We start from the raw sequence: 72,089 nt of genomic DNA on the forward strand, positions 1-72,089 counted from the left end.
TATCCTGACAAAACTTGTCATGAAAGGCATTAGGAAGAGTGAGGCAAAGATTTGGAAGAAAAGAACAATAGAACTAGATGGTAATTTTGCTGGAAAATAAAAACTATTGGTGTTCCCTTACTCCCTCCAAATTCAAAGTTAGAACTTATGTGGTGTGACTTTGGAGCAGCATAACCCTCATCCAGCTGCTGAAATTGTACCATTTGGAAATAACTGCAGGTGCAAATGCATTTTTAAAGGAAATAGATTTTATTGTTACATATTAATCAAGTATGAATCCATCCAAAGAGTACAATCAATAGTATTTGTGGCACAAATGCATTTTTATTGTATTTTTTAAAAAAGATACATAGATCATACAAACTGTAACATTAAAAAATATAAGGGGTTCGCATATACTCTCCTCCTTCTCCTCCTCCCACATCAACCTATTTCATCAGTGTGGCACATTCATTGCATTTGATGAATACATTTTGGAGCACTGCTGCACTACAAGATTATAGTTTACATTGTTGTTTACACTCTCCTCCAGTCTGTTCAGTGGTTTATGGCAGGATATATAATGTCCTGCATCCGTCCCTGCAGTATCATTCAGGACAACTCCAAGTCCTGAAAGTGCTCCCATATCACACCTCTTCTCCCTCTCCTTGCCCTCAGCAACTCCCATGGCCACTGTCTCCACATCAATAATACAATTTCTTCCATTGCTAGACTCACAATAGTTCTATAGTAGAATACCAGTAAGTCCACTCTAATCCATATTTTATGGCTCCATCCTGTGGACCCTGGGATGGTTTTGTCCACTCCACCTCTAAAATTAGAGAGGGCTTAGAGCCCACCTGGCTGATGGATGTGATTCTCCTGCTTGCAGTTGTAGACTCTCTCAGTTACTTGGTGTGGTGGTTGACCATCCTCACCTCCCTGTTAGCTGACCTGGGTAAGTCCAACAAACAAGAGAGTAGGTGCTGCAACTCCACTGAGGCTCAGGTCCCAGTGAGCACATGGACAGTCCAGAGATTCAAGTCTCCTGAGCATACACCAATTCCAGCACCAACCACAGGTTCAGTAAAAGTGACAGAAGAGGCGTTTGTAGAGAGGTCACCTTTGGGTCCAACTCCATCACACTCAGGAGCACAATTTCCAAAGTGGGCCCCACTGGCAATGCACTGCACTCCAGAGCCATTTGCCATGACCATAGAACCTGTGTGTCTCCATAGCCCTCAGGAGCACTATTATCTGGGTTTGTATCTACTCTGGCTGTCTCTGGGATCCTGCTGTGACATGCATAAGTGTGACCCCTTTGATGACCTTCTGAAGTCTCTTAGTCATATAAACTCATTTGTCTTTACCATTTCCCCCTTTTATTCAAGGTCTTTTTCTAGTTGCTTCACCAGCTGGTAAATGATAGTAATCCCTTGGTGCCAGGGAGGCTCATCCCTGGGAGTCATGTCCCATGCTGGGGGGAAGGTAATACATTTACATGCTGAGTTTGGCTTAGAGAGTGACCACATTTGAACAACATGGACGCTCTCAAGAAGTAACTCTTAGGAACCCTGCAGCTCTAGGCCTAGTTGGAATTTCAAGCACACAGGCTCATGAGCATAGTCATCAGTATGAAAGGCCTATTATTGGACCATCCTTCTTCACTGGTCCTTGCCTTTGCACTTGGAGGATTGTTGCTGTTACATTGGGGAATGCAACCAAGCTCTCCTGGCTAGGATCTCAGCACTCCCTCAGTTGTCATGTGTACTTCTACCTACTATCACAATACCCAATGAATATCTGAACATATTTATATACCCTATATACATGACCTGAAGAACTCCCTCCTATCCATGCATCCCCCATCAATGACACCCAACACCAGTGCTCCTCCCCTGCCATATTTGATCTCCTCTGTGATCCAAACATCTTCAAAAATGAAGCCTAATATATTGCCAAATTCAATTAGTAGGAAAATGAAATAGTAATGATAGGTTTAAAGATTAGAAATAGAATACATACTAATTTAGAAAACTAAAATAAAGTTAAAAAAATAAATCAGTGTATTAAAAATGAAAAATATCATAAAACTTTTTTTTAATGTTTTGCCTTTCATCACTGTAATAGGTGTTGCCCTGTATATATGGTGGGAAAGCAATCTCTTCCATTCCTTTCTCAGTGTCAACATACTTTAAAATTTTTTTTTTAATTTTGTCTTCAAAAAAGTGTCAGATCACAGTAAAGCCACATATATAATATAGGGGACTCCCATATATCCAACATCCAACCCTTTTCCCCCTTCCCCAGCAATGATCTTTTTACATGTTCATGTTATATTTGCTACAGCTGATGTACAGATATTGAAACATAGCTATTTACCATGGTTCCATTAAAGTTTACATTATGGTTTATATTTTAGACTGTACACTTCTCTAAATTTTTGGTGAAATTTAACATGGTCTATATCCATGATCTTGCATGATCTTGTGGAACACTTACATTGCCCCCCAGTTACCCCCTCTTCCATCTATTCTATTCCTCTCTACCCTTCCCCTCAGGGCCCACAGTGACAACCAAGCTTCACTGCTTGAAAGACAAAATTTATAGATACTTGCAAAACTGCTGAGGGCTTGATACACTAGTCTGTCCTCCCCCATTGGGAGACACACATGCTCTTGAGGGACACCCTTTCCTCTGTTTGAGAACATCAGGCCTCCCCAGGATGGGGATACAACACCTTCCTACTCATTGTAGGGGTCTCCATACCACACTATGACAAGATGAGCACTCACACACTCCCTAGAAGCCTGCCCCAGGTGCACCCTGTGCTAGATGCCCCCCATCAAACACCTTAAACAAGTAATTCTTCCTTATTTTATTTTCTGAAGGGTTTTCTCAACATTATAGTTTCAACCACATACTTGACAATCTCCTGTGTTCACCTGATCCCCCCAAAACCTTCTCCAATTCCATGCATTTTTAATGCTACTTGGAATAACTAATTTGAATAAGATTTGTTTGTTTCTTGTTTGATTGGTTTTGAAGATGTCCAGCTAGCCTTGCAATTCAACAGGCAACCTCAAAACTGGCAAAATCTCATCTTGAGCTGTTGAGGAAGAAGGGTTGACCTACTGCCCTATTAAAGCCTTTTCTGACAAAAGGTAAAGAATGACACTGCTGAATAAGGTATGGAGAAGATTTTAACATCTTAAAAATGTTTTAAAAATCTCTCTCTCTCTCATTTATCTATCCATCTATCCATCTATCTATTGGTTGACTTTAAAAGAAAATACATGAACTGAGTTATAGAGGTCAGAGAGAAAGGGAAATATTTAATGCATGTTCCCTGGGTGATTCATTTCTGTATCAGGTAGCCTTTTGGAATATATGTCTGGGCTTTTGTGTGTGAGGGATCTGATTTTGAATTGCAGCTTTGCCACACACCAGCTTTGTGAATTTGAGTAAGTTATTTAACCTCCCTGATCCTCAATTTTGTCTATAAAGTATGGATAATTTTTAACTTACAAAGTAGTTGTAGGGAAAGTGTTTGAAACATAGTAGGTACTCGATAAAATTTAATTTTATTCTTTCTATCCATGCAATGGAATATGTATTACAAGTATTAAATATTTTGCATTGATTTTCAAGTTTTAGAAAGCTACTATCAGTAGACTGGAACTCAGGTTTCTGATTTTGAGCCCTAGAGGAAACCTGAAGGAATGATTTTAAATAGGGCAATCTGTCTGTCTGCCTACTCTGGTATCTGAGTTCTTGAGATCTTTAAATCTGAGATTTTAAAAAATATACTTTTTAATTATATATTTTAAAAGATACTTAGATTACATAAATGTTACATTAAAAAATATAGGGGATTCCCATATGACCTGTGCTCCCTAGCCCTCATACATTTTCCCACATTGACAATATCCTGCATTAGTGTGGTATATTTGTTACAATTGATGAACATATATTGGAGCATGGCCTATAAGCATGGATTATAGTTTACATTGTGGTTTATACTCTCTCCCACACATTTTTGTAAGTTATTGAAAGATACATAATGGCCTGTATCTGTCTTTTGCAGCGTCATTCAGGACAATACCCAAGTCCCAAAAATGCCCCCAAATTACAATTCTTTTCCTTCTCCCTCCTCTCAGAATGTCCAGTGGCCACTGCCTCCACATCAATGATAAAAGTTCTTCCATTGCCAGAATCACAATCAGTCTATAGTAGAATAACAGTAAGTCTACTGTAGTCCATTGTTCATTCCCCAATCCTGAGGATTCTGGGATGGTAATGCCCACTCTGCCTCTAACTGAGAGGGGCCTTAGATCCCCTGGGGCAGATGGATGGGACTATCTTGCTGCTGCAGACTCTCTCTTTTTCTTGAGATGGTCATTGTCAATCATTGTCTCCTTGTTAGTTGCCCTGGGTGAGTCCAAAGAACTGGAGAGTAGGTGTTGCAAATCTGTTGAGATTCAGGGCCCAACTGGCACATGGACAGTCCAAAGAGTTAAGTCTCTTGGACATACACCTATCAACCCTAATAACTAACTGTAGGTTCAAATAGGAGGAGCAGAAGAGTCATGTGTAGGGAAACCATAACTGAGTCCAACTCTGTAATGCTGGGGGCATATATTCCGAAGTAGGGCCACTGGCAGGGCACCAAATTCCTGAGCTGTCTGCCCTGCCTATAGTGTCAGGATGTTTCCAGAGCCCTCAGGAGTGCTGCTTTGTGAAGCAAAACTTACTTTGGCAGTCAATGAGATCCTGCTGAGATGTGTATAAGAGCAACCTCTGGAATGACCTCCCAACTCACTTTGAAGTCTCTAAGCTATTTAAACTCATTTGTCTTTACCATTTCCCCCTCCTGGTCAAGGTTTTTTTCCAGTTGCATTGTTAATTGGTGCTTAGTAGTAATCCCTCAGTGCCAGGGAGGCTCATCCCTGGGAATCATGTCCCACACTGGAGGGAAGGTAATGCATTTATATGGTGACTTTGGCTTAGAGAGAGGTCACATTTGAGCAACAAGGAGGCTCTCAGGAGGTAACTCTTAGGCACCCTGTAATGATAGGCTAGGTTTCAATTTCAAAAGTAAAGGTTCATAAATACAGTCATCACTATTAAGGGCCCATCAGTGGTCCATGCTCCTTCACTAGTCACTGCCCCTGTACTCAGAGGATTCTTGCTGTCCCATTAGAGAATGTGACAGAGTTCCCCAGGATGGGAATTCGACATTCTTTTGGTTATTGTGTGAAACTCCACTCACTGTGACAATGTCCCATGAACCCTTGAACACATTCATATGCTTTATAGGTATGCCTCAGGTGAACCTCCTCCTATGCATCCCTTATCTCTGACACCCCATACCAATGATCCTCCCCTTGCCACAGTTGTAACTCTTTTGTGATCCAAAAACTTCTTCAAAATTGAGGTCAACAAAATAACCAAGTACAATTAATAGGAAAATGATATAATAATGACAGTTTTAAAGATAACAAGTAAAATACTTGTTAAAATTTGAAATAATAAAAAATTAAAAAGTATAAAATTAGAAAAATTTGACATTATGTCTTTCATCACTGTAAGATTTGTTGTCTTGTATATACAGTGATTTGTTTTCTGCTTATTTCCCCAGTGCCTTATTTTTTTCATTTTGTCTTTAAAGAAGATTTCGGTTACAGAAAAGTCATGCACAGAATATAGGTGATTCTCATTTACCCAACATCCTCTGCCTTTTCCGCTTTCCCCTATTAATAACATTTTACATATGGTTGGTACATTCGTTACAGTTAATGTACAAATATTGAGACATTGTTACTAATCATGGTTAATGATTTACATTACGGTTTACATTTTGGACTGTAAACTTTTTAAAATTTTGATGAAGTTTATCAGGGCCTGTATCCATCATTGCTAGATCATGTAGAACAATTTTATCACCCCTACAGTGCCTATGTTCCATCTATTCTATTCCTCCCTCCCCCTCCCCTTCGACCCACAGTAACCACCAAGATTAACTCATTGAAGGACAAGATCCATTGTTACTTGCAACAGCAATGAGGGCTTGACATATTGGCTTGGCCTCCACTATTAGGCACTGCCTATGCTCTCAAGAGACTCCTGCCCTCTATTTGAGATCTTAGCAGGATCCCCCAGGATGGGAGTCCAACACCTTCCCGCTCATTATATGAGTCTCCACTCACTGATACAGCACACTATGACTTGATGAACTCTATACGCTCCCTAGAAGCCTGCCCCAAGTGCACCCTGTCCTGCATGCCCCTCACATCCAACACCTTAAACCAGTAATCCTCCCCTTCCATATTTGCCAAAAGAACATTCCCAACTTTGTAGTTTCAGTCACATACACGCCAATCCCCATAGTCTATCTGCTTCCTCCCCCAACCCTCCCCCCAGTTCCATGGACATTCCAGTCTACCCTCCCTACCCTAATCCCCCTCACAGACTGGCACTGCCCAGTCCAATAGCATCACTGTACCACTGTTATGTCCATAACTGCACAACTACACCTTTCCACCTTTCCATAGATTTTGCCCATGGCATTGACTCACAAGCTTCTTCTCCCTTTCTGTCTCCTGTAAACCTATCTTCCATACTCTAGCTCTGTGAGTCTGCTCAGTTTGCTTAATTCCTATCAGTGAGGTCATAATATTTGTCCTTCAGTGCCTGTCTTGCTTCACTCAACATAAGATCTTCAAATTTCATCCATGTTATCCTACGTGTTAGTACTGCACTACTTCTTACAGCTGAGTAGTATTCCAGTGTCTCTATCTCCTTTTATCTAATAGCCTTACTCTCTCTAATGAGGGACTAATAACCTCCTGACCCTTAGAGTTTTAATCCTAGAGGAAGTTGGTAAAGCCAGAAACATATTTAAATGATTTGGAATCAGATAGGTGGTCCTCCATTTCATCCTTATTTTGATTACTCTACTTTAATCATAAGTGGTAGGACATAAAATTTTCATTAGTGTGGAGAAATGCATGGAGAAGTGAAAAGAATTGACAATATAAGACTATTTAATATATCTTAATAATCTTTAGAAAATGAACACATTTTCACTTGCAAATTCCATACTTCTTTGTGTTAGATGGCCCTATAATACAGAGTATACTTGGAAGTTTCTCTCATTGGTAACTCTATGTACTTGTAAAAAGAGCTTTACCTACTTTCACTTACCATGTTCTCCAAAGATTAGATAAGGTATTGCTTAAAATAGTTGTGGGGTTGGGGTAGTGGTCTTTTAATACTATATTGCCAAATGGTACATTATGAGAGAGGAAGCTGCCTTCTGTTTGATAGTTTGATTAATGTCCAATCAAATCCAACATTGCCTCCATCTTTTCCCCTTTTTTTTTCTACTTTCTATTGCTCATCCTTCTCCTCTCCCCCCCATACACTTACCTTTGATTTCATTAGAGAACCCAAGACAGTACATAGCATTATTTTAGAAGGTCCCTCTGGGTATTGAAAACTCCTACAATACTGGGGACCATTACTTACACTCTAACAAATCATCCAGTGTGTCTAGTACAAACTGACCTCCAGTTTCCCACATCCAAGGTCATCTTTATCTCTAGAAAGTTTGGAGGAAGAGGATCTTCATCTTTCGTTCCTCCCAAGCTGGCCACTCAGAGTTCCTCTTCAGTGTCATATGCTCCTCTTTGAGAACCCCAGCCATACTGTGAAGAATGCTTTAGCATCACCTACTATCCTTGGCACAAAGGTGCTTTATCTATAGGATGCTGGGACATGGGTGCTGGCAAGGGGAAAGTCTGTAACTGTACATACCCCACGACTCTTCTGTTTTTCCAGCAGAATAGTAACTAAGATAACTGTTCACAGGGGTTCCACATGGGAGCACACTAGTTTCTAGCTTTTTTCCTTGCAGACCACAGTTGCCATCTCACTGTTATTTTTCCTTTTATCTTAGGAGAAAAATGCATAGTTCTCTGTAAGTGATTTTGTAGTAACTTTGGTGTCATTTGTAAGGGAAAATTGCCCTCAAATAAATTTTAAAAAATCATTGTGGAGTGAGTGTAGCTCAGTGGTTGAGGGCATACTTTGCATGTATGAGGTCCCATGTTCAATCCCTGGTACCTCTAAAAAATTTGAGGGTCATAATAGTTCGCAATATATTTAAAAGATCTCATTATATTCAAAAATTTATTTAAAAATTTCTGTAAACATTATATTTAAAATGAATGTAGTCAAGGGATTATGGAAGTTACTCATAATATTTGACATGTTTATACATACACACACAGTAAAAGCAAATTAACATTGATTCAGGGGACCAGTGAAATTTTAGACACCTCTGAATATTTAATTAGAGATTAAGGAATGTGAAGTTATAGATACCTAGCATCACTTCTCATTAGCTGTAAGATATGGACAAGCTCATCTTTTTGGGTCTCATTTACTTTACCTACAATAGGAAGTGTTTGGATGAGATTAAATATAAGATTTAAATTTTTAATGATTCTTTGATAACTAGTGTATTTATCCAATGAATGAATGGATAATGGATAGATTTGTGTGGCTGGATTACTATTTAGAGTATACACAATTATTTCATGTCTCTCCTTAATAGTATAACAGTAATTTTATTTCATTTCAACAGTTAAGTAATATGACTAGTGTCCTGTTGCTCACACAGTATGACTGAAGTTTCATAAAATACAGTCCTCCTTACAAATAAAAAAATAAGAATATTTTCTGAATCTAATAATAAAAATAAACCTGATTTTTTTGATTTTTCATTTAATCCAGGTCCCCATGAGGGGCTTATGATTTTGAACCTCTACTGATAAATTTCATTCTAGTTTGAATTCCAAAAGTGAAGATAGAAAAAATGTCGCTTGTTTTTTTTCCCTTCCCAGATGGAGGGTAGTGGGGAGTGTAGTGCTAAATTCATATTTAGAAGACCTAGGGAATTATTATTATTTTTTATTAAATTAAATATGAATATTTGGGCTTTTTTTCTTTCAATATTGAGTAGGTGATCTTTAAGGTCCTTAATATTTCTGACATTTTCTTTGTTTTTTATGGTAGTAAACTTAATTCTGAAGTTAGTATCTTTTGCACATGTTTTTTAATTCTTTGTTACTCTCTTGCTACTCATAATAAATTCATGTATTTTCTCCTCCTTGGCAGAAGTATATTTTAAATTATTTTCTTCTACTGGAAACTTCAGGACCTCTGGCCCACCCCCATTAGCTTCTATTGGAAGGCATATTTCAGTTAATATCCTTGACTGAGAAAGTCTGTGGTGAGTAACTTATTTCCATAGGTTGGGTTGTCTTGGGTTATATTTGATAATGATCACTTTGATGATCATGATTAACCAAAGCATCTGAGGTTAATTAATCAATATGCAGCAGTTTTTCCTGTAAATGATTTGCACAGTCATAAGAATGAGAAAAAGATCATGTTTTTTAATTTTTCTTCTTTGGAATGCTTAACTTCTATTAGGTGGCCAATGATAGGAGAAAGAAATGTGCATCTGGCCCTAAGGCAGGGAACCAAGTTTGTGTTTGTGAAGATGAAAGAGAAGAGAAACCATACTTGGATGAAAAGTTTATTGTACATTTTTATGCAATACAATTTTCTGAATACCATATCCAGGAGGTAATGATAATAAATTTAAAAGTAGTAGTACAGAGTTCCAGTGGTGGCAGAAAAGATACAAATATTTTGAATCTTCATCTGGGGAACTACCACAAAATTATTTGTTCAGGTCATAGAATGTGTTACATTACTAGAGAAGGTTCCACTCCTAAACCATGTCTCTTAGCCCCATGGATAGATTTTTCAAAAAATCAAAACAGAATCTGGAAAATCCAAATTCTGAGTCTTAGAAATTAAAAACCAAACACACCTCACCACCAATGCTCATTTTATTCCAAAACATCTGAATCACTGTTATATAGTTCTGAATTTAGTCCCTCATGCCATTCTTTTTCCATTTACTATTTTCTAACCAAGGAGCTAAGTGGTTCTGGAGCCTTACAAAAAACCTTGCACCAAAGAGAAAGATTAAAATATCATGCTATAGTTAAAATAAAAGAACAGACACAGACACCCACTACCAAATGAAAGGATCATGCTAAATTTCTTAATTTCATGTTGTGTGTCTCATTTCTTCTTTGGGTTTGTTTTTCTCTTGGATTAGTTTCTTTTCTATTGACTGCCCCTAGAAGGTCCATACCCAGATTGCCCATAGTCATAGGCTGTATTTCCATAGCTGCCATGTGTCCAGCCTTGACCTGATCCATGTCTTTGTTTTTCACTAACCCATGATTGAGAATGATTTGTTCCAGACTGGTCATACCTGCTACTTGACTGTTTACTTATACTGTCCCTTGACTGCCTATGAGAGACATGTGCCTGGGCATGGCCAGATTCATGTCTCTCTGTTGTGCTAGACCCTGGCTGTCCATGGGTAGATGTTGTCTGCCCATGAGCAGACCCTGAGTATATAGACTCATCACCTATCTGTCCATGGGTGGATCCCTGTCTACCTGATTGTCCATGAGTGTATGTCTGTCTTTGACCTGATGCTGAGTATTTAGAGCTATCTCCTGAATGTTTGTTGTGAGATTCATGTCTTCTGGTTGTATTAGATACTGACTGTTTTTGAGCAGAACCATATTGTCCATGAAAAACTGCTGAGTGTCTTTCTGAGATGCCTGAATGTCCTTCACTGTCATGAGACTGTCTATGATTTGATTCCCTTCTTCCAGTTGTACTGGATCCTGAATTTATGGATTGTCTGTAACCGTACCGGGCATGTCTAGTGGTATCTCCTGAGTGTCCATGTGAAGTTCCCTCTTTTCCAGTATTGCTGGACCCTGAGTTTCCATGTGGAGATCCAGCCTGACTATGAGTGGATCCTGAGTGTCTCTGTGAGACCCCTGAATGCAACTCACTGTCACTAAATTCACTATGGCTAGATTCTCTTCTTCCAGGTGTGCTGGACCCTGACTGTTTAGATTGTCCTTCATCATACTGGGCATGTATGGTGGTATCTCCTGACTGTTCATGACTAGTTCTGTGTCTTCCAGTACTGCTTGACCCTAAGTCATCATGTTGAGACCCAGCCTGGCCATAGGTGGATCCTGAGTGACCCTGTGAGATTCCTGAATGCCATTCACTATCACTGGACTGGCTATGTCTTATTTCCTGCCGTCTGGTTCTGCTGGAAGCTGTCCCTTCCTGACTTGATCCACATCTTTGTTGACTATGTCCCTGAATTCTCTTATGCCCTTCAGATTCACTTCCTGATATACTGTGATCTCTGCTTCTTTCACTGCCACTATGCGTAGTTCTCTCTTGGATGCTTCCTCTTGTCTGGCTCTGTCTTATACCTGATTTTGGCCTTCCACGTTTTGGATGCCTTTTGTCTGAATGTGGACCACTACTCTCTTGTTCAGTTATATCTGATTCAGTTTGGCTATAGCCAGATGATTGACCTGAGCTAAGCTCAGGTTGACTATATCCAGAAGAATGATGGGAAAAAGACCCATGCTGACCAGAACTAGAAGCCTGCCATGAGCTAGACCCAATACTAGGGGATTGTCTGGAAGGGGAATCAGGTTGGCTATAACTAGACTGTGCTGAGCCAGAAGCTTGTTGACCACAGCCAAAGGATTGACCTGAGCCAGATCTGGACTCATGTTGTTCAAGACCAGAGGACCGACCTGACCCAGATCTATGCTGCCCAGAATTAGAGGACTGATGTGAGCTAGTCCCATATTGTCCAAAGCTAGAGGAATGACTTGGGCCAGACCCATGTTGACTAGAAGACTGATGTGAGCAAGATTCATATTGGCTAGATGACTGTCTGGATCCAGAGCCATGTTGGCCTAAGCTAGAGGAATGACCTGAGCCAGACCCATGTTGACCAGAAGACTGACCAGAACAAGACCCCTGTTGGCTGGAGGACTGACTTGACCCAGAGACATGCTGATGAAAGCTAGAGGACTGACTTGAGCTAGACCCATGTTGGCTAGAGGACTGACCTGACCAAGGCCCATGTTGGCTAGAGGATTGACTTGATCCAGAGCCATGCTGACCAAAGCTGGAGGAATGACTTGAGCCAGACCCATGTTGACCAAAACTAGGGGACTGACTTGAGCCAGATTCAGTCTGACCAGAGGAATGACCTGAACATGGCCCATGTTGGCTGGAGGATTGACTTGAGCCAGAGCCATGTTGGCTAGAGAAATGACCTGAGCCAGACCTATGTTGACCAGATGACTGACCTGACCAGGGCCTATGTTGGCTAGAAGATTGACTTGATCCAGAGCCATGCTGGCCAACATTAGAAGACTGACTTGAGCCAGAACCATGTTGGCTAGAGGACTGAGTTAAGCCAGATCTGTGTTGGCTAGAGGAGTGACTTGATCGAGAGCCATGTTGACCAAAGCTGGAGGACTGACTTGAGCCAGATCTAGCCTGACCAGAGGAATGACCTGAGCATGGCCCATGTTGGCTGGAGGATTGACTTGATCCAGAGCCATGCTGGCCACAGTTAGAGGACTGACTTGAGCCAGAGCCATGTTGGCTAGAGGAATGACCAGAGCCAGACCCGTGTTGACCAGAGGACTGACCTGACCAAGGTCCATGTTGGCTGGAGGATTGACTTGATCCAGAACCATGCTGGCCAACATTAGAAGACTGACTTGAGCCAGAGCCATGCTGGCTAGAGGAATGACCTGAGCCAGACTCATGTTGACCAGAGGACTGACCTGACCAAGTTCCATGGTGGCTGGAGGATTGACTTGATCCAGAGCCATGCTGGCCAAAGCTAGAGGAATGACTTGAGCCAGACCCATGTTGACCAAAAGAATGACCTGAGCCAGATCTGTGTTGGGTAGAGGACTGATGTGATCCAGAGCCATGCTGGCCAAAGCTGGAAGACTGTCTTGAGCCAGATCCCTGTGAACCAGAGGAATGACCTGAACATGGCCCATGTTGGCTGGAGGATTGACTTGATCCAGAGCCATGCTGGCCACAGTTAGAGGACTGACTTGAGCCAGAGCCATGTTGGCTAGAGGAATGACCAGAGCCAGACCCGTGTTGACCAGAGGACTGACCTGACCAAGGTCCATGTTGGCTGGAGGATTGACTTGATCCAGAACCATGCTGGCCAACATTAGAAGACTGACTTGAGCCAGAGCCATGCTGGCTAGAGGAATGACCTGAGCCAGACTCATGTTGACCAGAGGACTGACCTGACCAAGGTCCATGGTGGCTGGAGGATTGACTTGATCCAGAGCCATGCTGGCCAAAGCTAGAGGAATGACTTGAGCCGGACCCATGTTGACCAAAAGAATGACCTGAGCCAGATCTGTGTTGGGTAGAGGACTGATGTGATCCAGAGCCATGCTGGCCAAAGCTAGAGGAATGACTTGAGCCAGAACCATGTTGACCAAAAGAATGACCTGAACATGGCCCATGTTGGCTGGAGGATTGACTTGATCCAGAGCCATGCTGGCCACAGTTAGAGGACTGACTTGAGCCAGAGCCATGCTGGCTAGAGGAATGACCTGAGCCAGACTCATGTTGACCAGAGGACTGACCTGACCAAGTTCCATGGTGGCTGGAGGATTGACTTGATCCAGAGCCATGCTGGCCAAAGCTAGAGGAATGACTTGAGCCGGACCCATGTTGACCAAAAGAATGACCTGAGCCAGATCTGTGTTGGGTAGAGGACTGATGTGATCCAGAGCCATGCTGGCCAAATCTAGAAGACTGACTTGAGCCAGAGCCATGCTGGCTAGAGGACTGACCTAACCAAGGTCCATGTTGGCTGGAGGATTGACTTGATCCAGAACCCTGTTGACCAAAGCTAGAAGACTGGCTTGACCCAGAGCCATGTTGACCAAAGCTAGAGGAATGACTTGAGCCAGACCCATGTTGACCAAAAGAATGACCTGAGCCAGATCTATGTTGGGTAGAGGACTGATGTGATCCAGAGCCATGCTGGCCAAAGCTGGAAGACTGTCTTGAGCCAGATCCCTGTGAACCAGAGGACTGACCTGACCAAGGTCCATGTTGGCTGGAGGATTGACTTGATCCAGAGCCATGCTGGCCACAGTTAGAGGACTGACTTGAGCCAGAGCCATGTTGGCTAGAGGAATTACCTGAGCCAGACCCGTGTTGACCAGAGGACTGACCTGACCAAGGTCCATGTTGGCTGGAGGATTGACTTGATCCAGAACCATGCTGACCAACATTAGAAGACTGACATGAGCCAGAGCTCTGTTGGCTAGAGGAATGACTTGAACCAGACTCATGTTGACCAGAGGACTGACCTGACCAAGGTCCATGGTGGCTGGAGGATTGACTTGATCCAGAGGCATGATGGCCAAAACTAGAGGAATGATTTGAGCCAGACCCAGCCTGACCAGAAGAATGACTTGAACATGGCCCATGTTGGCTGGAGGATTGACTTGAGCCAGAGCCATGTTGGCTAGAGGAATGACCTGAGCCAGACCCATGTTGACCAGAGGACTGCCTTGCCCAAGGCCCATGTTGGCTAGAGTTCTGGCTTGAGCTAGAGCCATGCTGGCCAAAGTTAGAGGACTGACTTGAGCCAGACCCATGTGAACCAGAGGACTGACTTGAGCCAGAGCCATGTTGGCTAGAGAAATGACCTGACCCTGACCCGTGTTGACCAGAGGACTGACCTGACCAAGGTACATGTTGGCTGGAGGATTGACTTGATCCAGAGCCATGCTGGCCAAAGCTAGAGGAATGACTTGAGCCAGACCCATGTTGACCAAAAGAATGACCTGAGCTAGATCCGTGTTGGGTAGAGGACTGATGTGATCCAGAGCCCTGCTGGCCAAAGCTAGAGGACTGACTTGAGCTAGACCCATGTGGACCAGAGGAATGACCTGAGCCTGAAACACGTTGACTAGGAGACTGACCTGACCAAGGCCTGTGTTGGCTAGAGGATTGACTTGATCCAGAGCCATGCTGGCCAAATCTAGAAGACTGACTTGAGCCAGAGCCATGCTGGCTAGAGGACTGACCTAACCAAGGTCCATGTTGGCTGGAGGATTGACTTGATCCAGAACCCTGTTGACCAAAGCTAGAAGACTGGCTTGACCCAGAGCCATGTTGACCAAAGTTAGAGGACTGACTTGAGCCAGATCCATGTTGACCAAAAGAATGACCTGAGCCAGATCTGTGTTGACTAGAGGACTGACATGATCCAGAGCCATGCTGACCAAAGCTAGAGGACTGACTTGAACCAGGACCATGTTGACCATAGCGATGGCCTGAGCCAGATTCACATTGACCAGAGTATTGACTTGATCCAGAGCCATGTTGCCCAAAGCCAGAAGAGTGCCTTGAGCCTGTTCCATGTTGTTCACATCCAGAAGTCTGCCCAGAACCAAACCTATGTTGTTCACATTTAGTAAATTCACTTGAACCAGAGCTGTTTGGACCAGAGTTATAAGAGTGCTCATAGGCACCACATCCATGTTGACCATAACTATAAGACTGAGTTTCTCCAGATCCACACTGCCCATAGCAAGAGGAGTGACTTGAACCTTTTCCCTGTTGTCCTTCACAATTCTGTGCTTGACCACATGCTCTAGATCCATATACTATCTGACCTGAAGATGGATTACAGGACACACCCTCATGTTTACCATATCCAGAGGCCTGACCTCCTGAGAAATATCCATGACCTTGCCCTCTACCACATTCTGATTGACAGTCTGACTGGGTACAGCTAGATTGACTACCTTGCCTTCCAAATCTACCTGCCTGACCAGATCTACAATCAATTTGGTGCCTTCCACACCCACCAGAATTGTTGAAACCACATGCATAACTTTTCCTCCCACAGTCTCCTGAACTTATAGAGTTAGCCTCAAGTTCTTTTTCTCCACCCCTTCGTGACTGAGTAGAGTTTGATTCATGCCCACTAGAGAATCCATGTGACATAGCACTATGGCCTCTCCTTCTCCCCCTCTTTGATCCAGAACTAGATTCATATTCCTCCTCAGATTCACTAGAGGAATTAACACTTGACTTGTTCCTTCTTTCCCCCATTTCTCCACAGCTGGACCCATGTCTCTCTTTGCCAATATTCCATGAGAGACTAGAGCTAGACCCATGGTGCCATTTCTCAGATCCCTCTAGGTTCCCTGAACTGGGTAAACCACCTTGCCTACCTAGACTCCTGGGGTTTGACCCACATCCATGTTTTGCATTTCCACTCAAGTCCCCAGAACTATATCCACCCTCCTCTCCCTCATTCCAAGTTGAATGTCTATAACCTGATTTATGTCCCATTGTCTCTTCTTCTTCTGTTTCACTTTCTTCCCCTTGGTGCCGGTGAACATGTCTTTGCTTCTTTGACCCTGAAGCTTTGCAGTATTCTTTGCTGAGAATCTTGTTACAGGACATAACCAGCTTGAATACCATCAGAAGAAACTCAGTGAAGTCCAGTCTTCGGTCATGGTCTCTATCTAGTATATGCATGATGACATCCACTGTGTCTGGATCATCTGGGTTCTGTATACAAGCAACACATGAAGGAAGACCTGGTCAGCCTAGCTCACATACTCAGCTAAATAATTCAAGTAGAGCTGTGGAATTTTGGATGTTTGATAATAGGTAGTTTTAGTCTAATCAGGGGTTGCTGCAGGCTAAGACAGACTAATAGAACCCAGCAGATGTCAAGTGGTAATAGAAAAAAAAAATAAAGACTATTGGGATCTGTAGAAAAATACAGTTTAAGGACTGGAGGAAGAAGATTAATTACCCAGATATGGAACATAGGAAGGAGTGGAATAAACCAAATGCAGTAACTGGTGCATTTTAGTTTTACATAAATTTAAGACACTGTATGCTAACATATGCTATATCAAGATGTATTATTTTGAAGGTAATAGCTGAGTCATTCCAAATGGATGCAAAAAATATTTGTATTTTGTTTTCAGTTTTTAAACATCTTGAGTACTTTACCAACTCCCTCCTCTTGCCCCCACAGTTACATTTAGAACAGGTTTCATGAATCACTGGTCACCTGTGTGGTGAGACTGGTAGGCTAATCATTGTATGATTTCCCTGTCTATATTTTTTTCCATCTGAGAGGGTAATATATTAATTCATCTTTTAGCACGAATTTCTTTTCTGCTTTTCTTTACTTGCAGAAGGAAGAACTTAGGGGCATGAGAAAGTCTGGGGATCTATAAGGTCAGAGTAAAAAGGGAATTGAAGGAGAAAGATTCACCTTCTTTATATATAAATGCTGCCTCAACAGCCTTTCTGATGTTCCAAAAAGTATTGCTTGTAGGGGTCATTCAAGTGCCATTAGGACTATGCACATTTTAGCTGATCTAGTCAAATAGCAGAGCATGTACAGTACCTCAGCAACCTTCAATCCTGGTACATGGTTCTTACCTTCAAAATTGGATATAACTCCTTCCCCAGAAGTTCCTTTAGCTCATACTTGCTCAGTGTGTCACACTCCCCTTCTTGGTTAGTGTATTCGTAAAAAATATCAATGATGGTGACAACACTTCTCAAGAGGTTGGTCATCTTTTTGCAAGTTTAAGTGAACCTGAAAGACTAATCAAAAGACCAATCATTAATTTTCTTTTCTTTTACTTATCAACAGTCCTAATTTTACTAATAATAAGTGCCATGATATTTCAAACCACTTTTCTCTTTTAACCTAAAATAATAAGTAAGGATGGGTCAGGGTTGATATAACACCTTTCAACACAGAGAAAACTAATTTTTCTAACTTTGAGTTACTTTGCTAAGATCAAGTCATAGCAGTTAGTGGCCCAGCTGGGATTAGATCTCAGTTCTCCATTTTTCTTGTCCTGGATGAATATAGTCTTTATACAATGTCTCTGCGCATTGAGTACTTTGGTGTCCTGAGTGTTGTCCTGGAACTTCCCAAGTTTCCAGACCCACAATTGCTTCAGTGTCTGGTTTCACTGCTTTTTTGAAATGAAAAATGACAGCCCTTCTACCCAGCACACCTACTTCCCTTCTGTGTACCAGAGGCTAAACTGGAGTCTTAAGACCTTCAGCTCATAGAAAATGGGTGTGAACCAAGCATATCTTGGTGTTCAGGCACAAGATAGCCCTTATCAGAACTCACTAACTATTCTAATCTCAGCTTTTGAACCCAACATTGTTTTTGATAACCAGATAGTCAGGGAAGAAGGCTTAACAATGCAGATGGTCATTTCTCTAGTGGATAATTAAATCTTGGAGATCTGAGAACCAATAGTGAACAAAGAAGGGACTCTACAACAGTTCCAGTCTCCTCCCTGTTTCGGCTTGACTCTGCAGAAAAACTAGTATGCAAAGGTCTTGGAAGAGAGTATGAAATGGCCTAGGAGGGAAGCGGACTTGGCCCAACAGATACAGCACCTGCCTACCACATGGGAGGTCCGTGGTTCAAACCCCGGGCCTCCTTGGCCCATGTGGAGCTGGCCCATGAGCAGTGCTGATGCGTGCAAGGAGTGTTGTGCCACGCAGGGGTGCCCCCGCATAAGGGAACCCTACATGCAAGTAGTGTGCCCCATAAGGAGAGCTGCCCAGCATGAAAGAAAGTGCAGCCTGCCCAAGAATGGTGCCACACACATAGAGAGCTGACACAACAAGATGACGCAACAAAAAGAAACACAGATTCCCAGTGCCGCTGATAAGGATAGAAGCAGTCACAGAAGAACACACAGCGAATGGATACAGAGAGCAGACAACGGGGGTGGGGAAGAGAAATAATAATAATGAAAAAAGAAATGGCCTAGGAGAAGGCTCATTTCTATTTGCATTATTTTTCTCCATAAAGACAAACTCTTTCCAAAAAGACACCAGAATGAATTAAACTAACCAAATAAACAATCAAGAAGAAAAGAGGAGAAAGGAAGAAAAGAAGAAAGGGAAAGGAAAAGCCAACCATATATTAATTCTGCTTCAGTTCATACTCTAGACAGGACCAAATATCCATAGGTATAGCTTCATGAATTTTTCTCACCTGGTTCATCAAAGGAACAAACAGGATAAAGCCTGATGCAGCTTGCAGGGTGAGGATGGATTGAGATATTGGCCCTTATATAGTTTACTTCATGTGGGTGCTACCATCTGTGGGATGGGCTGACTCATTTCCAGCCAAACTTCCTCCACCTCTCTCCATGTTTACCTTCCTACTTCTCATTCTCAACTTTAATTGCAAAAAGGCTGCTACTGGCCTCACCTTCCAATATGAGGACAAGTTGCAGGACATTCTTTTCAGAGTCCTGCACTTGTGAAAAGCAGAAACTGTGGTTTAGAGGACTTGTGTAGTTCATTCCTTTTTTCTAGTATTGACAGACAGAAGCAGTTTCAGATACTTGACAGGTGCTCAAATAAATAAATTCTTATTTAGTTGAAAGTGGATCTCATCTATGAACATTAGGCTCACCTATTTCATGTATATTTGAAATAATAATAGCTACCATTTATTGAGAATTTATTGTATGCTAGGTATTATGCAGAATACTTTTCACATATCATGTCATTTAATATCCACAACATTCCTATAAGTTATGTATTTTTTATCCCATTTTTCAAAAGAAGAAACAAATTCAGTGAGCTTAATAGTCCTTTCCAAGGTCACACAAGCTAGTAAACAGAGAAGCCAGGATTTGAACCTTTTAACTATCATATCACAATATCCTTGCTCTTAATGATTATAATAGCTCTCTGTATCTATTACATATATCTAGCATGGAAAAAGCACTGTTTTAGCTTTGTGGGAGCCACCCAAAAACAAATAGTATAAAAGAGTAATATAAGGGATACTGTCAAACAGGAAGAAAAGAAACATTATTTCTGGCCCTGTGCAGTTTCTTTTCTAGGCTGTAAAAGTATAAGTTAATTGGCTATACATAAAAGTCATATTTTCAGAAGTGTTGAGTTTGAATTTAGAGTGGGTGTTCTTTCAGCACTCTGCTATCCATTCGTAGTCTGGTGGTTAAGGCCAAGACACTTGGGAAAATGTCAGTCACACACACACATATACACAGTATTTCAAATATAATGGCTCAGGGAAGAAAAATAATAAAAAATGTTCTAGATATTGGGCAAAGAGAGTTAGCTCTTCTGATGATGTTAGTACCTATCATTGATTAAGTGCTTACTGTCTTACATGCCATTCTATTTATTCCTTACAATAATCCTGTAAAGTTAGTATTATTATTGTAATTACCATTACATAGATGAGTAAATGGAGGTATAGAGAAATTTAATAACATGTCCAAAATCATAGCAATTAAGTGGCAGCACTATTAGGATAGAAACCCATGCTGGCTGACACTAAAGCCTGGCATCTAACCTCATATATTCTACGTGTGTTGGATAATCAACTCTACTCTGGGCATTCCTCCAGGACAATAAGTATATCTTATTAACCCTACTATCTAGATAGTATTAGGAACTTGAAAATCCTTAGAATGAGGTCTATTCACAAACTGATAATGGATATATCACCCAATTTATAACCATTGCTCTTATAGCCAGGGAGTCCTAGACCAAAATGACCATGCAGAAAGTTGTGTTGACTCTTGTATATTGTGGTCACATTCAATTGTATGCATCTTTTGGAATTGTTCTGTTTTCTTTTTTGACATTATTGCTGTGTAAGGAAAACTTCAGGACCCAAGACTCCATGCTGAAATAGACTTTTAAAGCCACCATCATATTGCAACTTTAGCATTCTAGTTTATAACTTTGAAACTAACTCCATAGTTTCTCAGAACTCCTCCATTCACTTTTTGTATTCTTTGCATTCAGGTCTCTCTCCCTCTTCTAACTTGCTTAGCATAATGGCTACTATAATAGTATAGGCTCTAGCGTCAGAAAGACTTGAGTTCAAATCTTAGCTCTGCTATTTACCAGCTGTGTTCCCTGGGTAATTATCTAATCCTCTGAGCAACAGTATCCCAATTTATATAATGGGAATAATAACATCTACCTCTCTAGTAGAGATTACTTAAGATAATGTGTGAAATTGTTTAATACCTGTCTGGCATGTAATAAATGCTTCATAAATAATATAATTATTGCAACCTCCTCTCTGTTAAAAATTTCATAGTTTCTAGCACACTGCTTTACATACAGTAGGTGATTTATCATGTTAGATAAAAAATAAATTAGAAGCTAATAGTAGGTCTTTAAAGATAGAAATATTTCTCTGTCAAAGACATTGTTCCAGAAGGTAAGTCATGGCTCTTTTTAAATTTACAAATAACAGCTTTATTGAGATATAATTCACATATCCCCAAATTCAGCCTTTTAAAGAGTAAAATTCAGTGGTTTTTAGTCTAGTCATAGAGTTGTACAACAAAGTTATGGTTCTTGCAGTGTCTGTGTCCTTAAGAAAGTTTCTCACTTCTCAGGGCTTCACATTTCCCTTTGTGATAACCGCAAGGTTTTATTAAAGTCAGGGTTCAAGTGAACACATCATGTTATTTCAGCTCTTGTTCTGGAGAATAGTTATGGTCCTACTAGACACCCAAGCAACATTTGGAAAGGAATAAAAGTGATGGTTTTTAAGGATTGTTTTGATTATATCCTCAGAGACTTTGCTTGCCTGGGTTCTGAAAAGTTGTTTAGTCCAATAAAGCAAGGCTTATATTCCAGAACTAGGGCACTGATTCCAGAGGTAGGACACAGTTTGGATTTCCTTACTGCCTTTCCTCATCACTCTCTGCTTGTTCCATATCCACATTCTTCTGTATTCTCAGGGTTTACCAGATGCTTTGATTTTAGGCCCGTTCAATAAAGCTTGTGCAATATTGGCTTCTGGATTGTCTTTAGGGGGGACTCTATACCTTAAAATGTTAGAAGAAACTTAAACTGTACTTGTGAAACTCCGTTTTTGGTGCTTCCCTTGCAAGTCAGCTGAATATTCTTTCCGTATCTCATCCTATTCAAGGGGAGACTTCTTCAAGTTAAAGTAACATCCTCTGGTACTCAAGGAAGTTCAGACTTACTTAAAGAACTTGCCTTAGGGCCTAATGGGGGTGGGGGTAGGGGTGGGGGTTCTGTGCCCAAATGTTTTCTCTGCGCTGACTCTTAGGAACTCCTGTTTTGGGTTTTTCTGATGAGATCAATTTAGAGCTGATACGTGAGAGTTAATTCAGGGACACTGATAACTTATTAAGCATCTTCTTTCTCCAAGAGCAGTTTAGAGAACCCTTCTCAGCACAAGTTATGATGTGGTAGAAAGAACATTGGCTTTTTAGTAAGACAGATAATTTTGTATAACAACTCCAATGTATACTACCTTTGACACCTTAGGCAAATTTCTAAATCTCTGTGACTCTCTGTTTCCACATATATAAAAAGGATAATTACAGATGCATGAGGATTAGATGAGGTAATATTAGGATAATGCCTAGCACATAAGAATTCAATATATATTTTTTCCTTTACCCCCAAATTTAATTTGATTAGAAAGTTATTAATAGGTTTTGGAGATGATGGTTACTGGAGATGATTTTTAATTTTGATCCCACCTGTTAGTCTCTCTTCATAGGTGATATTAGAAATAGTTGGTTTGAATTGTTGGAACTCAGAGCTCAAAGAAACTAAAAATTTCCATAATGAATTTGGATTCACTAGCCACAGAAGCTGAGAGAATGCCTCTACCCCCAGATTCCTTTTTAAATTTTGTCACATCACTGTTGATATATGAAGATCAATGTACTGGAACAACAGACTCAGAGTTCCATAGCTGCTCTCACAAAGAGGATATCTGTGACATACTTAGGATTTCTGACTGAAAGATTAGGCTTCAGTGACTTCTTCTGTTCATATTTATTAGGTGATGTGCCATCAGGGACCTCCAGATGCCTGCTGAAATCCACTGGGGCCATTTCTAAAGGCTGGGCATCAGAAGCTCAAATGATACTCACAGATACCATATCAATAACCTGTGATGGGAGGAAGATTGTGGAAATATAGCAGAGTAGAAAGCATCAGGAATCAGTCCCTCCACCAGAAAACTATTAAACAGGCAGGAACTGTCTGACAAAACTATTTCAAAACTCTGGAGTTCAGTAGAACACTGTACAGCATCCAGGGAAGAGTGGGAGGAATATACAGAAAATACCAGTAAATTGCTCTCTCCTTGTGGTGGTTAGCATCACCTAATCTCCACTCTGGCAGCAGCAGCAATAGGATCAGACCCCTGGTATATCCTGCAGGTGCCAGAAATGGCCATAAAAATCCCCAGGATCTGGGGTCAACATGGACTGATCACTGATCATGGCTTTTGATTAGCTACTTCGGATCACTGGGAGTCTGGCTCTGAGGATGACCATTGTTCCAACTGATGGAGGAGACTTAAAGATGGTATTCTTCCCCATAGCTGCAGAGGACAGTTGAAGGACTATATTTACTGGATAGGTCAAGAAAACTAGAAATCAGTAACAGAGAGAGAACAGGAAAATTCATGAATATGTGGAAATTAAACAACATAGTATTAAACAAGAAATAGGTTAAAGAAAAAATCAGAAGTGAATTTATGAAATGTCTTGAGGTGAATGAAAATGAAAAATACAACATACCAAAAATTATGGGATGCAGTGGAGTCAGTGTTGAGGGAGAAGTTCAAATTACATTAGTGCTTCCATTAAAATGCTTACATTGATAAAAGACTTCAAATCAAATATCTCACCTAAAAATTGGAAGAACAGAAAAAGAAGAGCCAACTAAACCCAAAGTGAGCAGAAGGAAGGAAATAACAAAGACTAAAGCAGAGATAAATGAAATAGAAAACAAAATAGAGAATCAAAAAACCAAAAGTTGGTTCTTTGAAAAGACCAACAAAATCCACAAATCTTTAACTTGACTGACAAAGGAAAAAAAGAGAGAGGATACAATTAATGAAAATCAGAAGCAGAAAGGGTGGCATTACTACCATCTCTATTGAAATAAAAGGATATAAGTTGATACTATGGACAACTGTATGCCAGTAAATTGGGTAACCTGCATGAAATGGACAAATTCTTAGATACACACAAACTACTTACATTAACTCAAGAAGAAATAGATCTCAACAAACCAATTATTAGTAGAAAGATTGAATCAGTAATGAAAAGCCTCCCAACAAAGAAAAGCCCTGGACCAGATAACTTCACAGGAAAATTCTACTAAACAGTCCACGAAGACTTAACACTAATTCTGCTCAAATTCATACAAAAAATTGAAGAGGAGAGAACACTCCCTAACTTATTCTATGAGGCCACCACCACCCTTATACCAAAGCTGGATAGATACCACAAGAAAAGAAAACTATGGACCAGTATATCTTGTGAATATAGATGCAAAAATCCTCAAAAAAACTACACGATCATCCCAACTGATGCAGAAAAGGTATCTGACAAAATACAGCAACATTTCTTGATAAAAACACTTAGAACATTAGGAATAGAAGGAAACTTCCTCAACATGATAAAGGGCATATATGAAAAAGCTCACATCCTACTTAATAGTGAAAGCTAACATCCTACTTAATAGTGAAAGATGGAACTCTTTCCCTCTAACATCAGGAGCAAGAAAAAATGCCTACTGTCACCACTATTATTTCTTTTTCTTGCCTACTTGCACTGACAAGAACCTCCAGTAACCAGAATTAGGCAAGAAAAAGAAATTAAAAAGCATCCAGATTGCAAAGTAAGAATTAAAACTTTCCCTATTTGCAGGTAACATGATCCTACATAGAGAAAATCCTGAAAAATCCACAATGAAGCTCCTAGAGCTAATAAATGAATCCAGAAAAGTGGCAGGGTACAAGATCAACACACAAAAATCAGTAGTGTATTTATACACAAGCAATAACAATCAGAAGATATCAAGAAAGAAATTTGCAATAGCAATCTAAAGAATCAAATATCTAGGAATAAATTTAACCCAGGATATAAAGGACTTGTACACAGAAAATTACAAAACATTGTGAAAAGAAATTAAAAAGACCTAAATAACTGGAAGGATATACCATGTTCATGGATTGAGAGACTAAATATTAAGATTTCATTAATACCCAAAGCAATTAACAAATTCAATGCATGTCTAATCAAAATTCCAACAACCTTCTTTGCAGAAATGGAAAATCCAATCATCAAAGGGTCCCTTAATAGGTAAAGCCATCTTGAGAAAGAAGAATGAAATTGGAGGACTCACTGTTCTCAACCTTAAAAGTTATTACATTGGCAGTCAATGAGTTCTTGCTGAGATGTGGATAAGCACAACCTCTGGAATGACCTCCCAACTCACTTTGAAGTCTCTTAGCCATTTAAACTCATTTGTCTTTACCTTTTCCCCTTTTGGTCAAGGTCTTTTTCCAGTTTCATTGCTAGTTGGTGCTTGGTAGTACTCCCTCAATGCCAGGGAGGCTCATTCCCAGGAGTCATGTCCCATGCTGGAGGGGAAGGTAATGCATCTATATGATGAGTTTGGCTTAGAGTAAGGCCACATTTGAGCAACAAGGAGGCTCTCAGGAGGTAAACTTACTAGGCTAAGTTTCAATTTCAAAAGTAAAAGTTCATAAGTACAGTCATCACTATCAAAGGCCTGTCAGTGGTTCATCCTCCTTCACTAGTCACTGCCCCTGTACTCAGGGAATTCTTATTGTCCCATTAGAAAATGTGGCAGAGCTCCCCAGGATGGGAATTCAGTATTCCTTTGGTTATTGTGTGACTCTCCACCCAATGTGACAATGTCCCATGAACACTTGAACATATTCATATACCTTATAGGTATTCCCCAGGGGAACTTCCTCCCATTCATCCTTCATCTCTGATATACTGCACAAGTGATCCTCCCCTGCCAGAGTTGGAACCCTTCTATGATTCAAAACTTCTTCAAGATTGAAACCAACAAGATAACTGAATTATCTTGGAAATTGATATAGTAATGATAGTTTTAAAAATAATGAATAAAATACTAAAAATTTAAAAAAGAATTTGTTTGAAATAATCAAAAATTAAAAATTAAAAAAAATTTTTGACATTATGTCTTTCATCACAGTAAGAGCTGTTGTCTTGTATGTACAGTGATATTTGCTTCTTTTTATTCCCCCAGTGCCTTATTTTTTTCATTTTGTCTTCAAAGAAGCTTTAGGTTACAGAAAAGTCACACACAGAATATAAGTGATTCCCATATACTCAATATCCTCCCCCTTTTCCCCTTACCCTTACTAATAACATTTTACAAGTGGATGGTACATTTGTTACAATTGCTATAAATAGCAGGGCTCCTGAGGGTTCTGAGACATCCTGACACTATAGGCAGGGTAGACAAGCTCAGGAGTTTAGTGCCCTGACAGTGGGCCCTACTTTAGACTTTATGCTCCCTAGTGTGACAGAGTTGGACTCAGTTGTGGTTTCTCTACACATGGCTCTTCTGCCCCTTCTATTTGAACCTATAGTTAGTACTAGAGTTGATAGCTGTATGTCCAAGAGACTTAACTCTTTGGGTTGTCTATGTACCAGCTGGACCCTGAGTCTCAACATAGTTGCAACACCTACTCTCCAGTTCATTGGACTCACCCAAGATAACTAACAAGGAGATGATGACTGGCAATGAGCATCTTAAGGAAAAGAGAGAGTCCACCTGTGCAAGCAGGATAGTCCCATCCATCTGACCCAGGGGATCTAAGGCCCCTCTCAATTAGAGGTAGAGTGGGCATCACCATCCCAGGATCCTCAGGATTGGGGAATGAACAATGGACTAGAGTAGACTTCCTGTTATTCTACTATAGACTTATTGTGATCCTATTAATGGAGGAACTCTTATCATTGATGTAGAGACAATGGCCACTGGAGGTTCTGAAGGGAGGGAGAGAAAAATAGGTGTAATTTGTGGGCTTTCTGAGGACTTGGGAATTGTCCTGAATAACATTGCAATGACAGATACAGGCCATTGTATATCTTGTAACACATCCAAAAAATGTAAAGGAGAGAATGTAAACTACAATGTAAACTGTAATCCACATTCAGTGGCAATGTTCCAAGATGTGTTTATCAATTGTGGCAAATGTACCATACTAATGAAAGGTGTTGTTGATGTGGGAAAATGTGGAAGGGCTAGGGAGCAGGGCATATGGGAATTTCCTTTATTTTTATGTAACATTTATGTAATCTAAGTTTAAAAAAGTATATTAAAAAAAAACAAAGAAAAATACTGAAAAAAACTCATTATAAAACCACATTAATCAAAACAGCATGGTACTGGCACAAGGATAGACATATAGAACAATGGTGTATAATTAAGAGCTTAGAAATCAACTGTCATATTTATGGTCAATTGATTTTTGACAAGGTAACATAGACCACACAATTAGGAAAGAATATTCTCTTCAACAAATGGTGCTGGGAAAACTGGATTTCCATTTGCAAAAAAAAAGGAAGACCCCCACCTCACACCATATACAAGAATCAACTCAAAATGGACAAAAGACTATAAGAACCAGAACTATCAAACTCCTAGAAGAAAACATAGAGAAGCCTTTTCAGGACCTTCTGTTATACAGTGGTGTCTTAGACTTTACAAGCAAAGCTTATGCTTATGCAACAAAAGAAAAAAAGTACATAAATGGGAATTTATCAAAATTAAAACTTTTGTTCTTCAAAGGACTTTTCATGAAAGTAAAAAAGACAATCTGCATAATGGGATAAAATATTTGGAAACCACATATTTGATAAATTATATATAAATAAATTCTTACCTTAACATCAAAAAGTCAAACAACAAAGTTAAAAAGTAGGCAAAAGACTTGAAGAGACATCTCTCTAAAGAAGATATACAAATGGACAGAAAATATGTGAAAAGATGCTGCTCCATCATTAGCCATCAGGGAAATGTAAATCAAAACCACGACATACCATTTCACATCCATTAAAATGGCTCCATTTAAAAAATAGAATAAAGTGTTGGAGAGGCTACAGAGAAATAGGAAACACTTATTCATTGCTAGTGGCAATGTAAAAAATTGTGCTGCCCCTTTTGAAGACAGTTTGGTCATTCCACAGAAGGCTAAGTATAGAATTACCATATGACCCAGCAATTCCTCTATTAAGTATATACCTCAAAAAATTGAAAACAAGGGCTTGAACAAATACTTACACACTGATGTGCATAGTGGCATTATCCACAATTGTCAAAAGATGGAAACAACCCATGTGCCCGTCAACTGATAAGTGGATAAATAAAATGTGGTATATATGTGTAATAGAATATTATTCAGTTGTATAAAGGAATAAAATCCTGATACATGTGATAACATGAACTTTGTAGTCATCATGTTGAGTAAAAGAAGCCAGACACAAAAGGACAGATATTGTATGATATTTCTGATGTGAAATAATTAGAATTAGCAAAGTCATAGAGTCAGAATCCAGAATATGTATTACCAGGGGGTGGAGTGGTCATAGGGAATAAGGAGTTAAGGCTTAAAATATACAGAGTTTTTATGTGGGATGATGGAAAATTTTGGTAATGAATGGTGGTGATTGTAGCACAATATTGTGACTGTAATTAACAGTACTGAATTGTATATCTGAACATGATTAAAAGGGGGAAATGTTAGGTTGTATATATATTATTAGAACAAAAAAAATTCTGCACAACATAAGCAGAGAACCCTAAGTTAAACCACAGATTCTAGTTAATGGTACAGTTTTTAAAATGTGTTTTCATCAATTATAGCAAATGTACTATTCCAATATAAGGTGTTTATAATAAGGTGGCATGTGGGAATTCTGTATTTTGTGTATGATTATTTTGTAAACCCACAACTTCTCTAACAATAATTTAAAAACATATACCCTGTGATGACAATATGGAGAAAAGGTTGCTTTGTCATGGATTTTGAAGTTTGCCTGCTAGTCAAACCTGACTGAAAAGAGAAGGAATGTCATTGGATTAACCCTGGAACTCTAGAGTTCACTAGATAATTTAGAATTTGTATTTTGACAATTAGTAATGTATGACTATAAAATAATGCAGGTGATTTTATTCTTAAAACAAACAGCCTAGAACCTGTGCAATCAAAGTAATTTCCCTGAAAGGCTATAATTAAATGATGAAAATGTTGGTAGAGGCTCTTTCTACAGAGCATTACATTCTTTTGAATATCATTTTGTAGTTGACGGTATTTGACTTTTATGCCTGAATTTGGTTTTTGGAAGCATTCATAAGCATTTGGAACCAAGTTTGGTAAATAAAGTGAATAAGATTTTTAAAAATAGGAGTAGTCTATTGTTAAGCATAAAATTTAAAGTTACCTAACTGATTCTTTGGCGCAGAGCCTATCATTTATAAAGTGACTCTCAGCAGTTCATTTTCCTTCGGCAAGCATTTTTTTTAGTGCTTTCTATGACCCCATGCCATTTCTCTTTGTGGGAAAGGGCTTCTAATGTTGAGGAGTCCAAGACTGTGAGAAACAGTGTAAGGAAGCTAGATTGGTATTGAAGCTTGGCCTGGAGTTTGGGCATCAGGAAAACTGTTGAAGATTTAGGTATACATCGCTTTCTCTCTCTCTCTTTCTCTCTCTCTCTCTCACATACACACACACACACACACTACACACACATTCACACATACTCTTCCATACACACTTCCTTGCACAGTAAATTAACACTATTGAAGACCTGTACCATGCAAGGCCCAGAGCTAAGTACAGTGTTCCAAATGAAATGATATTGGTTTGAGATTATTTGTGAGCCTGGGATTATCCATCATTTCCTTTTCATGTTCTCAGTACTTGCCCGTTTGAAAGAGTATTGAGGATTTGACATCTGGGATTTCCCAGAATGCATTATACTGTATGTGCAACACATACATACATGTGAATATATATCCATCTGTCTTTAAACCACCATACATTTTAATTAGAAGCAGATTTGCTCCACGTTAACTAATAAGGCTGATTTTTCATGGCTCCAAATGAGGAGAGAATAAACAAAAATTATATTTTGGGCTGCTTGTGATGATAGACCAGGGAAAAGTAAATCCAGGCCCTCTATCTATTACAGACTTGGATTATAATTCATTAATTAAGCCAAATAATATAGTTGATTGTCACCATTATCGAAGATAATTTCATTTATTCCCTTTAAAATTATGTTTATTATACCTATTATAAATAAAGATACTCTACCTATGTGCTCATTCCTTGCCTCTGGCACTAATGATGTGTGCAGTATTTAAGTATTCTAGAAATTTTCAGTTTAAGTCACCTCTGAACATTTGGAGTCTAAGAGGAAGGATAGTAAAGTGGGTTCTGTAGAAAACTACATCTGCAGCTTCTCACTTTTTCTTCAGTGGGAGGTTTTCTTCCTTGGGAAATGGTGTCTTGAATTAGGGACACTAGATGACTAACTTCATAAGATAATTGCAAAAGGCAGATAGAGTAGTTGTTTTATGTAACTATTATAGGGTGACTAAGGTCTCAGGGATGGTCCATGTGCTCTAATCCAGTTGCCCCACCCATGCCCCAAATTTCATGCAGATCAAAGACATTTGGGACAGTATCTGCTTCCTGAGGCTCCAGGGCCCCTGGTCTAGGGAGATCAAACCTTAGCTTCTTAAGATGTTCAAAGATGATATTCCACTCAATTATAGGGTGAATTTGGCTTGAGAGGCAATGTACACATGGGGCTTGGAACCTATGCTACAAAAGAGGCTATTAACATAGACTCCTGCCACAGCCTTATTGCTGGCACCTATTTCCTAAGTCCTGTCCAGATAGAAGAATTCAGGATAGACATGGGATAGGACTCTTAAATAAATGTGTCTTGTATTCTCCCTAAAAACTAAAACAAAATTTATAGCAGAGCTGTTTAGTACAATGATTATGAGCATAGACCTTGGAATTGAAATCTGAGTTGGGATCCTGCCTCTGCCATTTACTAGTATATGTGACTTAATATCTCTGTAAATGTGGGAACTTTTCCTCATAGGATTGCCAAAAAGCTTAATAGAGTTAAATCAAGTGCCTGGAACAAAACAGCTGTTCAATATATTATAGAAATTGCTATTTTTTAGTCAAATCAAAAAGTACTATTCTTTTTTACATTTGCTCAAAATATTCTGCTTTCTATATCTGTTTTGTGGATGATATCATCGTCATGAATGTTACCATTTACCAGTTTCGTTTTGAGAGTTAAAATCATAGGTCAAACATTTTGCTAGGGATTCATCAATGTTTCTGGACATCATATAAAGTGGCCTGTGGTTGGTCTGTTTGGAAGAGGGTCTTGGTTCTGGCCTAGATATGCCATTGGCTGATGGGCCACATTGATTAAAGGTGATTATGAAGCCAGTAATATTGATGTTATTTATGATGATGATGACACAAACTCTTTCATGATGGAGATAAAAATTTCAGATCAGACCCATTTATTTTGGCAGCAAAGCATAGACCCTGGGTTCTGGATTTGCCTGTAAGGTACATGGACTCTTTCCTTCATTTTCTTCCATTCACTCTATGATTTAAACACAAGAGGCAGAGACATCTGTGGTGTAAATATCCTGTTCTTCCAGTTGACAATCTTTCTTCTTCTGGTTGTACTCTATCCCCTGGAAACCCCCTCTCTGTGGTGCTTAGCATGCCTCAGCCTCATGAGGAAGGCTTGCTCTTATTTTAAAACCATGGATTCTTTGGGATTTTTATAGACAGAAAAATATTTCTGACTCTCCTCTTTTATGGAGAAAACAGATTCTCAGTGGTCTGTAATTGATTATGGATTTATGAACCTCTCTACTTCCTGCCCTCTTACTTCAAGAATTCTGACAGACAGGTAATACCAAGTGGTATTGGTATAAGTGGCAGGGAGATATTTGCCAAGTGAGGGCCTTATGTGTGTACATGTGAGTGTCTGCAGCTTTAGAACTTCCCTTTACCTAAATGTGAAGCTGAGTTTTCAAGTTAGGCTAGGCTGTATTATAGGCTTTCAGTTGCTTCTTTCTCCTGCAAGCTGCTCAAGGCTGATAGTGATTGCAGTTCAGTTGAAGCAAAGGCCAGTCCAAATCAGGTCTTCATATAAAATCATAAGCAAGTTGAGTCAGGTACTTATGAGCCAAGTTCAAACCTGTCAGCTGTAGGACAGGTTCTCTTGCCTATTAGTTCCACAACCCAGCAATCTGGAACCTGGGCTAAGCTATTTGTCAAACAGGATTGTAAGTGATAAGGCAGGCTGGATATCTATTTTGAGAGAAGGGAGGATCACGTTGATATTAACTTTATGGCCCCTACCCTAAGAAACCCAGCAGTTGACTGATCTAACCAATATCTGCAGAAGACTGTGCTTCAACCCTAGCCAGTTTGAAAAGAGAGTCCCATGTGCTTTACATTCTTATATCCAAGTAAGATTTTTTGGTGCCGATATGTGCTGGACCTTTGGGGAAGGAAGGGGGAAAAGGTATCAAGTCCATATCTAGTACTCATACTCTAGACACAGCTTCAGTAAGAACTAACCCTCAAATTTTTTGTCAAATGTGAAAGATAAATACAATACAGGATAATGCAAAGAACACTAGATTGTTTTTTTACATCTTTCATTCATATCTCAAAATCACCAAGTCCTATTAATTGTACCAGCAGATTATAACCAGAATCCGAACACCTCTTGGCATCTCCATTGCTACTATCCTGGTCCTTCTATCAACATTTCTTGCTGCTATTAGTAGCCTCCTGACTGGTCTGCCATTTTCTACTACTAACCTTCTACAGTCAACTGTCAACATAGTAGACTGTGTGAACATTATAAAATAGAAGTCTGAACATGCCACTCCTCAGATTAAAACCTGATAGTAACTCTCCATCTCACTTAGAGTAAGCCAAAGGCCTGAAAGGCAATACAAGCTCTATGAACTCATCTCTTGCTACACTTCTCCTGACTCTCTTTCTTGTAGCCACACTGACCTCCTTGATGTTCCATGAACTTGTTAGGTACTCTCCCATCTCAGAGTCTTTGCACAGCCTTCATCTGAAGGTCTCTTTCCTTAGTATTGCTCCTTCATCTTTTAAAAAATGTCCCTCTATTCTTTCCTTTCAGGACTTTTGCTTCTGGCCAAGATGCAGTGAAGTGTACCAGATTTATGCTCACTTTTATCATTTAAAATCTGGAGGTGGGGAGGAGAATGAAACAACAGTTTTCAGACGTTGGATAAACAGGCAGCATAGGGAAAATAAATAATGGGAGTTCCGTGATTGCCTTCACTTAAAGCTTGGAGAGAGTTCCCAGGCCACAGCACAAGAAGGGGAAATGCAGGCAGGGTCAATTCATCAAGAACATAATTCTAAATGTTACCTGTAGCAAAAAAACCTGATAAAACATCAGGACGAGATAGTTAAATATGTCAGAGATTTTAAAATCCCTCTCTCCATAACTGATAAAAACAAGTAGAAAATCCATAAGGATACAGAAGTCTTTAACAATTGCATCAAAGAACTTGACCTCATTAATATTTATAGAAGATTTTACTCAACAACAGCAGAAGACACATTCTTTTTATGTGCACATGGAACATTTACCAAGATAAACTCTGGACCATAAAACAAGTCTCAATAAATTAAAAAGGTTCAAATCTTACAAAATATATTCCCTGATTATAATGTAAATAATTGGAAACCAAGAGAAAGGGAAGAATTAGTGAGACTAGTTATGAGGCTTTTGGAATAGTGCAGGCAAGGAGATGGATTGTTAAATATATTATTAGCATGATCAAATTTATCCTTAGTTATGTAAATAAAGAAACAAAGCAGGAAAACCTTTTATCAAATTATGTGTTTTTAGGCTTAGAAAATATGGCAATTTACCACATGCCTAAGTATCTAACATGGTAGGCATATTAAGTACTGAACAGATACCTATTAATTGGTGGATTTTAAAGTTGTGCAGCCTTCTTGAAGAATCTGAGATCATCTCATTTTGCTCTCTGGGCCTCGTGGGTAGAAATGCACCTGGGAACTTTTCCAGCTGGAAGTTTTACTTGTGCTCTGGCCAAGTCATATGACATAAACACCTGGAGCTACTGAAGCACACTGATGCTCTCCCTGTATTCTTATGCTGCGAGGCTGTGTTACTAATACCAGTCATGAGAAAAGCTGGGGAACATCTAGAACACTTGGCACAGTGCACAGCAGAGAACTGGTCTCCAGCCTCATCTGTGAATGTGCCTGTGCTCCTCCCCGTTCTTGGCACTGGCCAGGCCCCTGACCACCTCTTCCACCTGCTGGTTGGGACACAGCTGGGTTCCAACATTGATTTACTTTTAGTGTCTGGAAAATACTGTTTATCAAGGAAATTCAGGCCTCTAGGGCAGTATTAAGGACCTCACCAGAAATGAGTTTTCTTCAATTGAGAGCACAAGGTCTGAAGTAGACTAGATTTGGATTTGATGCCCCTTTCTGCTACCTGGCTGGCTGTGTCACCCTGAGCAAGTGATTGAACTTCCTGACTCTGAGTTTCCTAAAATTTAAAATCGAGATTAATTCATTCATTCGCTTGCACAAAATGTATTTATTAAGCTTGAGCTAGGTGTTACGCTAAGTTCTAGGAAACAATGGTGAATGAATAACATGACCTTTGCCTACAGAGTATATACAGAGGAATAACAAATAGCTCAGTGTTATTCTAAAGATAAGTAAGAAAGTGTGAGGTGACTGCCTTGGTCATCTTCTCTACCACTACTTTTTCTGGGAACTTCCCATCCCCTTCTGTGCCCTTTCCACAGTTATTTGGTCCAGGTGTTGAGACCAGGTTCAATGCGTACCTTCCTTGGAAACAGAATATTCTTAGATTGGTGCAAAAGTAATTGCAGTTTGGCATTGTTGAAATTTGTTGTTGGATATTGGAATGCATCTTTAAATAAATGTGGTTATGTTATACATCATTTTAGTGTGCATGTCTCACTTTTTTTTTTTGCTAATGATTTATTACTCACTGTTTCTTTTATATTTATTTTAGACTATGAAAATAATGTTAGACAAAAAGGAAATTCGAGTGATTTTCTTATTTGAGTTCAAAATGGGTCATAAAGAAGCAGAGACAACTTGCAACATCAACAACACTTTTGGCCAGGAACTACTAATGAATGTACAGTGCAGTGGTGGTTCAAGAAGTTTAGCAAAGAAGACAAGAGCCTTGAAGATGTTGAACATAGTGGCCGGCCATTGGAAGTTGACAACAATCAATTGAGAGCAATCATCGAAGCTGATCCTCTTAAACTACATGAGAAGTTGTCCAAGAAATCAATGTTGACCACTCTACAGTTGTTTGGCATTTGAAGCAAATTGGAAAGGTGAAAAAGCTTGATAAGTGGGCGCTCATAAGCTGACCAAAAATAAAAAAAATCCTTGTTTTGAAGTGTTGTATTCTCTTATTCTGTGCAACAACAATGAACCAGTTCTCGATTGGATTGTGATGTGATGAAAAGTGGATTTTATATGACAATTGGTGATGACCAGCTCAGTGGGTGGACCGAGAAGAAGCTCCAAAGCACTTCCCAAAGCCAAACTTGCATCAACAAAAGGTCATGGTCTGTTTGGTGGTCTGCATTTCTGTTTGGCTGCTGCATTTCTGATCCACTACAGCTTTCTGAATCCCAGTGAAACCATTACATCTGAGAAGCATGCTCAGCAAATCGATGAGGTGCACTGACAACTGCAACACCTGCAGCCAGCATTTGTCAATAAAAAGGGGCCACAATGTTGTCTCCACGACAACACCCAACTGCACATCACACAACCAATGCTTCAAAAGTTGAATGAATTGGTCTGTGATATGTTGCCTCATCCACCATAATCATCTGACCTCTCGCCAACTGAATCACACTTCTTCAAGCATCTTGACAACTTTTTGCAGGGAAAATGCTTCCACAACCAGCAGGATGCAGAAAATGCTTTCTAAGAGTTCATCAAGGGGAAGCGGGCTTAGCCCAATGGATAGGGAGTCTGCCTACCACATGGGAGGTCCATGGTTCAAACCCCAGGCCTCCTTGACCCGTGTGGAGCTGGCCCATGCTCAGTGCTGATGCACACAAGGAGTGCTGTGCCACATAGGGGTGTCCCCCTCGTAGGGAGCCCCACGTGCAAGGAGTGTCCCCCCATAAAGAGAGCTGCCCAGCGCAAAAGAAAGTGCAGCCTGCCCAGGAATGGCACCACACACACGGAGAGCTGACACAACAAGATGACACAACAAAAAGAAACACAGATTCCTGGTGCTGCTGATAAGGATAGAAATGGTCACAGAAGAACACACAGTGAATGGGGGAGGGGGGGAAGGGGAGAAAAATACATAAAAAATAAATCTTTAGGAAAAAAAAAAGAGTTCTTTGAATCCTGAAGCACAGATTTTTATGCTACAGGAATAAACACACTTATTTCTCATTGACAATAATATATTGATTGTAATGGTTCCTATTTTGATTAATAAAGATATGTTTGAGCCTAGTTCTAATGATTTAAAATTCACAGTCATAAACCACAATTCCTTTTTCCACAACCTAGCACTTTGTGATTCCATTTTTAGTCACAGTCTAGTGTCTTGAATGGAGGAGATATTAACTCCATAAATATGAGCAGCCATGTGAGCAACCACAAAACTTGGGAGTCAGGAAAAGATGCTCTCTAGCCAGAGAGAATAATGAAGCAGGGAGCAGAGGCACAAAGAAGATGGGCGAGAAGAGATGACAAGAGTCTTGATGGATGGCACTCCCAGGCTCCAATCCCTTGCTGACATCCAACTGCATCCCTGCCCTTGGGTTTTGTAACCCACCCTCCTTTCCTTACATATATTAATTATGCTTAAATTAGCTCAAACTAGTCCCTGTACACACTGAAGTTACTCAGTAAGTGGTGTTCCCATTGCCACCTACTCTGGGAAGCTTTTCTTGATATCTTCTCTCTTCCAAAAAAACTGCTTACTTCTTTGAATTACCCACTTACCTCATGCACACTCATACTGTCGCTCTAATCACACTAATCAAATATTTTTGTCTATATGTCTTTTAAACTACTCTTTGAAGGTAGGGGCATGCCTTCTTTTACTTGCTATTTTAGACCTTATGTATGCCAAGCATGTAGTATGAGGTCAGGGAACGTATGTTGAACAGAACCAAACTAAACTTTAAAACCTTTTGCTTGACAAAGTATTTTTATGTAATTTTCATTTTATCCTCAGAATAGCCATTAAAGTGTTACTATCTTTATTTTTGCATTTGATTAAATGGACTCAAAGAGGTCAGGTCAGTTGAGTTGCTTGAAATCACATAGATAGGAAGTGGTGGAATGTACTCAAACCTAGGCTTCCTAAACTGAAGCCCACTGTTCTTTTTATTACAACCATATACTTATTTACCTAATGGTCATTGTGGTAGACAGACTAATGCCAAAGATGTCCATGTCCTAATTCCAGCCTCTTGTGTTTATTTTACCTTACATGGCAAACAGGACTTTGCAGATGAATTAAATTAAGGATCTTGGGATAGGGAGATTATCCTGGATTATCTGGTAGGGCCTCATGTCATCACAAGTGTTCCTATAAAGGGGAGGCAAGAGGTCAAAGTCAGAGTAAGGAGATGTAATGAAGGGAGCAGAGGTAGAAATGATGTGATTTAGAGAAGGAGAAAGGGGCCATGAGCCATGCAATGCAGGTGGCCTTTAGAAGCTGGAAGAGAGAAGGAAGCAGATGCTCTGCTAGAGCCTCCAGAAAGAAGGTAGCTCCCCCAACACTTTAAGACTCATTTTGGATTTCTGACCTATGTAAGAGAATACATTTGCATTGTTTTAAGCCACTGAGTTTGTGTTAAAATGGCAATGGAAACTAATACAGTCATAATTTATTGTTAGTCTATGTCAGTGCTGTGTACCTTTATATATCCATCAATGACATGGCTTCTGTCTGTTAACTTCCCAGGTTCTATGGCCAGGACCAACTCATGCCTTCAGTCATTAATTTTGGGGTAATAATGGCATAGTTTGATATGTGCCTGTTGTTTGATTTGAGTAATGTTGATGTAGTCACTCACCAAATATCTCTTGGTTGATTTATACACATTCTGGATTTCACAAATGCAAGTTTCTAAAATCAGATTTTAAAAAATGACTTCATAATCTTTACCTGAGCCTCCCTGATTTCTGGGATGATGCTTACTTGTCATTTCTCCATCAGAGAGCCAATGGAGAGATTCACTTAGCATAGAATGGAAAAGATCAGACAGAATTTCTAAGGGGCCAACATGAAGTCTTTCTTCAGCTCAACCTGTGTGTCACAGACTTCAGTCTGAACATATGTGAACTACTGAACATTCCAAATCCAGATATCTGCCTATCTATATTCCTTCTTCCTACAATTTTACAAACCACTTACAAATCAATCACTTCCTTCCTCTGCATCCCTCTAACCTCATTTACCTATTGGAAAAAAGGGGTGAGATGGTGACTGTGTTAGATAATATATTCATAAGGCAATTAAATACTGTTTTCCTTTGTTTGGGAAGAGTGAACTATCCTACTGTCTTATTCATAGGTCTCGTACTTGATTTTTAAAAAGGAGAATCAGAAGAATCGGGGGATTTGTGCTAAGTACTATTCTAATATGCGGTTAGTGCATAGAATGAATTGTCTTCCTATGCATGATGTCTGTTGGGCCAAGGAAGAGAACTAACACTTAATGAGCAGGTTGCCTTCCTCTTTTTTCCATTAGATAGAAAGGGTGATAAGAAAATACACCAATACAAAACTGCAATAAGCCAATGATATCCTGAAGGAAAACAGCCGTTGTCAGAAAATTTAACATGGAGAGGGCTATGTGGAGATAGATGAGCCCCAAAGCAAATGACTAAAACTTTCTGCATGATTTTTCTGTATACCTCTAACATCTCTAATTAAAAAACAAAAAAGAATATGTTTGAATCAAATACCTAGCTAAAATATTAAAATCATTCTGTATGTATTCATAAAGTAACCTGTGTGATTAGTCTTTTAGCATATGACTACCTAAAACAGTTGTGTCAGTGTAATATTGGACCAAATAATTATCTCTTTTTAAAATGTTAAAGCATTTATGTTTGTAGCTGCTCCCTTTGGTCTCACCATAAGTCCTGAGGTGGTCTGCAGTGACATTATTCCTTTGAAATGGGATGAGCTATTTTTAAAAGACTTATTTAAAGGCACAGTCAATAAATGGAATTTATGCTGAAAAAAAAAACAAAACCCAGAAAACTACCAAAGAGAGATTCTGAATGATAGGAAAGGAAGAAAGATCTTATAGGACTTGCTTAACATTCCTTTATTCCATCAAACAATATTTATTGAGCCGTTACTGTAAGCCAGACACTATTCTAGGTGATTAAGGTACAAAACAGAAAACTTTCCTGCTTTAATGAAGTTTGTGTTCTAAGGATAGGATGGTAAGAAATAAACAGTTAATAAGTGAATAAATACATGACACATGGTGATAAGTACTGTGGGGAAAAAATAAAGTTGGAGGGTGTCTATTTTATATAGGGGTGGTCAAGGAAGACCTGACTAAGAAGTTTGGGCAAAACATTTGGGCAAAAGAGATGGAAATAGGGTTTAAGCCATGCTCCCAGGGGAAGGACTTACTAGACAGAAGAAACCGGGGCAAAGGTCCCATGGTAGGAGTTGTTTGGTGCATTTAAGTAAAACAAAGAGCCAGTGTGATGAGTAGAGTGGGCAAGGAGGAGGGGAAAGAAGATGAATTTATTTTGAAAGGTGGTGAGAGGGAAGATCTTGTTTTAAAAAGCAGTAATTGGATAGGGAAGTTTTGAAGTCTAAGCTAGTCTAAGCTGTAAACTAGACTAGGTACAGATGAAGAAGCTACTTCACAGTACATATTGTACATCAGATGGAGGTGAGGGTAGAGCATACGCTGGCAAACCGTGGCTAAAACACCCTTATTTGCTCCATATTTTGGAGAGAATAGATGAAATGGCAATAAGAGAACAACCAGGAAGAGAAATCAGATTTTAGTGCCAGAACCAATGAAGTTATTATTATTATTTGCTTATTATGTGCCAGGAATGTATTGAGTACTTTAAACACATAAACCCTTTAATCACATTATCATCATCCATATTTTATAGGTGAGTTACAGAAAGGTCAAGAACATTGCTGCAAATCAAATTTCCAGGATTTAACCCCAAGCAGTCTGGCTCCAGACTTGCTGTCTTGACCACAGTGGTAGTGTACTTGTCAAATTTCTCTATGGAACCAGAGCCGACAGGAGATATCTATAAATATGTAATTTTATAAAATTACCTCACCATGGAGATGCACGAGTCCAAATTCTATAGGGCAGACGGCAAGCCAGAAACTCTGATGAAGGTACTTGGTGAGTTCCCCTGGAGAAGCTGTCTGTCTGAAGTAGAGATGGGAATTCTCTCTTCTGGTTGCTGAGATCATTTTTTCTTTTTAGGCCTTCAACTGATTGGATGAGAAGTCTCTCATTGCTGAAGGCAATCTCCTTAGTTGATTATAGATGTAATCAGCCATCAATGCAATCAACTCACTGATGACTTAATTCCTGAAATGTCCTCACAGTACAATTTGGCCAGTTCTTGCTTGACCAAACAACTGGGTACCATTACCTGGCCAAGTTAATCAGCCTAACCATCACAGTCCACCCTTTGGTAACTTGGCAGCCATACACATCACCTCAAACCATACTTATTCTCTAAATAAAAACAACAATAGACAGTACATAAAGCATAAAGTAGATAGTAGATTTGGCAAAAGTATTGTGTGCAGGGAAGACAAACCCATATTCAGAGTATGTGTCTATTCAAGTTAGAACAAATCACTGCCCCTTCCTCATGATGGAAGTGGTACAATGTAATCAACCTGCCACCAGGTAGCAGGATGATCACCTCTGGAATGGTGGTATATCAGGGCCTGAGTGTGGGTCTCTGCTGTTGGCAGATTAGGTGTTCAGCAGTGGCTGTGGCCAACTCAGCCTTGGTGAGGGGAAGTGCATGTTGCTGAGCTCATGCATAACCTCCATCCCTACCTCCATGGCCACTTTGTTCATGAACCCAATGGGCAATGAAAAGGATATCTGGGGAAAGAGGCTGACTGGTATCCACAGAACGGGTCACCTTATCCGCTTAATTGTTAACATCTTCCTCTGCTGAAGTCACCCGCCTTTGAGCATTCATATGGGACACAAATATCTTCATGTTTTTTGCCCACTCAGCAAGGTCCATTCAAATACCTCTTTGTCACCAGTTTTCCAATCATATTCCTTTCAAGCCCCTGACCATCCAAGCCAAACCTTTGCTGATAGCCCATTAATCAGTGTACAAACACACCTCAGGCCTTTTCTTTTTCCAAACAAAATGAACAACCAGGTGCACCGCTCAGAGATCCACCCTCTGGGAGGACTTCCCCTCACCACTGTCCTTCAGGGACATCCCCAAAAGGGGCTGCAGTGCTGCAGCTGTCCACTTTCAGGTGGTACCTGTATATAGTGTAGAACCATCTGTAAAATGGACCTGAGTTTATTTTCCTTAAGAGGCCATAGTTGTGGGTTGAGAAAGAGAAGGTAATGTGGCAGGAGTGGAGACCATGGGCATTTGGGCCACTTCCTCGTGTAACTTACTTGTGCCTTCACGACCCACTTGAGACTTATCTTGTATGTACCACTTTCATTTTATGAAGGAATGATGCTGTGAACACCCAACTTTTTGGTTTGCCCAGCTCATGATAGGTAAGTTAGTCTCATGTTACTTGGTGGCCCTTGGTTAAGCATTCAGTCTCTACTAAGGCCCAGTAGCAGGCCAAAAACTGATTTTCAAAAGGAGAGTAGTTATGGCAGGGCTTTGCTCCAAAATCCTAAGGGTCTGCATTGTAATTCTCCTATATGGGCCTGCCAGTCTCCATATGGCATCTCTATTTGCCACTAGCACCATTAGATCTGCTTTGTCATATAGCCCAAGTGACAGTGCAACTTGCACAGCAGCTTGGACCTTGTCACAGAGCCTCCTCTTGTTTCAGTCTCCACTCAAAACAAGCAGCTTTTCTGGTCACACAGTAAATGGGCTGGAGTTGCACACTCAAATGAGAAAGACATTGTTTCCAAAATCCAAAGTGGCCAACTAGGCATCATGCTTCTTTTCTGGTTATAAGAGAGTCCAGATGCAATGGCTTATCCTATACTTTAGAAAGGATATCTTTTACATTCTTCATACACTAGACACTTAGAAATTTCACCAAGTTAGAAGACCCCTGTATTTTTGTTGGATTTATCTCCCATCCTCTCTCACACACAAATGTCTTAACAATAAGGCTAGAGTAGTTTTTACTTCTTGCTAACCAGGTCCAATCAACATGATATCATCAATATAATGGGCCATTGTAATGTCTGTGGGAGGGAGAGATGATCAAGGTCCCTTTGGACAATATTATGACATAGGGCTGGAGAATGAAGGTATATTTCCATAGAGCAGATTGAAAGCCAGGAACTCTGATGAAGATACTTGAGTTCCCCAGGAGAAGATGTCTGTTTAAAGTAGAGATGGGAATTCTCTCTTCTGACTACTGAAATAATTTATCCTTTTAAGGCCTTCAACTGGTTGCATGAGCTGTCTCTTATTGCTGAAGTTAATCTTCTCAGTTGATTGTAGATTTAATCAGCCATAGATACAATCAATTCACTGATGATTCAATTCCACAAAATATCCTCACAGTACAATTTGGCCAGTTCTTGCTTGACCAAACAACCGACCAAGTTGACACATGCCTCTATTCTAAATAAGAGAAAGAGCTGGTTGATAAAGAGGATTTGGAAACCCAAGTTCTGTACAATGCAGGTAGCCTAAACATCCACTGTGTGCCCAGATTTAAGTAGGATTCATCTGTTAAGCTAGATAAGGTTGGCACCTATACTTCCGCCACACCCTAGCAATTTCCTAACCTTTGTATACAGCTGGCTTCTAAGTCTGTAGTACCTGAGGCATGAAATTCCAAAAGGTATAGAAAAGTAAAGAATATTTTGGCTCCTAAACAACTGGCTGAGTATGATCATAATGAATCACTACTTAGGAAGGTGTTAAAGAGGATCCAGGGCCAGCCCTGTGATCTTGGGTCCAAATCCTATATTCATTACCTGGTCCTCTATTGCTGAGTGCTGCCAAGAATAAAGGGGTTTTGTCTGAGATGACAACATTCAAATTATGTTGGAGCACTGAGGGGATGAGGATGCTCAAGATTATTGCAATTCCCAAGAATGCAGGAAGCATTCTTAGGGATCTAAGAATCCAATGCAACAGTGGCTGAGTTGTTCCCAGCTATTTCTCCAAACAACACTAAAAATAGAGTTAAATGAAAGAATAATCAAATATTGTTTCTTCTTTCTTTTCAAGGGGTGTGATCACAGCTAGTCAACACTAGACATGGTATATCCATTTGACTTTGGACAGGAAAATAGAGCTACTATGAGTATTATGGAAATAGGGATTTAATATAGGAATGAGAGATTATTTGAACATGGGAAAAACTGAGAAGATTTGTAATATGATTGGAATTCTCTGATCAGAAGATTGGGCAATAATTCACTGAAGAAAAATCCTAGAAGCTACCACATCTGGCTGCCTAACCTACTTGTAGGACTAGTGGCTTCTCCTTAGCTTCCCCTTCCAAATATCTTTCATTGGCAAATCGTAATCTGGGACCATATAAGGAAATGCTTCTAGGAAATGTAGTTCCCAGACTTAGGAGGGAGCAGTGGTGGTGATGGTGCTAATTTGCAGCAATCTGGCAGGCCTGGTGAAAATCTCAAAGAGTGCGAGGATCAAGGTGATGAATAGAGAAATTCATTAATTTCCCTATCCACCATTTAAATGCTCTCATCAATACCTCCAATTTTGATCTGCATCATTATATTATACTTGCTGCATAGAACATCCTTTTGGATCAGTCCATCTATACCCTTCCACAGTCTACATACAGAGGAAATCATTAAACTTCAGTTTTACCCAAACACATTTTTCACCCCTCAGTAACTGTTCTAAATTGTTATCACTTTCTTTGAGCTAGAAGTCAAACACCAACCCGTGTCTATTTCATGATGAAGATGATGATCGTTTCTTAATTTCTTGTAACACCTTTACAAACTTACCTCCACCTGCACTCTTCCTAATCTCACCTTCTTTTGCAGTGTGAAAGGAGTTCCAACTCTGGTCCTAGGCTAATCCCAAGTGTCCTAGATCCATCATCTGCCATGTTCTCATGGAACTTCCTTCCTCCATCTATTAATCCTCTTTTTATCTCTTTCTCTAGTATCTCTGTTTCCTCTTTCTCCTTAGAATAAATGCATACTCAAGTCTCTGCTGTCTTACAAATCATTCCTTCATTGATCTCCTGCCATCTCTTTCTTTGAAGATTGAAGCTTCTTGAAGGAGTAATCTCTCCTTGGCTTCTCTTCTTTCCTTCCTAATTTTACTAAGTATGTTTTTGATGCCTTTCCCCCATATTCCACTGAAATATTAAAATTAAGTTCACCCTAATTGCTTCTCCAATGGCTATTTTTCAGTCCTAGCTTTCTTGGTCTCTCTGTAGCATTGACCATTTGATAGCTCTCTCCTTGATAGTCTCTCTTCAAGTGGCTGTAATACCATCACTTTCTAATTCTCTTGTTATTTTTTTCATTTCACTCTGATATACTATTCTTTCCTTCATGCACACTTAAAGATTGTATACCCCCTGTGTTCCATCTGAAATTTCTTCTTTTATTTCTCTATACATATTTTATGAGCAATTCATTCATATTCACAACGTCAGCTAGTACATAATTTGATTATGACTCATATATCTACCTCTTTCCTGAACTTCAGTCTAGTATATCCAACTGCCCATAGCTCTAATCTTATGTTGTTTGAGGCAGACTAAATTGCTGTGAGAAAAAGGCTAAATTTCTGTGAGAAAATTAATAACTTAGACCAATAAATTTATTTCTTTGTCAGAGTGTTGTAGCTCGGCAGACAGCTCTGATACATGCAAGGCCAGGTTGATGGGGGCTCTGCCATCCTCAGTTTGTTACTTCCAAGGTCATTCTGGTCATCACCAAAAAAAAAAAAAAAAAAAAAAAACAGTAGTAAGGGAGAGAGAACATAAATTCACTTAAACGAGTGAGAAGAAGTTAAACACTTTGCTCTTTGTCACATTCCCATTGGCAAGATCTTAGTCATATGCCCACCATGCTGCTGGGAAATGTAGTCCTAAAGGAGGGTTAAGCAGTCACATCTTAGCTACGATTAGTGGATAAAGGAGAAAATGGAGTTTGGTAGGCAACTAGCTATCTCTTCCACACATATCAACATTTACAAAATGGACCTCATAATTTTCCCATTTCAATTTTTTCTTCTTTATAGTCATTTTCTCCATTTATCACAGTCCATCTAATTACACACACAGAAACCCAAGAGCCATCCTAGACTCCACTCTTTCTCACTTCCCAAAGTCAACCTAATTATCAAGTTCTGTTAATTCTAGTTATCTAGTGTTTCCTTGAATCACGTACTCTCCGATCTCACTGCCAACTCTTTTTCTTACCTGGAGTTCTGAAAGAGGTTGCTAAGCGATCTCTATTTGCCTTCAATCTTGCCTCTAAAAATCTGCTGCCCAATCTCCAGAATGAACTTTCTGAAATACAAATCGAATCGTAGGACTCTCCAGACCATAATCCTTCTGTAGTTACTTAATACTGTTTGGATAAAATCCAAACTTCTTAGCATGATTAGGAAGCTCTTCATGAGTAAGTGCTCAATAAATATTCATTGAATGAATGAATAATCTGGCCCTTGCCTACTTCTCTGGTCTTGTTAGCTACCACTCCCCTGCACCCACCTATGAAGTAATATATTGAAGTTCTGTAAGTTCTTTGTACTCACAGTATTGTTTCATGCTCCTGTACTTTCACTGGAACTACTCTCCCTATCTTTAGTGTCCTTCTAGTATTCTCTTTCTCCTTTAAGACTCAATTAGTTCAAATATTGCCCCATTTGGAAGGTATGTGTGCATACAGTATAGTGCTGATCATACTCTGCTATAACTTTGTCTTTATGTACATTATTCAAGATGTATTTATTAAGTGTTTACCATATACCAGGCACACCCCTGCAGGCCTTATGTAGCTTTCAGGCTAGCAAGAAAATTGATATTAAACAATGCACAATAAATATAAAATACAAATTATGAATGCTATACAGAAAAATTGTAGGACACTAGGAGACAGTATAACAGGACACCTAATTTAGTTGAGGGTTTAGGGACCAGGAAAAGCTTCTTTGAGGAAAGAAGTCTGATATTTGCTGCCTCCACTTTCTCACTTCCATTTACTTCTCAGTTCACTACTTTAATCCCTGCTCTGTAGGTTTTAGGAGGCATTATTCCCTTTGCCTCAAAAGCCCTGTCTGTCCCCTCTTCCCTGCTAGTGGTGAAATTCTCTATCCTTTAAGATTTGGTTTCCCCTCTATGAAAACTTTCCTGACTCCATCAGGCAAAATTAGTCATTCCCTCCCAGTGTTTCCAAATCATTTTAAATTTGCCTCTATTGTAACACTAATCACCGTGACTGAGAACTCCCTGAGTTCCTATATGTCCTGTATCCTGCCACACTGGTGTTCTCTTGGAATCTTTTGTTCAGGCTAAACACTGTCTTCCTTCAAACACTCCCCTTGAGGTTTGTAGTCCTAATATTTTCCTTCTGAATACATTTCAGTTTACCAATACCTTTCTTAAAATGTATCAGCCTTAGTTGCACACAATCTTAAAGGTATTATCTAGCTATTGTAACCTGGAGGTGGACCATTACCTCCCTCATTCTGTTGTATCCTAAGATTGTATTGAATTTTTTGGCAATTACATAGTATATAAATATGAGTTGACTGTGGAGAGAGAAACTGTTGCTTAACCAATTCAAGCTTATCCTATACTTGTACTGCTGGTTTTTGGGACCCAGGCAAAGAACTTTATATTTGCTGCTTTTACTCTTCTCATTATATTCAGCCCACCAATCCAGCCTAAGATCTTTTTTGGAAACCAGTTTTGACATGAAGGTATTTGTTATCCTTCCCTGCTTTCTGTCATCTTCAAATTTGATGTGTCTATTTTATAAATCAGCATTCAAGTCATTAATAAAAATGTTGACTAGAATAGGGTGTGGTAGAACTCTAGCATGACACTGTAATCTTTCTTAAGAAAGATGCTAATTCATTAATCACGACCATTTGTTTAGTTAATTATATCATTACCCATGGACCACAAAGATAAGAAATCTTGCCAAATGCCCCCTTGAGGTTCAATGACACTCCCTTTCAGCATAATAGAAAAAATTATAATGTAAATTAAAATTAGGAATGAGCACACTTTTATTGAGATAAGATGGAATGGCCAATGAATATGGATTTTATGCAAAACATGATTAGGCAAGTAGCACCAGAAACAAAGAAGTGTGATTGTTAGGAGACAAGACTTTTAGAAGAAAAATTTTAAAGTAGAGAAACTAGAAAATGGGCAGCAATATGAATGGCTCGTAGAGGTGACCATGAGAAAATTCCCACCTAAAATTGGGAACACAGAAAATGATAGGAACCAACTGAGGGAAGGGCTCAAACAGGGTTTTATTACATGTCTTCCTCATTTAAGCATTGCCATAACCTCATGGAGTAGATATATTATGGCTCAGAGAGGTAGTAACTTGTCTGAAGTCTCACAGCTGATGGTAGAGCTGTTTGTGAACCCACATCTCTCTGAGTATAAGAGCCTGAGAATTTCTACTGTATCAGATTGCTTATTTGAGAAAGAGTGCTTTTAGAGGGAATGTAGGAGAGTATAGCCAGGGTTTGGGTGACTCTGAAGAGAGCAATTCAGAATAAGCTTAGAGGAGTGGATATTGGTCCCAGAGAGAAGGGATTTTTCTTCTTTAATGTACAAGGAAACTAAGACAGAAATAGTGTTGGCTTAGTCTTAAAGTATGAATAAATTTGGAAATGGCAAGGAGGGACTAAAACACATTCTAGACTGACCCTTCTAGCTAGGGGGGAGCCAGAGTAATAAATCAATGTCTAAAGTTGAGGTCTGGGCTTGAGGTTAGATGGTTCCTCATAGCAAGACAAGGCTGCTAGAGAAGGCAGATGGTACTGGAACGCTGCCTGGGAACATATCCATAGGAAAAGCTCTAGGAGTGAGCTGACTGCAGAAGGAATTACTGGTACATATGCTTATTATCACTCTCATTTTATAGATGAGGAACCTGAGGGCCCAAGGTTATATAGCCAATGCATGGCAGAGGCAAGATTTGAACCTAACCAGGTGGTTCCTGGGCCCACTCTGGCCACAGATGCTGTGCTGCCTCTACAGATGTTATCTTTGTGACGCCTTCTCAGGCTCACCATGGGGAGCAATCTGCTTCATCTTCTGGGTTCCCATAGAGCTAAGGACTTAACATTGTACCTTTAATTACCTTGCGTTGTTTGCCTTTTTTTCTTCTTCACATAGATGTGAACACCTCAAGGGCAGGATTGAAGTCTTATTTATTTGTCTATTTCACCCATCCCTTTATACCAGCATAGTGTCTGGAATTCAGTGATGCTCAATAAAGTTTGTTAGTAGATAGATGTCTAATACGTTAAAATTATTGGTTGTAAGCAGCAAGTCAGCAACTTGTGCACTTTAAATAGGGAAATTAGGCAGCAGGAAAAAAAGTTTAAGTCTTGGTTGTAAGAAAAAAAAGTTAAATCATTGAATCAAATATCCTTGAGGAGTATTGAAGATTTACTTGAAAATCACTGGAAAACTCACATGCAAATATTAACTGTGATTTTATAGAGGCACATTTGAATCCATGACTGCTAAGGTGGCCCCTGGAGTCTGGAGGAGTTCACCAGGAAGACCCCCTGGAGGAGGTGAGTCCTGAGCTTGGTTTGAAGGAGACAGTCATGATTTGGCCAACCCCTCCTCTTGTCAATGAAGGAAGGAAGGGCAAGAGAAGGTGAGTGTCTGGCCTGTCCTCATGGTGCACAATTTCCATGGCTGACTTCTATTACGGTACTCTTCCCACTTCATTGGGCTGTTGCCATCTGAGCTCCACTCTCCTGGCTGTCAGCAGGAAGAAGAGTCTAAACATGTCTTCTGGGGCCATCAGGAGGAACCCCTCATGAAAAAGGCCATGAATTCATACACAAGAGCCAAAGAGACCCCATAAATGCTCCCCCAAAATGCCCATGTGTGGATGGAGACACTTTGTGGAGGCTGAAGCTTGAAGATTGAGGGCAGGGGTGGAAAGGAGAAATTCCCACTGTGGAAGGCACATGTGTCTGTCTGTAGGGCCAGCAAGAGCTACAGTTGGTCAGCCTCCTCCTTGGCCAAAGCGAGCAATCCATTCAAGGAAAAGCTAATGGACTTAAAGAAGCATTTTTAAAAAATGGCTATAAAAGTAATACATGCTCCAAAAAATAAAAAAATAAAAAAATACATGTTCATAGTAGAAAATTTGTAAAATACAGAAAAATACAAAGAAGAAAATAAAAATTTCTTATTATTTCATCATTTGGATTTTACAATTCACTGTTAACATTTTGATTTACAGCCTTCCAGTGTTTCATTTATACATGTATGCATGTATTATGTAAGTATATATGTATATGTATTAAAATATATGTAGAATATTTTAAAAATTGGTAATATACCCATAAGTTTGTATCATTCTGAACATTTTCCATTATATTATTTAAAATTATTTGAAAAGTCTGTGTTTCAATAACTACCTAGTATTTAGTCCATTTTCTCAGTATCCTATTCATGGATATTTAGATTGTTTCTAATTTTTCACTGTTACAATGTTGTAATGAACATCTTTATACCCAAATCTTTGAACATATTTGATTCTTTTCCTAATATGATAAATTCCTAGGAGTGAACTCATTGACTCAAAGGGCACTAACATTTTTTTTAAGATTTATTTTATTTATTTACTACCTCCCCCCTTGCCGCTTGCTTGCTGTTTGCTCTCTGTGTCCATTCGCTGCGCATTCTTCTGTGTCTGCTTGTCTCCCTTTGTTGCATAATCTTGCTGTGCCGTCTCCGTGGGCGTGAGCTATCAGCTCTCTGTGGACGATGACCAGCTTATCTTCACAAGGAAGCCCCGGGACATGAACCCAGGGCCTCCCATATGGTAGAGGGGAGCCCAATCGATTGAGCTACATCTGCTTCTTGGACACTAACATTTTAAAAACACTAGATGTATATTTATAAATTTCATAAAGTTTGCTCCAACTGTCAACTCCCCCAGTAGTGTCTAGCCCATCTTATCACACATTTATGAAAAAGTTATTCATTCTTTCTGCAACCTGGGGGCCCAGGTAATTGACTCACCAATATGCTTCTGGTCCTGACATCAGGGAACTGTCCCAGCTGAGGGTGAAAGTGAGGAGGCAGATTAGAGAATTTGGAAGGTGTTATTATAGGTAAAGAACAGAAACTGGCAGTTTCTTGTGTGAGAAGGTAAGAGGTCAATGGTAAAGATGGCAGGGAGAGGGACAGGTGGAAGAAGGGAGAGCATGGGGCACCAGCATGTATGGAGTATCTCTAGGTGAAAGCTGCTTTACACATACTCTTAATCGCCCAACAACCCTGGAGGGGAGGCTTTGAGATCCTTATTTTCCACGGAGGAAACTGAAGCTTGGAAGGAGGCTCAGTTCCAGAGTCACACAGATGTTGGCTCTCTGATGCCAGGAACTGGCACTGGTGTCTTTCTCCCACACCATGATGCCTTCAGGAGAAGCGTCCTGAGACACAGCAAGGATGGAGAAGAGGGGAAAAGGTTGAGATAGACAAATATGATTATTAGTCTTAGCCTTTATTTGGGGAGAGGTGAGGCTTGCTGCTCTGTGTAGGGAGAGGGTAAGGTGCCTTCATTCAGTGGACAGATTCCCCTGTGAACGTGTGTGGGCTGAGCACTGTGGCATGCCACTGAACTGGATATACTGATTGATTTCAACAGATGCCACAAGTCATGACAGAGCCACCCGCAGAGCCCCACATCCACCTGGGAGATGTGCTTAAGTAAGGGTGTAGAGCAGAGAAATTAACAACTTAGTTTGATGGCAAAACCAGTAAAGTGAGACATGCCAGGTCATGGGTGGAAAAACGATGAATCTGTTGTTTATCTCAGATTACAGCATTGCTGCTTAATTTGGGGTTAAATAATACCCTATGTTACGTGAAGGTGTGACAATTTTTCACTGATTGTGTAAAGGCAGTGTAATTACATTTTACAATACCCATTCGTAAGACAAACAACACTTCAATAATAGGTATGGTTACTGATCTTATCATGAAATAGATGGTAATTAGAGCAGTGAGTTCCTGGCTGGTGTATCATGGAAAACAAGTGGATCTCAGTGTTTTGCTTTATAAGGGCAACTGTTTGTTCGTTGTGAGTGGCAGGCAATGGAAAAAATCCTTGATGAAATGCCAGGGGGCATTTTGGCGTGAGAAGGTTGCAATTGGGATGAGTAGAATTCCTTTACAAATAATCTCTCTCACACCAGAATATGTGGCCCAAACAGCCATTTGCAGGACTGATGGAGGTTGCAGTAGAGCAATCCGGACTCATACCAAGGCTAGGGTTATTTCAGAGAGGACCACAGGCAGAGGGCATGAACTTTTGCACTCAGAGCTAAGATGCTTTGGTTATTTCAATGTATTTGTCATTTCATCTACTAACTTCTTGTTAGCTCCTTGGCAGAGAGACTAGGCTATTTTATAATATGCTCAGCACGAAATTAGTGCCCAGTAAATTCATAGTTAAATACAAATCAGCAGGTAGCATAAGCGTATTGTTTCTGTCATTTGTGATTATTTATATTCAGGCCTGGGTAAAACGAAGAGGTAGATTTCAGCCTGTGCTTGGAAATTTTCCTGTGTGATGGTGACTTTCCCTTGGAGGGGAAAAAACAAAAGTCAAAAACAGAGCCAAATGACAACTATGTTTTGGCTGGAAATATATCATTTAAAAAAAGAGAGATTCGGAGAGCCTCCATGTTGCTCAAATGTGGCCACTCTCAAAGCAAACTCAGCATGTAGATGCATTGCCTTCCCCCCAGCATGGGTCATGACTCCCAGGGATGAGCCTCCCTGGCACTGAGGGATTACTACCAAGCACCAGCTGATGATGTAACTAGAAAAAGACCTTGAGTAAAAGGGTCATCTCAGACCAGCAGAATAGCTCAGCCTACATGTAATATCAGGTGTTAAAAATTGCTTTATGACTTTGGATAAAAGGGGGAAATGGAAAGGACAAATGAGTTTATATGGCTATGAGTCTCCAAAAAAGAGTCAGGAAGTCTTCAGGGGGTGATGCTTATGTATGTCTCAGCAGGGTACCAGAGACAGCCAAGGTAGATGGAAACCCAGGTGCTGGTTCTCCTGAGAGCTGCAGTGACCCACAGGCTCTGTGGTCAAGGCAGATGGCTCTGGAGTTCAGGGCCATGTCAGTTGGCCCTACTTTGAACTTTGTGATCCTGAGTGTGATGGAATTGGACTCGGATATAACCTTTTTACATATGCCTCTTCTGTTACTTTTACCGGACCTGTGGTTGGCATTTGGGTTGGTGTATACTCAGGAGACCTGAGTCTCTGAATTGTCCATGTGATGGCCAGGCCCTGGGCCTCAGCAGACTTGCAGCTCCTACCCTCTGTTTATTGGACTTACCCTGGCCACCTGACAGGAAGGTGAAGAGGGTCAACCACCACACCAGGGAGCCAAGAGTGCCTACAGCTCCAAGCAGGAGAATTGCATCCATTATCCATGTGAAATCTAAACCCCCTCTTGATGTAGAGGGTGATTGGACATAACCATCCCAGGTCCACAAGATGGAGGGAAAGAGTATGGATTAGAGTGGCCTTACTGGTGTTCCGCTGGGGAACTATTGTGATTAGTAAGGGAAGAAATTGTAGTAGTGATGTGGAGAGGGTGGCCACGGTAGCTGCTGATGGTCGGGAGAGGGAAGAAGAGATATGGTGTGGGGGCATTTTCAGGATTTGGAGTTGTCCTAGGTGGTGCTGCAGGGACGGATGCTTTATGTTGTGTGTCCTGTCGTGGCCCACTGGCTGGACTGAGGGAGAGTGTGGACTACAATGTGGACCACTGCCCACATGCTGCAGTGGTTCTCCAGAATGTATTTGCCAGGTGCAGTGGATATGCCACAATGATGGAAGAGTTTGTTGAGGTGGGAGGGGTGGCATGTGTGGGGTGGGGGTTATATGGGATCTCATTTTTTTTAATACATCTTTATTTTTAAAAGATACATGTATCACATGAAATGTTACATTAAAAAATATAGAAGCTTCCCATATGACACACTCATCACAACCCCCACTTTGCCCACATCAACAACTTCTTTCATTGGTGTGGTACATTCATTGCATTTAATGAATATATTTTGGAGCACTGCTTCACAGCATGGACCATAGTTTACACTTTAGTTTACACTCTATCACAGGCCATTCAGTGAGTTATGACAAGATATATAATGTCCTGCATCTGTCCCTGCAATATCATTCAGGACAACTCCAAGTCCTGAAAATTCACCCATATTATCACACCTCCTTTCCCCTCTCTCTGACTTCAGCAACTCCTGTGGCTACTGTCTCCACATCAATGATATAATTTGTTCTATTGCTAGAGTCACAATAATTCTATAGTAGAATACCATTAAGTCCTCTCTAATCCATATTTTATTTCTCCTTCCTGAGAACCCTGGGATGACAATGCCCACTCCACCTCTCAACTGAGAGGGGGCAAGAAGTGCATTTTTATTTCTCCTGTTCTCTATTCTGATTCCTTAGCATCAGTAATCTTGTGTGAGAAAAGAGGGAATTCTATGCAGGTGACCTATCTTGTGGCCTCCGTTATTTCCAAGGCAAATGCCAAGGTAGTTTAGTAGAGTGTAAATATCGGCATCTTCTCTAGTCAGTCAAAATTTCATCAAGCAAGTCCTATATTTGCAGGGAGAATGTTCCCAGTGTAAACAGTGCTCTCGTCAAGAGAGGCAGCTCTAAGGAGTCCCTGAGAATCACATCCATAGCCCCTCAGTGCCTCTGGTGACTTTCAGAAGGAGAAGAATATGGGCTTTGGGGATCCCAGCTATTGGCATGAAGCTTCACATGCAAAACCTGTTTCCAATATGCACTTGGGTTTTTTTTTTTTTCGTATCTTCAAGTTTTATTGAAAATCTTAGTAATATAAAAGTAGAAGGAACTCTTCTTAAACTGATAAAAGATATCTACAAAAAGACCTGTTTCAATTATGATACTTAATGGTAAAAGATTAAAAACATTCCCTTTATAATTAGGAACCTACAAATGTCAACCATCACTTTTTCTTTTTCTTTTTTGTCTTTATTTATTTTTTTAATATTACATTAAGAAAATATGAGGTCCCCATATATCCCCCACGCCCCTCACTCCACTCCTTCCCCCATAACAACAGTCTCCTCCATCATCATGAGACATTCATTTCATTTGGTGAATACATCTCAGAGCACCGCTGCAACTCATGGTCAATGGTCCACATCATAGTCCACACTCTACCACGTTCCACCCAGTGGGCCATGGGAGGACATACAATGTCTGATAACTGTCCCTACAGCATCACCCAGGACAACTCCAAGTCCCAAAAACGCCTCCACATCTCATCTCTTCCTCCCATTCTCTACCTCCAGCAGCCACCATGGCCACTTTCTCCACACCAATGCCATATTTTCTTCAATTACTAATCACAATAGTTCATGAATAGATTATCAGTAAGTCCACTCTAATTCATACTCTATTCCTCCATCCTGTGGACCTTGGAATGGTTGTGTCCACTCCACATCTGTAACAAGAGGGGGCTTAGATTCCACATGGATGCTGGATGCAATCTTCCTGCTTTCAGTTGTAGGCACTCTTGGCTCCATGGTGTGGTGGTTGACCTTCTTCAACTCCATGTTAGCTGAGTGGGGTAAGTCCAATGTCCAGAGTGTAGGAGCTGAAGTCTGTTGAGGCTCAGGGCCTGGCTATCACATGGTCAGTCCAGAGATTCAGGTCCCCTGGGTATATTTTCTGAATGTAACATTTAAAAGAAAATAAAGAAGAAAAAAAATATTTAAAAAAAATGCAATAAAGTTCTCTAAAAAAATAAAAAAATAAATAAAAATGAAAAAAGAGAGAGAGAGAAAAGATTTTCTGGTTAGTGTGGGCCAGATCATTCAATTTGGTAAAATGCCTCTCCAAAGCAGACACAATTTCTGGAACACTAATACTTGGCTGCACCCTCCCCAATCACAAAGGCCTCCTTTCCTCCTCCAAATCCTGTGGAAAATTAAGCCAATTAGAGATCCACTCCCCAAGGCCCTTCTTAGGTAACAGCCTAGTAATTTGAGAGAAGGAGAGAGCTGGCCCGGTGAGAAGCTGGTTCCACCTGGGCTGACAGGACAGGGGCTTGAGGGAGAAGAGGTGGAGGAAGGGTTGTTCGGACACCAGTACATTTAGAATAAAACACCTGCATTCAGTCCTGATCCTCTGAGATAGAATCCCCAAGGTGAGCCATGGTCCAGAGCAGCTGCTAAAAGCCATAATTACCCTCAGGAAGAAAGCCCAGCCCATGAGAATCTTCTACACTGGGTCAGCGCTGGCTGATTAGGACCATTTGTATTTGCTCTGTATTTATACATTCCTTGCTTTTAAAACAGCTGGCCTTAAAGAATGTTTCATTTGGTTCTTAATATCTATTGAGTGCTTATGATGCTGTGGGCCACACTTTTGGATGTGTGGATTCATCTATCCTCACTACTACCTGTGAGGAGAGAGCATTCTTTTGTCCACTTTACAGATGAGAAAACTGAGACAAGTACCTTTCCACACCACTAGCAAGGAACCAGCTGAAGTTTGAACCCTGGCCACCTGGCTCCATGGCACATGGTTCCAGCCACTAAACTCTACTGACACAGGCTGCTCTAAAGCACTGGAAATAGTCCATGGAATGTATATGGAGAAATATAATTTGCATATATATAATTCATATAAATATTATATATTCATAGATATAACTTGCATATATAACTATAGACATTTCAATATATATTTATATGTGCAATTTGCATATTAAAAGGATCTGGAATGATTTACTTAATGGGATTAAATAACAATGTTTTTTTCCTGGACAAAGTATTGTTGGTGGAATTTGTATTCTCTTTGCTTGTGCCTTTTGTGATTTCTCCATGATAAACATATAATGGTTTGTATCTAAAACTTCTTAATTTAAAAAATGATTTGCTTTTTTTTATTTAAGACATTTAAAAATATGCATTGACTGAATCCCTGCCTGCTCAGTATAGAATTGTACAAAGCCCAGGCAATTCTCTGGGTCCTGAGCTGCACCTGGCTCACTAGTTACCATAACAAGTTTGTTGCTCTTTTCTAGACAGGAGAGAAGAGACTTCCGATGGCATGTGTCACTATGTTGAATGCCAGGACACTGCTCCAAAAAGCATTCCTCTTAGAGTTGACCCCATTCCATCACTTTTGTAGTGTCAGCTTCTTTCCAGAGAATCTCAATTCACTAAGAGCTAGGGACCTCAGAACCTCTTCAACTGCCCTGAGAGCATTAGGGTTCCTGGAATATGGACCTTCTTCCCTTGGAGAGCTGTTTAGTACTGGGAGAAGGCTTAGGGACCCCTTTCAGCCACGATGGGGTGGAGGTGATGTTTCCCTGAAAGTTGTCCCCATGCCCTAACCCTCAGCTCCTCTACAGATCTGTGAGCCTGCCACCACACATCAGACACTTAGAGGCAAAGTCATTTGGCTGCTTTAGTTTCTTAGTTTTTCCTTCTGTTAAATGGAAATATGGAAAGATAAGATGTGCTCCCTCCTCTGGATACCCTGTCCATTTCCTAGAGATATGGAGGAGAAAGGAACCAGAATTTATTGCTCCCAGCTCATGTTTAAATAGGGAACACTGGGGACATCCACGTGGAGGTGAGGGTCCTCCAGAAATGGGAGATGAATCCAGTGTTAGGCCTTGGTCTCAGGGTCCCCAGGAGCAGTGCAAAGACTGATGTTTTCCATCTTGAGGAAGGAGAGCCATGGGGTGTTTACCTCTCCACCTGTCCCTAGAGATTGCTCCAGAAATGTGCTTTCCCAAGTGAGATAATCAGCCCATGGGGCTGAGGCCCTAGCAAGATATGTAGCTCTTCCAGGGAATCAAGGCAGGGCCTGCCCCAAAGCAGATGTTGTGAGACCATTTTCTAATGGGAGTGGGTCTTTGAAGGATGTCCTGCAAACATGTACATTCACAAACACATCAACACTATCAGCTCCGTGGCTCAGAGAAGCCTGGGATGGGTCACTACTGAGACCTCCAGGTACTGCTGTACCCAAGGTCACACCACCGAGCTTGTCGCAGTATCTGACACCATCTTCCCATCCCAGCAAAAGCAGATTTCTTGCAGGAGCTCCCTCAAAGGCTTTATTCTAAGTGCCACCAGGGAGCAGCAGTACAGCATACCTGCTGTCTAGGAATGGAAGGCTATTTGCTAGATGAGGTTTGCAGGGCCTAAGGCTTCAGCACTGAGCATCCCTGAGGACAGAACCACTGCACACTATGGGCAATGTGACTAGGGCTTATAAGCTTTGCAAGGGCAAACAAAAATGCTTGAGCAAATATTTTTATATGTATGTATGCCAACCCCCAAATTTAAAATGAATGTGCAAAATTGAAATTTATAAATATTTAAACTCTAGAAATAAAATGTGCCAACTTCATTCATTGTTACATTGATATTCATGAAAGAATCTTACATTATAAACTATTTTTAATATAGATTTTTTGACATCTCAACACTATCCTGTAATTCTCAAAATTAATTTAAGTGTAGTACTTACATTTGAATAATTTCTAAAACAAAACTATAAAAACCTCTTCAAAATATTTTTGGCAAAAAATATATCTAAGGGGTCTTTTTTGTGATGAAGGTTTTGTGTCAACTTGGCCATGTTATGGTGTCCCAGTTGTTTGGTCAACCAAGCACTGACCTGATTTTCACTGTGATGATGTTTCATGCATCTAAATCATCAGTAAGTTGATTGCGTCTTTGGCTGATTACATCTATAATCAACTGAGGAGATTGTCGTTGAAGGCCTCCTTTTAAGTGATGACTTCAGCATGCAGAGGGAGAATTTCCATCTCTGCTTTAGTCAGCAGCTTCTCCTGGGGAACTCATCAAAAACCTTCATTGGCCTGTGGCCTGCCCTGTGACATTCGGACTTGCCCATTCCCACAGCCAGCGAGCCAATTCCTCTTGAAAAAACCCTCATAACACATATACCCTCACACACATTCCTGTGGGTTATGTTTCCCTAGAGAACCCTGACTAATACAGGTCTTTAGGTGCATTTTCATATGTTTGATATGATGTGAGTTGGACCTTCAAGAGGAATGGAGGTCACCTCAGAGGCTGTGGACAAACACTGTTTGTTCCCTCAAGTCTCTCTATGTTTTCCACAGATTTTGTCTCCTGGCTGAAAAATGACATCCACATTTTTTTGTTTTTAATTTATTTCACCTCACTCGGCACCCCCAGGCTCTGATCCACTGCAGAAGCAGTTCCTTTTTGGGTGATGGACTCAACATCTGCCAAGCTCAGACACTGGGATTGACATTCATGATGCCAGTTCATCAATTTATAACAAGAAATGTAACCATTGAAAGTCTGGTCACTCAAAGCCCCTGGGGAGTGCCTTTTCTCCCACAGGGACAGCCATGTACAATCAGAGGATGGTGATGGTGAGAACAGAATCAGAAAAGGGGAGTTTACTTTCTGATTTGGAGGTTCATGGCATTTGGCCCTTTAACTGAAGAGGGCTTCCTCACCACTACAGGCCTTGCCAATGGGACTTGGCTCTCAATTGCCTAGACACAGAGGGCTTCTATGGGTCCAGCTTCACTGGCCTCCCTGACTCCCCTTTTCTGCCTTTCACTGTCTAATCTCTCTCCCTTCTGAATGATAGATTAATACAGTAAATGAAGGTTGCAGTCAGATTCTGTTGGCTTAAAAATTCTTCTTTCTTGGGTGACTGAATATAGCCCTGATGCAATGATTTCATTATTTAACAACTAGAATAAGTATTTTTTCCTTTATACTTATATTCTTGGAAGGAATCTTACTTTAATCCCCTGGATTCATCCCAACTGGCACAGGAGGTTAGTGGGCTGGGCTGCCTGCTCACTCCTCTTCTGACTTCGCTGTTGCTTGATTTCTCTTTCAGAACCACTGATATCTTTAATATTTTCCCCCCAGAGACATCTTTTTCCAGTAACCCCCTTACTCTTCCTGTTCCTGAGACCATTAGTCCTGAGAATGCTGTCTTCTGAAAGGCCTAAGTGGGCTCTATGCTTTCATAGCCAGAATCTCCTGGAGATGGAGATTGGAAGGGCCAATCTTTATGACTTCCTCCTAACCCCTCTGGGCAGATCTTCACACTGTATCTCCCTGGTGTCCCTCCTCTGTATGACGTGCTCTGTCATTGAGTCTATATTCACAAGTCCTGGGTATAGTCCTAGCCATGCCCCTTTCTAACTGCAATACTTTCGGCAACACTAAAGAAACCCCATTTCCTTACTTGATATGAGCCCGATTAATGTCTGCCTTTCCATAGTCACAGACCTATGTAAGGCATACTTTAGCTAATGCATATGAAAGGAATGATCAAAGCACTTAATTCTTTCAACAAATAATTATTGAATGCTGCTAGTTGCCATTCAGTACTTCAGGCACTGGAGAAAAAGCAGGAACAAAGCAGGCACGTGCAATATTGATGAATTTTGCCAGATTCCTCTCCATTGAGGCTGTATCATTTTGCATTCCTATTAAAAACTATGGGAGTGCCTGCCTCTCCACAGCCTGAACAACAAAGTCTATTTCTAAACTTTTAGATTCTTGGCAAGCTGATAGTGAGAAATAACATCTCAGTATAGTTTTAATTTGTATTTCTGTTATTATTAACAAACTTTAGCATCTTTCCGTATATTTAAGAGTTGTTCGTATTTTTTCTATGAACTGTTTACATCTTTTGCCCATTGTTATTTCTTATTTTTTGCATTTGTGCTTTATCACCCAGAATGGTAAAGACAAATGAGTTTATATGGCTAAGAGACTTCAAAACGAGTTGGGGGGTTAACAGGGGGGTCATGCTTATGAACTTCTCAGCAGGATCTCAGAGGCAGTCAAAGTAGATACAACCCCACATAATGGTGCTCCTGAGGGCTACAGAGACACTCAGGTCCTACAGTCATGACAGATGACTCTGGAGTGCAGTGCCTTGCCAGTGGGCCCTACTTTGGAATTTGTGCTCCTGTGTGTGATGGAGTTGGACTCAGATGTAACTTCTCTACACATGCCTCTTCCGTTACTTTTACTGAACCTGTGGTTGGCACTGGGGTTGGTGTATACTCAGGAGACTTGAATCTCTGGACTGTCCATGTGCCAGCTGGGCCCTGAGCCTCAGCAGAGTTGTAACACCTACTCTCTGGTTTGTTGGAATTACCCAGGTCAGCTAACAGGGAGGTGGGGATGGTCAACCATCATACCAGGGAACTGAGAGAGTCTATAGCTGCAAGCAGGAGAATTCCATCAGCTGGGTGGGATCTAAGCCCCTCTCGATTTAGAAGTAGAGTGGACATCGCCATCCCAGGGTCCTCAGGATGGAGGAATAAAATATGGATTAGAGTGGATTTACTGGTATTCTAATATAGAATTATTGTCACTCTAGCAATGAAAGAAATTATATCATTTATGTGGAGACTGTGGCCACAGGAGTTGCTGAAGGCAAGGAGAGGGGAAAAAGAAGTGTGACATTGGGGCATTTTGGGGACTTGGCATTGTCCTGCATGATATTGCAGGGACAGATGCAGGACATTATATATCATGGCAGAACCCACTGAATGGATTGGGAGAGAGTGTAAATTACAACATAAACTATAATCCATGCTGTGTAGCAATGCTCCAAAATGTGCGCATCAAATGCAATGAATATACCACACTAATGAAAGAAGTTGTCCATGTGGGAGGAGTGGGGGGTGTGGGGAGTGGGGTATATGGGAACCTCTTATATTTTTTATTGTAACATTTTGTGTGATTTATGTAACTTTAAAAAAAGATAATTAAAAAAATTAGGTTGTTTGGTGGTTTGTCTACTTTGTTGATTCAAATAACCAGGTTGTTTGTTTGCTTACTTATTATATTGCTTTTCTATTTTCTAAGTCATTCTTTTCTGCTTACGCTTTTATCAATTCCTTCTTTGAACTTTTTTTTTGGTTTTCTTTGTTGGTATTTTCTAACTTTTTAAATTGCACATTTAATTCATTTATTTTAATATTTATTAACATATGTAGTTAATGCTACAAATTTTCTTGGAATATACATATAGCTGTGTTTTACAGAAGCTTACATGTCTAGTTTAATTGCCATCATTTTTTAAAAGTTTTGCAATTTCATTTTTTTAAAAAAGATTTATTTATTTCTCTCTTGCCCCCCTTGTTTTGCGCTCACTGTCTGCATTCCATGTTCATTTGTTGTGACCTCTTCTGTGTCTGCTCATCTTCTCTTTAGGAGGCACCAGGAACCAATCCTGGAAACCTCCGGAGTGGGAGTGAGGCACTCAATTTCTTGTACCACCACAGCTCCCTGGTCTGCTGCGTCTCTTATTGTCTCTCCTCTGTCTCTTTTTGTTGTGTCATCTTACTGCGTCAGCTCTCTGCATGGGCCAGCACTCTCTGTGGACTAACACTCCTGTGCGGGCCAGCATTCTGTATGGGTCAGCACTCTGCATGGGCCAGCTCTTCGTGCAGGCCAGCTTGCCTTTACTAGGAGATCCTGGGAATCGAACCCTGGACCTCCTATATGGTAGGCAGGAGCCCAATTGCTTGAGCCACATCTGCTTCCCTGCAATTTCATTTTGTATTACTCTTCTTGTACCCAAGAGTTGCTTAATAGTGTGTGTCATGTGAATGTGCATTGGTGTTGTTAATTTCCAACAACAATAGGGACAACAGAGATTTGGCAATATTCATCAATATCACAAGTACCTGTAAGAGAGCTATGGAATGTTATTTTTATTGTTTCTGATTTTGAGTAATTCATTGAGGTTTTCTTTGTGGCCTAATATTGAATATTTCACTTGTAGAAGGTATAGATTTTATTGTTGGGTTAAAATATAAACCCATACACATGTATATTAAATATAATATTTAATTGTGTTCTTTAATTCTTATCTACCCTGTCTTTAGATGGTTAGAGAGATGGTAAATTGCTTTATTATTAATATTTTTCTTCTCTGTCCTTATAGCTCCTGCAGTTTCTGCTTTATAGAAGTTGTGGTACACTATTGTATGCATAGAAATTAAAAACTGTTGTATATTTATTTGTGAAATTATAGCCTTTGGCATTTTAAAGTATACTTTTTAGCCTTATTTAATGCTATTGACTTGAATTCTACCTTGTCTAGGATCAAGATCATGACCCCTGTTTATTTACTTTTTAAAACTTTTTTTTTAATTCATTTTTAAAAAAATATTACATTTAAAAAATATGAAGTCCCATTCAACCCCACTGCCCCCACCCCCCACTCCCCCTACAGCAACACTCTCTCCCATCATCATGACACATCCATTGCATTTGGTAAGTACATCTCTGGGCATCGCTGTACCTCATGGTCAATGGTCCACATCATAGCCCATACTCTCCCACGTTCCATCCAGTGGGCCCTGGGGGGATCTACAGTGTCCCGTAATTGTCCATGAAGCACCACCCAGGACAACTCCAAGTCCCGAAAACGCCTCCACATCTCATCTCTTCCTCCCATTCCCTGCACCCAACAGCCACCATGGCCACTTTTCTCACACCAATGCCACATTTTCTCTGTGGACATTGAATTGGTTGTGTCCATTCCACATCTATGTCAAGAGGGGGCTTAGATTCCACATGGATACTGGATGCAATCCTCCTGCTTTCAGTTGTAGGCACTCTAGGCTCCATGGTGTGGTGGGTGACATTCTTCAATTCCATGTTAGCTGAGTGGGGTAAGTCCAATAAATCAGAGTGTAGGAGTTGAAGTCTATAGAGGTTCAGGGCGTGGCCATCATATTGTCAGTCCAGAGATTCAAATCCCCTAGATATATCTTAAACCCCAGTACCAACTACAATTCCAGTAAAGTAGCATGAAAGGCTTGTGAAAAGAGATCCCATCTGAGTCCAGTTCCATCACGCAGAAACACCAGCTCCAAAGAAGGGCCAACTGACATGGCAGTGAACCCCATCTGCCATGACCATAGAACCCGTGGGTCTCTTTATCCCTCAAAAGAACCAATACCTGGGGTTGTATCTACTTTATCTGTCTCTGCGACTCTGCTCAGGTGTGCATAAGGGCAATCCTTCTGACAACCTCCAGACTCTTTTTTAGAGACTCATAGCCATATAAACTCATTTCTCCTTTCCATTTCCCCCTTACATTAGGTCAAACAGCATTTTAAAGTCCTGTTATTATATGTAGACAGGGATATTCTGCTGATCCGCACTGAACCTTTAATTCAAGGTCATTTTCTAGTTGCAGTATCGGCTGGTATTTGGTAGTGATCCCTCAGTGCCAGGGAGGCTCATCCCTGGGTGTCATGTCCCACGCTGACACCCCCCCCCTTTTAAACTTTTCTGAATCTTTTTGCTTTGGATGTCTTTTGTAAAGAGCATAGACTTGTATAAAGTTAATAAGAAAACTGGTTCATTTAATAGTGAATTAGTCCATTTATACTCTCTCTATATAGCTTATATATACAGCTATATAACATAGCTGTGTTAAATATACATTGTGAAAAGTGCTACTTTGTCACTTTTATCTCCATTATTTAGTCTCAGTTCTACATTAAATATACGTAAGTGCTCACCATCAGATTGTATGCCAAATGCTTTTTCTATTTTAAATGTACTGGTGGTCTGAAACTTACTCTCTAGTAGATTCCTCAGGAAGGGCTTATGTGAACAATATTCCCTGGTCCTTGCATTCTTTGCTGTTTGTCTTTGGCCTTTATATTTAAAGGCCAGTTTGTATGGATTAAAATCAATTTGTCCTCAGAAAGACATCTTACTTTTACACATACTTGTCTCTTATTATGCTGACATCAGTTTTGGGTTTTTGTTTTTCTATTAGTTTCCTGTGGCTGCTGTAACAAATGATGACAAACTTAGTGACTTAAAACAACCCTTTTATTGTCTTCCAATTCTGGAGATCAGTAGTCTAAAACCAAGGAGTTGGAAGGGCTACTTTCCCTCTGGAGGATTCAAGGGAGAATTTGTTTTCTTTTCCCTTTCAACTTCTAGAAGTACTTTCCTTGGTGTACATCGCTCCAACTCCTGATTCTGTCCTCAAATCTCATTTTGACCCTCTTGCCTCCTTCTTATGAGGATCCTTTTGATTACATTGGGTCCACCTGGATAATCTAGGATAATCACATCTGTAAAATTCCTTTTTCTATATAAGGTAAGATATATATAGGTTCCTGGGATTAGGATGTGAGCGTTTTTGGGGGGCCGTATTTCAGGCTACTACATTTTATTTTCCCCTTGGAGATTTCCCTTATTTTCTATAAACCATCCATATAATGAGAAATATACTTTCTGCAGGCTCTATTTATTTATTTATTTATTTTTGTGTGTGAGAGAGATCCTACAGTCATGCACAACAAAGTACCAGAAGCAGAAGACCTCCTAGGAAGTATCTAAACAATACCTATAGGCTCTACCCCAAACTTTGGGAATCAGTATCCTCAGGGTTAGGTACAAAAATTTGTATTTTAAAAACTACTCCCCAGTTGATTCTAACAATAAAACAGAATTAAGAAGTTCTATTTCATAACTTGTTCATGTCCAGTGGATGGGATGTTGTGAGTGGTCAGAGATGACACCAAAAGGGAGGTGGGGAAGGGAAGCTCAGAGGCTGTGGTTCCTGGCTAGTACCTGGTAGCACAAGCCTTCTCCTCCTTCTCCTAAACAGCCCCTGGGGTCCTTCTTCCATTTATTAGTTCATTTAGGTAAATCTTCTGATGGGACCTAAGAGGTAAACAGAGGCTTAACTCTCTAGAATTAGAGGTTGTATTATAGTCCCAACATATGTTGACAGAGTGAAAGAAGATAGAAAAGAGAATTTTACCTACCTGAATCTTGATTATCCTTTAAAGGCCTTTACAAGAAAGCATCTTCTGGATGAAACTTTTCCTGTTCCATCTCTGCCAAGTATTAAGTATGATATCTCTTCTCTTTGACCATTTATAACTCTTGGAACCCCTTACAATATTTTCTGAACTGGATGCTCCTTGAGGGTAGAGACCATATCTAGTTCATCATCAGAACTCTATCCCGTAGCCCCTTATGTCAATATAGAAGGTGACTGCGGACTTGGTCCAGTGGATAGGGTGTCTGCCTACCACATGGGAGGTCTGCGGTTCAAACCCCAGGCCTCCTTGACCTGTGTGGAGCTGGCCCATGCGCAGTGCTGATGCACGCAAGGAGTGCCCTGCCATGCAGGGGTGTCTTCCATGTAGGGGAGCCCCATGCTCAAGGAGTGTGCCCTGTAAGGAGAGCCACCCAGTGTGAAAGAAAGTTCAGCCTGCCCAGGAATGGCGGCGCAGACATGGAGAGCTGACACACAAGATGACACAACAAAAAGAAACACAGATTCCTGTGCTGCTGACAACAACAGAAGTGGACAAAGAAGAACACGCAGCAAATGGACACAGAGAGCAGACAATGGCGGGGAAGGGGAGGTTGAGGGGAGAAGGGGAGAGAAATAAAAAAAAAATCTTAAAAAAAAAATAGAAGGTGACTGAATGAGACACAGAGGCCAGTTGCTTAGGAAGGTTTTATTGATGCATAGGACAGACAGGACACTAGACAGGTGGCAGCAATGAAACTAGCCCTGAAACTCCCAAAAGTTGAGGAGAATTCAGCATGAAGGGATGACTTATTCTATGTCTTCCTGATCCTGAGAGTCTGCACAGGAAAGCAGGTAAGAGTGAGGCATTTAGGAAAAAAAGCACCTGGAAGAAACAGTCTTTTTTGAAAAAGACACAAGAGGGAAGCACCATGCTTAAGAGCTGGTCTCCACTGCTGTGCCATCTGGATTGGCCAGAGCAGGACAAGCCAACCCCTCTCCAGCTGTCTCCTAGTCCTGGGCATTGGAGTCTGGGGGTGGGACACTCATGCCTTGTTGCCTTTGAAGCAGGAATGCAGCCCCCGAGCTGTGATGCCTTGCTTTCCTTCAGGCTGGGCTGTGTCCTGGCCCTGTGCTGAAGGAGCGCTGGGATGCCAGCTGTCCTGGTCCTGCCTGTGGGTCACTGTCTCCCCTGTGTGGTCATCCACCCACTCCTGCCCGACCACAGTGGCCTCTCTGGGATGGAGTCCTCTCTCTCCCTGCCCTCCTGTCACATTGCATCATGGGTGAGTGTTGTTCCAATCCTGCCTTTTTGTCAGAGTGCTTGCCCCAGTCTGGTCCTGTCCTCCCAGAACTGACTCTCCTGCCTCATAGTTGCTCACTTGTGTCCATCTTTGACCACTGCCTGACTGTGTCTGGGCCTGTCCCTGTTCTCTAGTCCCTGTATGACTTGCCATCTGGCTTCTGTCCTGCTCCATGTGCTGGGTGTGCATCTGATTTTGTGATGTTCCTTGTGTCTGAACATGTCCTCCTGTTGCTACCTGGCTCGTCTGGCTCCTGCCTTGACCTTGGGTCTCAGTCTCTCTGGTCTGGCCACAGGTGGACTCCCATGGCTGGGTGCTTCCTGCCTGATGGCCCCTGTCCTGCTCCATGGTCTGGGAGTGCATCTGGGATTGTGAACCTGCCTGAACATGACCTCCTGTAAGTACCTGGCTTGTCTGGCTCCTGCCTTGACCTTGGGTCTCAGTCCCTCTTTGGCCACAGGTGGACCCCCATGGCTTGGTGCTTCGTGTATGATAGTCCCTGTCCTGATCCAGGGTTTGGGTGGCACCTGTCTGGGTCTGAGTTATGGTTTCAATTGCATTCTCACTTGTCTGGTGAGTTCTGTCCTGTCCCCTGGTCTGGGTTTGTGACCCTACCTGGGTCTGAACGTGTCCACCTGTTACCATTTGACTTATGTGGCCCCTGCCTTGACCTTGGGTCTCAGTCCCTCTGGTGTGGCCACAGGTGGGCTTCCATGGCTGGGTGCTCCTGTCCTGAGTGTTTGACCCTGCCTGTGTCTGAACATGTCCACCTGTTACTACTTGGCTTGACTGGCTTCTGTCCTGCTCCACGGTCTGGAATGGTGACCCTGGCTGTGTCTGAATATGTCCACCTGTTACCATTTGACTTGTCTGACCCCTGCCTTGACTTTGGGTCTCAGTTCCTCTGGTCTGGCCACTGGTGGGCTCCCATGGTTGGGTGCTCCTGTCCTGCTCCACGGTCTGGGCATTTGACCCTGCCTGTGTCTGAACATGTCCACCTGTTACCTCTTGATTTGGCTGGCTTCTGTTATCCTCCACGGTCTGGGATTGTGACCCTGGTTGTGTCTGAACATGTTCTTCTGTTGCTACCTGGCTCGCCTGACTCCTGCCTTGACCTTGGGTCTCAGTCCCTCTGGTCTGGCCACAGGAGGACCCCCATGGCTTGGTGTTTCCTGTCTGATGGCTCCTGCCCTGACCCAGGGTTTGGGTGGCACCTGTCTGGATCAGAGTTATGGTTCTAGTCATGGTCTCACTTGTCTGGTGAGCACTGTCCCGTTCCCTGGTCTCTGACCTCTTCTCTCTGGTCTGGTGACTCTTGTCTTCTCTTGCTGCCTGGCTCTGCCCTGCATGCCCCCTCTCTTGTGTCTTCTGGCTCTCTCGCTCCTGGCTGTGGCACTTGGACTGCCTGTCACAGCTACTGACCTGAGCAGAGCTACTGTCGTGGCCCTCGGTCTGAGTGTCAGTCTCAGCCTGCACCCCGGAAGACTGCTCACTCTGTCCATGGCTGCGCCCTTCTCGCTCCTGTTCTTTCCCAGCTCTTCCCACTTTGGTGTGGCTTCTTTGTCCTTCCAGATCTTGCGAGGCCCCAGTGTGGCCACTTCTGGACTCTTGAGACCCACAAACTCCCTCAGGACTCTCGCTCAGTGTCTTGAAACAGGCCTGGGCAACTTTAAACACTAAGACCAGGTATTCCTTGAATTCTACCATCTCTGAGTCATCTTCATCCAGCAGGCGCAGGACTTCATCCACAGTGGCTGGATCGTGCGGATTCTGCGGAGAAGATCAGGCTGAGTCAGCACCGCCCCCCTGAGGAGGACGTACGGAGGCCAGTTTCACTCAGCTTCCAGGCTTCCCGAGGCCCCAGAGAGCCACCACACTCTACACATCTACCGAGAGACCAGCGCTGTTAACAGTCTGCTCTTCAACACCTAATTGCTGATGTGATCAGTTGGCTACTCTGCTTGAGCCACTGTTACGTGCAAGGTGTAGAGCTGTGCCGCTAATGAATGCTTATTAATGGATGATCAAATTTCAGGTGGACATGGGGAATGTTTACTGTATCAGGTTTAAAATGCAGTAGAAAACAGTGGTCATTTTCATTTCTAGAACATTCAACAGCTCTGTTCCTACATGAGCTGTCCCTTTGGAGCCCTTTACCCTTGTCTTCAAATCAGTTAAAGTGAAGGGATGGCTGTGTCTTCCTCGGCTGCCTTTTCCTCTGCCTGCATGGCTGCCATTCGGCAAGGCTGGGGTGGATCTAGCTGCTGCCTTCTCAGATTCCTGAGGCAAAGCACCTACAGCAAACAAGCTTTCCCTGTCCTATCACACCTCCTCCCCACCTGGCTCTGCACATCATACCACGAGGACATCCGCAAACTCGTGCTCCAGGAGCCTTTTCAGCTCCCCGCGGGTCAGTGCTGTGCAGTCGCCCTCTGTCCTGGTGTAGCGCCCGAAGACTTCGATAATGCCTTTAATGTTTCGCAGTAAATGAGGCATCTTTGAAGTCAAGCTGCAAAAAAGAGGAAAAGCCCCCCTTGGGGGCTCCATAATTAACCACAGCTGAGTCCTCGGGAGCACGTTCTCTCAGTCCTTTCCTTTCAAAGTCAATTCTGCTCTTGATCCCTCTGTGTCTTTTCCATCCTTTCCTACTCAGTGTTTTCTGTGTATGGGAAGGAGGCAGGCTCCCGAATCAGGATTTAAATGCTGGCCCCACCTGTGTGAACTCAGGCAAGGTGCTTTGCCTCTCCATGCCTCCGTTTATTCCTTGTGAAATGAAGGTAATACTAGTACCTACTTTATGGAGTTACTGTGAGGGTGCAAAGAGCTAATTCATATAGAGCACTTGGCAGAGGGCCTTGCTTATTCTAAGTACTAGCTATCAACTATTGTTACATTATCGTACACATACGTAATTTGTGTATATCTATATACACTTTACTGCTTAAAAAGCAGTTTTGTGTGCAACATCTCTTGAAATTCTTATTGTCTCCCCTGTTTTGTAAGTGAGGAAATAGACTCAGGGAATTTAGGCAATTTGCTCAAGGTCACACAGCTTATAAGGGACCAAGAAATCCTAGAAAGAAATTCATATCCTTTGAACCCAAATGCAGTGGGCTTTCTGGACTGCTCCCTGGGCCAGGTAATTACTTTGCCTGTCATAAGGGTGTTAGAGATCCTGCTGGGAATAGCAACAGGCAGGTGGAAGGTACTTGAGTCAATCCCTGCCTTGTCATTCCTTGCTTCCTTTCAGGAAGGTGTTCAGGAAGAGCCAGGCTACCACATGTTGGGAATGCTGAGGAGGGGGTGCATGCCCTGGGGGGAGGCCTTCCAAACTTGAGAGTCCAGGTTCTTCTGAATGTGACCTCCATCCTCAGCCCTGGGTCTCATCAGGGAGGTCAGACTGCCTGATGATTTTTGGCTCCATCAAGCCCAATGTCCTAGTGACCTATGGGAAATTGTTCCCAACTGGAGGGAGAGATTTTCTTTCACATTAGCCAGGAATCTGAAGTCAGGTTGAGGGGAGGTCTGGATGAGGCAGGGACCTGGAGATACAATAAGCAGACACCTTGGAGAGACCAAAAAAAGGAGATGGAACTAAAGTTGATAAGAGCCAATGCAGGGGCAGATGGAAGTCTGCAACAGCTGGGAAACTGGGCGGGGGGGGGGCCTTGGAGATTTAAAGGTGCATGTCACGGGAAGAGGAACACAGGGCCAGAAAAGCGAGAGAGTAAAGGAAAGAAAGAGACTTGGGAGATCAGTGTGGCCCCGAAGGTTTCAGGTCACAGCCCCACAGCCCGGGGCGGGGGGGTGGGGGGGATGCTGTTCAGAGGGAGTCCTTTTTATGACCTGGATGCAAAGCTTTTCCAGCAGACTTTGCTGTTTTGTATGCACTGAGGTACAAACCTCAGAATAGTGCATCTCAAAAGAGACGTGAAAAGATCTTGTTTTTATTTTTTTAACCACATGGCGGCATTGACCACTGATCTGTAAGAAAATCATCACCTTTTAGCTACACTTCAAATCTCCTTGAATAAATCCACAAGCTTATCTTGCCTCAGTGTTGCCCTGAGCAGGAGGAAGGAGAGCCATGCTAGCCGCTTCCTCCATGAGATGATTCGACCTCATCCTCTGCATTGACAGAAGTAACCTGATTCTGACCCCACAGACTGGGCACTGCCAAGAAGCTTCCTGAACCTTAAGAACAAGAGACTTTCACTGATCCAGGAAAGCATGTGGGTGGTTCTGTGGCAGCTGCCTACAAGAGAGGAGCTGCTGCCAGGCCACCGCAGGGGAGAAGGAGAGGACACAGCTTCAGCAGAGCGTCATTTCTCAATGGGCTCCTGCTCCTGATTAGCCAGAGGCCAAAGTGGACACCTGCCCACAGCCCACATCTGACAGCCCAGGTTTTATGAGCTCGAAGTACCAAGACACTGAGAATAAGAGATTCCTCAAGAAGAGACTTACCTAATACACAGGGAGGATGAGGCAAGTGGCTGTGAAGTATTGCATGGAGCACCTGGTCAGCTGGATGGGAATCTTTTATAGGGCTTTTAATTGCAGCTAGTGGTTTAGACAGGACGTCTCCGCCCCGTGGGAAGGCTTGATTCATCCAAGGCTTAGCCCAGCCCAGTCCCACTTCCTTTCCCTCTGGTCACCTGATGGCCCGTGGCTGCTGCGTTGGTCTAATTAGCAGGTGCCTTCTGTCTACGGCCCCGTCCCTCCATGGCTGGGAGGCTCCTCTCCAATGCTGTGGGCTCAGCAGTAGTCAGCACAAATTGTTCCTGGTGATCATTCTTTGTCCCTGTGTACTTGCAAAGTCACAGGACTCTTTTTTCCTTTTTTTATACAAGAGCATATCCTACTACTGAGGATTTTCCTTTCTGAAGTGGCCACTTTGGGAGGCTACACATGTTTTCTGGTGATGCTGCCATTATTTGGCATTCATGTTTTGGAATTGCCTTTCAGACTTAGTTTAAGAGACACTTAAGGAAGCCAATTGCATTTCTTTATAAGTTGCTATCCAATCCCCTCCTACCTACATCCTACAGATCAATGACATTTACAGCTGGTGGGGAGAGGAGGCTTAAGATAATCACGTGCAACCCCCTCATTGCAACAACAGGGAATTAACTTGATTAATTAATCAATTAATCAACAAATATTTATGGAGAACCTATTTGGTTTCAGAGATAGGCTAAGGCATACAGTGTTGAACAAGATGGCAGCAGTTCCCACTCTCACATCATCTGGTGGTCCCAGAGAAAAGTCCTGCAGAATTTAATGATAATGGTAATAACACATGTGTAAAGCACTTTCACATATATTATCTTGTTCTGTTTGCAAATCCTATTGGGTGGGTCTTGCCAGGCCCATTTTATAAATGAGCATCCTGAGAGCCTAGGGAAGTTGTCTGGCTTAACTGAGGCTGCTCAGTGAGGAAAAGAGGGGGCTGGATCAGGGCCTGCGGGCTCCTGGGTCCT

At 41.1% G+C, this 72,089-nt stretch overlaps 2 protein-coding genes across 2 annotated transcripts; both read right to left on the reverse strand.

Moving 5' to 3' along the window:
- Positions 1-11,873: 11,873 nt before the first annotated feature.
- LOC139436203 (filaggrin-2-like) lies at positions 11,874-17,577 on the reverse strand. The gene is made up of 3 exons (XM_071207286.1): positions 17,440-17,577; positions 12,450-16,548; positions 11,874-12,343 (listed from the first exon to the last, which is right to left on the reverse strand). The coding sequence occupies exons 1-3, from the start codon at positions 17,575-17,577 to the stop codon at positions 11,874-11,876; spliced, it is 4,707 nt and encodes a 1,568-aa protein (XP_071063387.1).
- A 48,774-nt stretch (positions 17,578-66,351) lies between these two features.
- On the reverse strand, positions 66,352-69,105 carry CRNN (cornulin). Its single transcript, XM_071207287.1, is given in 4 exon segments — positions 66,352-67,140; positions 67,225-67,549; positions 67,772-68,379; positions 68,968-69,105. Coding segments are annotated over 4 exon segments (1,860 nt in total).
- Between the last annotated feature and the right edge of the window lie 2,984 nt (positions 69,106-72,089).

The sequence above is a fragment of the Dasypus novemcinctus genome, chromosome 13 (genome assembly GCF_030445035.2).
Source record: "Dasypus novemcinctus isolate mDasNov1 chromosome 13, mDasNov1.1.hap2, whole genome shotgun sequence".
NCBI lineage: Eukaryota > Metazoa > Chordata > Mammalia > Cingulata > Dasypodidae > Dasypus > Dasypus novemcinctus.

Bases quoted from the DNA above. Each gene is read 5' to 3' on its own strand.
- LOC139436203 (XM_071207286.1), bottom strand. From the start codon at position 17,577: ATGACCAACCTCTTGAGAAGTGTTGTCACCATCATTGATATTTTTTAC. The intron at 16,549-17,439 runs GTAAGAACCATG...GCTTGTATACAG, and splicing joins AGTTATATCCAATTTTGAAG to AACCCAGATGATCCAGACAC. The intron at 12,344-12,449 runs GTCAGTCCTCCA...TTCTGGCTCAAG, and splicing joins TCAGGCTAGATCTGGCTCAA to TCAGTCTTCTAATGTTGGCC.